The 72,089-nt window shown below is 37.1% G+C and overlaps 1 protein-coding gene, 1 long non-coding RNA gene and 1 other non-coding gene across 3 annotated transcripts; all 3 read right to left on the reverse strand.

Annotated features, from left to right (window-relative positions):
- Positions 1-15,005: 15,005 nt before the first annotated feature.
- Positions 15,006-36,872, reverse strand: LOC130948214 (uncharacterized). Its single transcript, XR_009072975.1, has 3 exons — positions 36,567-36,872; positions 29,775-30,600; positions 15,006-15,248 (listed from the first exon to the last, which is right to left on the reverse strand). It is a non-coding gene; the product is annotated as an uncharacterized LOC130948214 (long non-coding RNA).
- A 682-nt stretch (positions 36,873-37,554) lies between these two features.
- On the reverse strand, positions 37,555-40,000 carry LOC130951622 (deacetoxyvindoline 4-hydroxylase-like). The gene is made up of 3 exons (XM_057880317.1): positions 39,380-40,000; positions 38,200-38,521; positions 37,555-38,062 (listed from the first exon to the last, which is right to left on the reverse strand). Exons 1-3 carry the CDS (start codon positions 39,922-39,924, stop codon positions 37,811-37,813), a joined length of 1,119 nt encoding a protein of 372 aa, XP_057736300.1. The 5' UTR covers positions 39,925-40,000; the 3' UTR covers positions 37,555-37,810.
- A 29,446-nt stretch (positions 40,001-69,446) lies between these two features.
- On the reverse strand, positions 69,447-69,554 carry LOC130952330 (small nucleolar RNA R71). Its single transcript, XR_009074511.1, has one exon. It is a non-coding gene; the product is annotated as a small nucleolar RNA R71 (small nucleolar RNA).
- Between the last annotated feature and the right edge of the window lie 2,535 nt (positions 69,555-72,089).

Genomic DNA, 72,089 nt, shown 5'->3' on the forward strand with positions numbered 1-72,089 from the left:
TGAGTTTAATTACTTATGATTTACCACAGATACATCATTGCTTAATCAAGGTGAAAAGTGAAAAACATTTTTCCGGAAGTTTCAACATCTTTAAAACCTTAACTCTTTTGAATAATATATTTTTTCTCAATTACTTATAACTTGATTTTATTCAATTTACTATCTTTTTATTCAAATGCTCTTGAAACCCTTAATTTTGACTGGCTGACTAGAATAATCAACTGACTATTGCTTGCTTAATCCGTTAATCCTCATAGAAACGATAAACCACTCCCATGGTATTACTTGATACACTCTGGTGCAGTTGTCAGTAGTTTGTAGTTTGTAAAATCCGCATTAATTTTGTTTAGAATCTCTCCCCTATTTTAGAAAACATTAACAATGTATATGTACATACTTTATTCTGGAAACTTTGCCTATAGAGGCTTTAGTGTATCTTTCGGAGAGTTAGGATTTGTTATCAACTATTTTATTTTTCTGTATCCCTAACCGACCTAAACTTCACAAGTCGTGACTAGTGGCTATCATACACATACTTATATATATATATATATATATATATATATATATATATATATATATATTCTGTCTTTAATATATTCTACCTTTAAAGTTTTATTTTACCCTGCTTTTGCAAATGCATTACTTTTTTGTTACGTGTGTGTCTCTGATCAAAATTTTCTTTTACTCCCTTTCCAGGCTTCTCGTTTAATAATTTATTCTAACTATATACGTATTACAACTCCAACTTGAGTCGTACCACCTTATTATCATTAACTTATGACTCGAGCATAAGGATTTGAAAGTTCGGGTGTTACAATAATAATCCCCAGAATGTAGTAGCTTTTGAAAATGAAGATACCCCACAAGATAATCCTGGTGAGGAGGTCATTCCTCATAATTGTTTGATGGGGTCAAAATGCTTATAAGGTGGTGAATAAGGTGGTCAACCAATTAAATAACAAACACAACATATCAATCTCAACAGAAAATCGTTTACATAACAGGAAGTTATCCATTTGTATTAATCTGCTAAACTTATCAGGTATTCAATGCCCAAAGAATTTTTGTTTAAAGTGAACCCCAACTCGGACCATCCGGTTTGGTTCTAAGTTTAATACTAAGCTCAACATTCCCAGTTTTATTGTAAAAGTGGTATTATAAAATTATGCACTGTCCTTTAAGCCTGATTATTGCAATTACCTCAATCTTACTGTCGCAATTGGCCCGCATCCTAACTCCCTCCTTGTTGGCAATTTCTTGATACATGTCCTGGTAACCCGCACTTGTAACATACACCTAACCTCAATCGACACAGCCTATTTGGGTGATGACTTCCACATCTCTGACAGCTTAAAACATCTGAAGTAACCGCTGTCTGTTTTCCATTACTATTCTCTTGGGACTCCTCGTTTGTTGCAAAGTTTTTCCGTCCTTGGGAAAAGTGTTGTGTGCATCCTCTCTCCTTAAACTCTCGACCACTTGGTGCGAATCCTTGGTTGTGCTCCCTATGACTTCGTTTCTCTACAACCACCTTTTACACACTCTTTAGCAACTCTGCTCTTATTCTACCTTAAGTGTAACACCATAGCGTTACATACTAAGCATTCGATGAATCCCATTTATCATAACTACATGTACATGCCAACCAATATCAAACTCAGCCAAGTCCAAGCCCAATTCATAATCTACCTACCTCAACACTTAACAATTCGCCATCTACCCAATGTTATTCCAATTCACATCCTAATCATTCAAGGCCTATAACATAAGTGTTCAATTTCTCAATTTTTACCCAAGTGTTCAATTTCACAAACTTTCATTCCCATTCAAATCCAACTATTCCAGTGTAAATTACAAGGCCATTCTGCTCTAAATCCTTAGATTCCAATGAACTCAAACATAATTAAACAAATCGTTCGAACAACTATTCACCTCCAAGTATTTCACTCAACAATCCAAAATCAACACAACAGTCCCACATATACCTCTGCCAAGATTCCTGTCACGGCACTCCCTCATCAGTTCGTTCTTGGCAATTCCTGCCCGATTACTTCATTCATGTCCATGAGACACCATTCGGGTCTTGTCCACACTAGACAAGCGATATCGAGGAAATTAGACTCAATATCTCAAGTTAAGTGCTTCAAATTACCGAAGGTACCCTCATAAACTTCTTGCTACACGTATCAACTAGATACCCTAACTAGCACAAGCATAGACTCAGAGTATGCATTGAAGCATAAGCAGTTTCGTCCCTCAGGCTCACGAGGATGAACTGCTCTGATACAATAATGTAAGACCCTAATATTCAAATTCTTATGCTCGAGTCATAAGTCAATGATAATAAGGTGGTACGACTCTCAAAGTGGATTTTTAATACATAACTTATAAGTATAATTGAAAGGAGTATTAATCGAAAAGCCTGAAAAGGAGTAAAAATAAAATTGCGAAGTTGTAACACTCACGTAACGACAAAAAGAGGGTAAAGCGTAAACTGAGACGATATAAAGATAATTTCGTTGAGAAGAATAAGATAAAACAAAATATAGATACATAACATAAATAATTAGCCACTAGTCGTGACCCGCGAAGTTTAGGTTGGCTAGGATACAGTATAAAAGCAGTTTGACAAACATATATCCTAATCTCTCCCAAATGATACACAAGGGCCTCTATAGGTAAGTTCAAAAGAGTTCAGTACATAATGTAGACTTTTCAAAATAAAGGTGGAGAGATTCTAAGCAAAATACAAAGTAGAAAATATAAAGATATTCGCCATCTCTCAGATAAACCACATCTCACTTTTGAGCACCTGGACTTGTATCTGAAAAACAAGAGATATATACGGGATGAGAACCCCCGACCCATGGGTTACCAGTACGGTAAAAGTGCCAAATAAATACAATGCATTGTAATAAATCCCCACTAAGCATCCTAAACTTTCTTTCACTAAAAATTCATCCTATGTTCTCGCTAATCCATAAATAGGAAACTGTCATAAGGTAATGCTAAATCTAATTCATCTTCCTCATGTTTCCCAACTTTCTAACTCTCCCACAATTCACAATCAGAATTATAAACAAATCCATCCCCAGCTATTCTATCTCAGCAATTCTATATCATTACTACATATCCTCACCTGGAGCAAGTGAAATCACTTCACTGCGTCTACCCAGGAAGCTCAAATTATCTCATTCAATAATCATCATTTTAAATTAATCATACCATTACTCCATCTCAATAAGAACAGCCTTCAGCGTCAACCGACACCGGCATGAGGGATCTTTCAGTTGTACAAACACAAGCAATATAGGCAGCTAATACACAATGAGGTACAGGTAGAACAAGTAGCACATAATCAAGCAACATAGCATATATGATATAGCAATCCGAAACAAATAGGCAAACCCAAATAATTCAAATATATGCAAATGATGTATGCCTGCCCTATGGCTGATGATATCATCTGTCGGTTATATAGCCAACCCGATACATCTTGGTAGCTAACCATGGACAGAAACACCAAACACGGAGCAAGTGGGACAATGCCGCAACCCTTGTATCTTACCCGCGTACCCGGAGCAGGGGACAACCTCACCACTGCCTCTTACCCAGGCAGTGTTATTGTTCTCGACCAGGAGCAAGCGGCGACAGAACACAACCCTTGCATCTTACCCGAAGTCTCGAACTCTCCCGGAGCAAGTGGATAACACCACTGCATCTTACTCGGTTTATTGACTCTGACCCGGAGTCACATTCAGAAACACATTTTTATTATCATTACAATTCATTTCCATACATCAATTTATTCACAATTCATATCCGGAGCAAGTGGATAACACCACTGCATCTTACCCGGTATCCTTGCCTCTTACCCGGAGCAAGTGAATAACACCATTGCGTCTTATCTAGAGGCGTATCACAATCAAATTTAAGTTCACTTTCATTATTATTCCAATTCCTTCATAATCATTGATTCGTTAATTCATTTTCCATACATTCTCAACATCTCTACACTTCTTTATCATATACTTGGAGCGAGTGGTCATTTCTGCCGCCTCTTACCCGGAACCTCTATCTCATTCAATCATATGCATATACATACTCCTCCATAAATCAATATTTATCACAGTCATCTGGCTCACAACATAATACACAACCAGCTATAATTCAATTCTTATCACAACCATCTGGCCCATACTATACACAGCACTTTCACCATCATCCTCAGCAACTCATAGAATCATCATTACTCATCATTTATCATTGATTCTCACTTTACTTCATCCACAAGACACCACATGTCCCAGCTTCTTTTCATTACTAGGCATAGTATAAAAATTTAAGACTTAAAGGATGAAAATGGAGGCTTTGATGTTTGAAATTCAACTTTAAAAACTCAAAAATCAACTTTTGCTAAAAATGGGGTCACGCGTGCGCGTCACCCACGCGAACGCGTGAAAAGTGAAAAAAGGAAGTGACGTGTGAGTGTCATCCATGCGCACGCATGGGAATCAGAAAGGTAGCGCTACGGGTGCGCGTCAGTTATGCATACGCGTCAGAGCATTTTGTGCTCCTCGCACAAAACCAGCATAACTCTCTGGATTTTCCACTGGGCACTTGCATCAATATAGCGACGCATACGCGTCGGCCAGGCGCACACGTGAGAGAGTAAAAATTGTGAGTGACGCGTGCACGTCAGCCATGCGTGTGCGTTGGAGTACGTTTTACCAAAAATTTTACTAAGTTTAAAAGGCTGCAGGATTACATTTTCGAACCCCAAACTTTTTCCCCTCATAATTTCTTCTACAAAATTTCTTTTTCAACCATTTCTGAACCGTTGGAAACATCGTTGAAGAAACTTTCAAATAAATCCAGTTTAGAAGAATTCCTAACTCCGAGGACTGAGTTACAGACCACCAAAGTTGGTCAAAAATTAGTTTTTACCCAAAAATAGAAATCACCAATTATTTCAATGTTCACAAGCCAAATTCATTTCCTCTCATCCAAATGACCACAACTCAACAACATTCACATAGTTACACTCAACCAAAACCAAACCTACCTCATCTACACAATTCAATTCAATTTTGTCACCTTCCACTCCTAAATTCCTAGTTTCTTATTACTCCTCATTCCTCCCATTTATTCACACACTAAATATTCAATATCCATTCAATCTCATATGACATCACACAATACATGCATCACTTACCTTCCTTACCTCTTTCTGGCCTCCAGCCCAAGATTCACGGCCTCCGGCCCAAATTCATAATTTAAATGCATATTTCACAAACCAATATTCATTATCCAATTCATCAAATTCTCAACACAACAAACATACAAATTCACACAATTCTCAACCCAATCATCAATTTATATTACATATCAACTATGCATATTAGTACCAACCATTTACACAATCCAAACTTAATCCTAGGGGCATCTAGCATAGGAATTCTCATCACACCATATGGTACTTAAATGAAACTTAAACTGTATCTTAATGACGTCAGTTCACACCCAAACTTGAATTCTCTTCTCTAAGACCCACAAACTTAAACCTCTATACCAAAGTTCCACAAGCAAACTGAATCTTTCCATTGTGTACCAAAATCACCAAATACACTAACTTAACCAATTTCACATATATACATTAACGTAGGGTTCATAAGATTTGATAAACCACAAGGGTTTGAGCACTTCTTACCTTAGCTCATATGAAATAGGGATAGAACCCACTTAGAATCCATGTTAGAGTATCCCTAAACAACCAAAATCATAAAATCACTCAACACCGATAACCAATCACATTTTCAAAGGGAAAAATCAAAACTGCACATAGAAGAACAAAATATCACCACAATACCTAGATAGAATTGAAGAGGGCAAGAAAAGCAATGCGTGACCGTAAACGGCTTGTCAATCGGAGTTCCGGAGAGAAAGTTATGGTGATTTGAAGTTTGGGAAGCTAGGTTTTCTTTCTCTCTTCTCTTTATCCGCCCCTCCCTCTCATTTTTAGGGTTTATGAGCTGAAATGCTCATAACTAATGTTTATATATATATATTGGATTTTGGGCCCACTTGGGTCCGGTTCACTTGGTTTAGTTCGTTGGCCCAATTTTGGGCCAAAACCTTTAAGATTAGAGTTTTAAATCGTATTTTAAATATTTCTATCTTCCCAAATTATAATTATTTCTTAAAATTATTTACTTCTAATTAATTTTCTCAGCCACAGTGCCAGACAGATCGCAGCCGGTACTGCCGATCAAATTTCCAGTGCGCATTTTTATTCAGAAAACTATGTTTTTCGACTCAGAAAAATTCACTGAGTCCAAATATCATATTTAAATTATCAAATTACGATTGCTAAATTTTCTAACCATATTCCCTGCTATTTAATTTACTATTTAATTAATTACGGTTTGACCGGGTTTTAGATTCTACCCCCTTAACTGATGTTTTTGTCCTCAAAAATTCCATTCGCCACCACGAGTACGTGGGAGTACTCTGCCTTTATATCCAATGCATAGTAGTCCCAATGTCTTTTTACTCAGCACGCTTCCATTGTCGGGCTCTAATTCCTTTATCTCCGAGGATCTCAATCATTTGTCAAACGATGACCAACAGCCTCGTTCATTACTTTCATCATCTCATCAATTCACATCTTATTAAATCTCAAATCATGTCATCAATAATATCACCATCATCATTAATCATAGTCATCATCCCACATCATTATAATCAATAAAAAATTATCACCATACCTTAATCATACTCCATCAATATCCTCTCTCTCTGTCAAGCCAATTACCACTAATCACAGCTCAACTCCAAGCATAACCTCCAGACTTACTTTCTTATTTCCAAACACTCGAATTTATATATAAATTGTTGTTTTAAAGTCTTCGACTAATTAATCAAAACTCTCATCGTTTTTTAGAAATCAAATGAGCTCGAAATAACAAATTAACAAAATCATAAGAATTCGATTCTCTTTAATAATCTATAAAAGCATTCGAAACACATATCTTTTGTTAAAGTTACTCAAATCAAAAATCATTTTCAAAACCATAGCCAACACTCTTTCAAATTTTTGGAAAAATTTTGATAGCACATCCCCTAAAAACTAGAGTTTGCCACTCGTCACGGGTCCGCTCCTTTGAACCTCAACTCAATCAAAACCAACATTTCAATTCAACATCTCTAAATCCATCATTTAGGACCTTTTCTTATCTATTTAAATCAAAGGAAACTAAAGTCACGGGTTCAATCTGTTTCACCAAAAATTCAGAAATCAACCAATTAAATAACAAACACAACATATCAATCTCAACAGAAAATCATTTACATCACATGCATTTATCCATTTGTATTAATCTACTAAACTTATTAGGTATTCAAAGCCCAAAGCATTTTTTTTAAAGCAAACCCCAACTTGGACCATCCGGTTTGGTTCTAAGTCTAATACTAAGCTCGACATTCCCAGTTTTATTGTAAAGGTGGTATTATAACATCATGCACTATCCTTTAAGCCTGATTATTGTAATTACCTCAATCTTACTATTGCAATCGGCCCGCATCTTAACTCCCTCCTTGTTGGCAATTTCTTGATACATGCCCTAGTAACCCCCACTTGTAACATACACCTAACCCCAATTAGCACGGCCTATTTGGGTGATGACTTCAACATCTCTGACAGCTCAAAACACTTGAAGTAGCCACTATCTGTTTTTCCTTAATGTTCTCTTGGGACTCCTCATTTGTTGCAAAGTTATTCTGTCCTTGGGGAAAGTTTTGTGTGTATCCTGTCTCCTTAAACTCTCGACCCCTTGATGTGAATCCTTGGTTGTGCTCCCTATGACTTACTTTCTCTGCAGCCACCTTTTTCACACACTCTTCAGCAACTCTGCTCTTATTCTTCCTTAAGCGTAATGCCATAGCCTTACATACTAAGAATCCGATGAATCCCATTTATCATAACTACATGCACACGCCAACCAATATCAAACTCAGCCAAGTCCAAGCCCAATTCATACTCTACCTACCTCAACACTTAACAATTCGCCATCTACCCAATGTTATTCCAATTCACATCCTAATCATTCAAGGACTATAACATAAGTTTTCTGATAATTAGTCATTTCTCAATTTCTACACAAGTGTTTAATTTCACAAACTTTCATTCCCATTCAAATCCAATTATTCCAATGTCAATTACAAGGCCCTTTCTTTCTAAATCCTCAGATTCCAATCAACTTAAACCTAATTAAATAAATTATTCGAACAACTATTCGCCTCCAAGTAATTCACTCAACAATCCAAAATCAACATATCATTCTCACATATACCTCTACCAAGATTCCTATCACGGTGCTTCCTCACCGGTTTGTTCTTGGGAATTCCTCCCCGATTACTTCATTCATGTCCATGAGAGACCATTCGGGTCTTGTCCACACTAGACAAGCGATATCGAGGTGATCAGACTCAATATCTCAAGTTAAGTGCTTCAAATTACCAAAGGTACACTCATGAACTTCATGCTAGACGTATCAACTAGATACCCTAACTAGCAGAGGCATAAACTCAGAGTATGCATTGAAGCATAAGCAGTTCCGTCCCTCAGGCCCACGAGGACGAACTGCTCTGATACAATAATGTAAGACCCTAATATTCAAATTATTATGCTTGAGTCATAAGTCAATAATAATAAGGTGGTACGACTCTCAAAGTGAATTTTTAATACATAATTTATAAGTATAATTGAAAGGAGTATTAATCGAGAAGTCTGAAAAGGGGTAAAAATAAAATCACGAAGTCGTAAAACTCATGTAATGATTAAAAGAAGGTAAAACGTGAACTGGGACGATATAAAGATAATTTCGTCGAGAATAATATATATATATATATAACATAAATAATTAGCCACTAGTTGCGACCTGCGAAGTTTAGGTTGGCTAGTGTACAGTATAAAAGCAGTTTGACAACCATATCTCCTAATCTCTCCCAAATGATACACAAGGGCCTCTATAGGCAAGTTCAAAAGAGTTCAGTACATAATTTAGACTTTTCAAAATAAAGATGGAGAGATTCTAAGCAAAATATAAAGTAGAGAATATAAAGATCTTCGCCATCTCTCAGAGGAACCACAACTCACTTTTGAGCACCTGGACCTGTATCTGAAAAACAAGAGATATATAAGGAATGAGAACCCCTGACCCATGGGTTCCCAACACAGTAAAAGTGCCAAATAAATACAATGCATTGTAATAAAAACTCACTAAACATCCTAAACTTTCTTTCACCAAATATTCATCATATGTTCTCGCTAATCCATAAATAGGCAACTGTCATAAGGGAAAGCTAAATCTAATTCATCTTCTTCATGCTTACCAACTTTCTAACTCTCCGATAATTCACAATCAGAATTATAAACAAAACCATCCCCCGCTATTCTATCTCAACAATTCTATATCATTACCTCATATCCTCACTTGGAGCTAGTGAAATCACTTCTCTACGTCTACCCAGGGAGCTCAAATTATCTCATTCAATAATCATCATTTTAAATTAATCATACCATTACTCCATCTCAACAAGAATAGCCCTCAGCGTCAACCGACACCCGCATGAGGGATCTTTCTGTTGTACAAACACAAGCAATACAGGCAAGTAATACACAATGAGGTACAAGTAGAACAAGTAGCACATAATAAAGTAACAAAGCATATATGATATATATCTGAAAGAAATAGGCAAACCCAAACAGTTCAAACATATGCAAATGATGTATGCCTGTCCTATGGCTGATGATATCATCTGTTCGGTTATATAGCCAACCCGACACGTCCTGGTAGCTAGCCATGGACAGAAACACCAAACACAGAGCAAGTGGGATAACGCTGCATCCCTTGCATCTTACCCACGTACCCGGAGCAGGGGACAAACTCACCACCGCCTCTTACCCAGGCGGTGTTATAGTTCTCGACCCAGAGGAAGCGGCGACAGAACAAAGCCCTTGCATTTTTCCAGAAGTCTCGAACTCTCCCGGAGCAAGTGGATAACACCACTGCATCTTACCCGGTTTATTGACTCTTACTCGGAGCAAGTGGATAACACCATTGCATCTTACCCGGAGTCACATTCAAAAACATATTTTTATTATCATTACAATTCGTTTCCATACATTAATTCATTCACAATTCATAATCGGAGCAAGTGGATAACACCACTGCATCTTATCCAGTGTCCTTGCCTCTTACTCGGAGCAAGTGGATGACACCACTGCGTCTTACCCGGAGGCATATCACAATCAAATTCAAGTTCATTTTCATTTTTATTCCAATTCCTTTATAATCATTAATTCATTTTCCATACATTCTCAACATCTCTACACTTTTTAATCATATACCTGGATCGAGTGGTCATTTCCATTGCCTCTTACCTGGCACCTCTATCTCATTCAATCATATGCATATACATACTCCTCCATAAATCAATATTTATCACAGCCATTCGGCTCACAACATAATACACAACCAGCCATAATTCAATTCTTATCACAGCCATCCAGCCCATACTATACACAGCACTTTCACCATCATCCTCAGCAACTCATAGAATCATCATTACTCATCATTCATCATTGATTCTTACTTTACTTCATCCATAAGTCACCACATATCCCAGCTTCTTTTCGTTACTAGCCATACTATAAAAGTTTAGGACATAAAGGATGAAAATGGAGGCTTAGAAGTCTGAAATTCAATTTTTAAAACTCAAAAATCAACTTTTGATGAAAATAGGGTCACGCGTACGTGTCGCCCACGCGCACGCGCACGCGTAGAAAGCAGAAAAAGAAAGTGACGCGTGAGCGTCGTTCATGCGCACGCATGGAAAGCAGAAAAGTAGCGCAACGCGTGCGCGTCAGTTACGTGTACGCGTGGGTGCGTTTTGTGCTCCTCGCACAAAACCAGCACAATACCAGCACAACTCTCTGGATTTTCTACTGGGTACTTGCATCAATACAGCGACGCGTACGCGTCGGCTAGGCGCACGTGTGAGAGAGAAAAAATCGTGAGTGATGCGTACACATCGATCATGCGAGCATGTTGGAGTACGTTTTACCAAAAATTTTACTAAGTTTAAAAAGCTGCAGGATTATATTTTCAAACCCCAAACTTCTGCCCCACATAACTTCTTCTACAAAATTCCTTTATCAACCTTTTTCTGAACCGTTGGAAAGATCATTGAATAAAATTTCATTAAAACTCTGGTTTTGAAGAATTCCTAAATCCGAGGACCGATAAGGGTTTGAGCACTTCTTACCTTGGCTCATATGAAATAGGGATAGAACCCACTTAGAATCCATGTTAGAGTATCAGTAAACAACCAAAATCACGAAATCGCTCAACACCCATAACCAATCACATTTTCATAGGGAAAAATTGAGACTGGAAAGAGAAGAACAAAATACTCACCATAATACCTAGATAGAATCGAAGAGGGCAAGAAGAGTGACGTGTGGCCGAAAACGTCTCGTCAATCAGAGTTTCAGAGAGAAAGTTATGGTGATTTGAAGTTTGGGAAGCTAGGTTTTCTTTCTCTCTTCTCTCTATCCGCCCCTCCCTCTCATTTTTAGCGTTTATGAGCTGAAATACTCATAACTAATGTATATATATATTGGGTCTTGGGTCCACTTGGGCCCGGTTCACTTGGATTGGGCCAAAACCTTTAAGATTAGGGTTTTAAATCGTATTTTAAATATTTCTATTTTCCCAAATTATAAATTCTTATTTCTTAAAATTATTCATTTCTAATTAATTTTCTCAGCCACAGTGCTAGACAAATCGCAGCCGGTACTGCCAGTCAAATTTCTAGTGCGCATTTTTATTCAGAAAATTATGTTTTTCGATTCAGAAAAATTTACTGAGTCCAAATATTATATTTAAATTATCAAATTCCGATTACTAAATTTTTTAACTATATTCACTCCTATTTAATTTATTATTTAATTAATTACAGTTTGACCGGATTTTACATGTCAATGTCATTTGGTGTCGACGTCGATGAGGAATATTCAATCAAAGACAGATGTGAAGCATTAGAAAACTTGAATATTTTGGTATCAAAGAGTTAAATCAATAAGAAACTATAGCATATTTAAAGGATATGGTCGAAGAGGAGTTTGATGTCGCAGAAAGTGGAGTGTCTTTGGTAGGAACAGTTATTGACGAGATAACTGTATGTGACGCCATGTCAAGAAAGGATTTGTCGAAGGTGTATATAAATAGGGAAGCAACCGAAGAGCATAAGGGGTAGGAATTTCTCTTCAAAAAAAGTCACATGTACTCACATCCTGAGCGACTTTCTGAGTATATTACAACTTCTTTTCTAGAGGGTTCCTTTTATATCTTTTATACTTGTTTCTTTAAAATTCTTGTAATTTTTATTTATGCAATTTATTCTTCCAACAAGTTTAAAGTTAGTCCATTTATATTTAAAGTTTGTTTTTAATTCTCTTTTATTTTACTTTGCAACAAATTTTATTTTTTCAATCAAGTTTACTTACTTTTCAAGTATTTTAATTTGGATTTCAATTTTATTTTGATTTTATTTTTAAAAAAATATAAAAAAATCTTTGATTCTTTATCATGACAAAAATACAAGACTTTAATATATAAAAAAAATTAATACTCACAAAAAAAGAATAAGTTTCACTCTCAAAAAGCATATATTGAATTAACAAAAATTTATCAAAAATCTGCATAACAATATGTATTCAACATCATTAAAAGTCTTGAAATGATTTTTTTTTTCTTATATTCTTGACAAGTGTTCTTATTAGGATACTTTTCAACCAAGGATAACAAAAGTCATGGTTTTATTGTAGCAGCGGTAATTCAAAAAATTTTTCATTTCAATTCTATCGTATATCATTTCTGAAACTATGACCGAAACTATTTTTACTTATGTACAGGATTTAATTTTTTTTCTAATTACTAACTTTAAAACATATGTAATTTTAGGATTTTGAATATGTAATTTTTTGAATTGAAGAATATAGCTTTTCGGATAAATATCTTTTTTAATCCCTGGTAAATATGATGGTTCTGGAAATGATGCAATGGAAGAAAAAAAAGAGAAGAGCAGAAAGAGAAAAAGAAGAGGAAGAAGAAAAGAGAAGTTGGTTAGGCAATGATAGTACCGCTGTGACGGTTATCAAAGTAAAGCTTGATGATAATAGTGATGAAAATAATATTGACTGACAAAGAGAAGAATGAAAAGGAGAAGGAGAGAAGAAGAGATGAGAGGAACTCTTGATTTTTTAGGGTTTTTTTTTTTAAGAAAAAAATTTTTAGTTCTTGTAATTATTTGAAATTGACACTTAACACACACTTAATATATAAGACGGATAACTTACTATCAATTGATTGTAGAGATTGATTTGTCTAATTTTATTAATGCATGAAATTAGATTGAAATTTGAGAATTATTAAAAAATGATATATCTCATTTAAAAAAAAATTAGGAACTAGAAAGGATATTTACCCTAGTGTTTAAAATATTAAAAATGCGTTTTTAGAAGTTTGAATATGTAAGCTTTTGAATTTTATGTTCTTTGTGAACTCAAATGTGTAGTCTTGGTAATTTTAAACACAATTTTGTGACTTTGGACTTCTTGATATATAACTTTTTCTTGGCAGGACAACGCCCGTCAGAAACAGAAAAAATGAAGCATCCCTACAGCGCCGATTCTATTATTCCAGTAATATTGTGGTTTTACTGGTCGTGGTTGATTACGTCCGTAGCATATAATTTAATATTTAAATATTAGTAATAAATTATTTATAGTCATCTACCTATGTCCTTGGCTACTAGTACTAATAGTTTACTGGTTTTAAACAAGATGTCTATCACGTAAGAAATATTCTTTTTCCTTTAAGTATTGTATGAGAAGAAAAGTAATTACGAAGATTTCCTTCAAAAGCAAGTATATACGAAGTTAATAAATCATATTCATCTTGCTGTATAGAGTTGGGAGTGCAATCAATGAGATCCAAAAATTTTATGTTGTAGGAGTAATATATGGTATACAAAAATAACAAAAATTTCTATATAAATATATTAAAGTATATATATATATATATATATATATATATATATATATAAACAATATAAAAATATTTAATATTTAATAATCTTTCATTATTCATATTAGTATATTTTCGATATTTACTATTTTAAATACATATAATATTAGTAAATGTTCGGTATGGTCAATCAGGATAGTAGATTAATTATTTTTTAACTAACATTTTATCTTATTTGAATCTTTAAAATAGTGAAGTATATTTTTTATCAATTATATGTGATGAATGATATTTTAAAGAAAAAAATACACCAAATTTCTCATATCTCCGTTATATATTTTATGGTACTTAATGATTATTCAATCGTCTAATGAAAGTAGACCAAACTTGAATAATAATAATAATAATAATAATAATAATAATAATAATAATAATAATAATAATAATAATAATAATAATAATAATTTTGTTAGATAATAGATAGAGACAATACAAAATGTTTTATTATTTCAACTAATTTTTAATATACAATTTTTATTCAATTTATATTTAAGAACTAATTATCAAAATATGCAATGTATTTTACTAGTAAATATTAAAGTTAAGTTAAAAAAAATAAAAGACATTAACTTTAACTAAATAAATTCATTAATTTAATAGCATTTATTTTGTATTTATTTTTTAAAAAATGTTACGTTATTATATATACAAAAATATCCTCATAAATAATTATAAAAAGAACAATATATCTTTATAATTATTTTTATTAAATAACTAAATAATCTTTTTATTTCTATAACAAAAATACTCTTTTTCAATAACAATTAACATTAAAATCAAATCAATGTATTAAATTTCAAAGAAGAAAAAAAATAAAAATCAATTAACCAAAAAAATAATTCTAATCGAACATATTTGTATTTGCTCTTCTTCTCTCAGCATCCAAATTTATGGTTGCCCCAAAAATAATAAACAAATTCTAACCCAAGCAAAAGTTCAAAAATAGTACTCTTTTTCCTCTTTTTGTTTATTCCTTCCTTAACCATATCTCTGCTGCGCACTCCCTTTCCTTGTGTTTTCGTGTTGTCGACCTTGCCTCGCTTTATTGTCTCGTTTTCGTTATTTTGTATCACGCCGTTGTGTTGTCAACGCCTGTAAAATTCAGATAAATGATAAATAATTAATTAATAATTTAATTATGACCAAAAAAGAGTTAAGAATTTAAAATTTATACTTTGAAAATTCATTGGTGAAAATTTAACTTAGAAAATAATTTTGAGCATGAAAATATAATTAATTACGAAAAAAATGTACCGATGTTACAATTAACTATACCAAATTAAATCTGTTTGGTACTGCATGTAAGAAAATCAAAATTATAAAAATAACAAGAAAAATATTTAGAATAAAAACCTAAATACTCATCTTAAAAATTTTGGTCTCAGAGTGGGACCACTGAACTAAAATTATAACTTGCCCTCACTTAAACCTAAGCCCATGACCCAAATACCCCAAATTCATATCATTTGCCTTTTTGAGATAGTGAGTCACGTAGAGAAGAGAAGAGAGGAACCAACTACCCTAACTTCACTATTCACTCATACACTCAAATCCACATATCTCACAAACCATAACTCTTATCGAAGACCCATTTGTGGTTACGCAACTACTCCGTCATCTTCTTCGATTCTACACCACTTTCGCGATCAGTATTCGCAAGATCTTTGGCTCATTTTTGAATTTCTCATTATTTTCGAGTTTTGGTTGAGTGGGTGTGAAACAATGTGATTTCGATGTTTAGAAAAAGCTTAATCTCATGTTTTAGCAGAGTTTTGACTCAAGATTAAGTGGTACAAGGTAAGAAAAATCAACTTTTTCATTGTTCCCAATTTTAAGAGAAAATCCTAGCATAAATATTGAAATAATTGATGTAATTAGATTATATAGAGTAGCTTCTATTGGTTGGTCAATTTTGGTACGAGTTGGATGCTTAGGTTAATTTTGAATCACTTGGTGGAGGCTTAGAGGATCGATTGAGGATTGGGTTGGATCGGAGAAGAAAATCCAAGAGTTGGGAAGCCGCCGTCAACAAGTTATGGGTTTTAGTTTTAGATAGACATTATGTATGGTTATGTGAAAACCTAAGTTAAATTCCCTTAGGATGGTCTTGAATAATGGATGTTGTTGATAGCAATTGTTTGGTGTGAATTTTGTGTTGAATGAGGGTTTGATTGTGAATTTGATTGGTAAATGGATATTGTGGTTCGATTGCCTCATAATGATTATGGAATGGGTAAATTGGGCCAGAGTGTAACACCTTACGACACAGAGTTTTACACTTAAGTCATAAATAAGGGGTGATAAGGTATTAGACCTCTAAAAAGACAAAATACATACATATATATATATATATATATATATATATATATATATATATATACACGAAGTACAAAACATAAATCCCCCCAAAAGTAAATCTTTGCTTTCAGAAGAGTATCCAGCATGCTCAGCGAGGTGCATCATGTCCTGTATCTGAAAACAACAAATTCATGAAATAGGCGAGAACCAAAAGGTTCCCATCAAGGTAAAAGTTCAAAATAGAGACCATGTAAATGTTACATGAACCCACTAGGCAATCCTAAACTTCAGCGACCCAGATCCAAGCCTAGAGTTCTCTCTAAAACAGAAAAATGGAAATTCTATACAAAGAATTCTAGTCTATCTCTTCATTCTGCGCCTTTTGCAACCTCCCAATCACCAATTCAAGAACAACCTTTAGTGTCACCATCGCCAGCATAAGGGATTTCTTAGATATCAAACACATACAAAACATACAAGGAATACACAAATATGGAGAACAGATACAGTGAATAGATCAAGTAGTAGGTAAATAGAATTAATCAAGTAAGCAAGCCAATTACCAAATGAACACATAAGCAAAACATACAAATGTAAATAATGCATGTCTGTCCTATGGCCAATGAGCTCATATGTCAGTTATACAGCCAAACTCGACATGTCCGATAACTAACCCTAGACAATCCCTCAGTGTGCGCATCCCCAAGAGGTTATTCATATTCGTATTCATATTCATTCATTCATCATCTCATTGAGGGAATCATCCGGAAAGGTATAACTGTCCGGCCATATCTTGCGATGGAAGGTCAATAGAATCTTAAATCTTAACCTGGAGCAAGTAGGGACAAACCATTGTGTCTACCCAGGGAGACTCGTGACTCAGATAAATTTTAATTCATATATCATTTGGATCTTTGATCACAATTCATCGTAATCATTATTGCCATCAATCATATATCTGATGACAAGTCATCATATACCCATTTTTCAAGCTAATTTCACTTGTTTTGTTAGCATTTATGCACTTTCTTGCATCCTAAGTAAGTGATTTGGAGTGAAAATGCATAACTTCTCTAAATCAAGCAACCACCATGAAATTAATGTTAAATCATGAGGTTTAAGCTAATTTTAATTGAATTTTAATTGATTTATAAGCCTCTTGAATTTAGTGATACTTGGAGTGGTTGTTTTGGTTTATTATAGGTGAAGAAAAGAAAAGAAAAGGAAAAGCGTGGCCTAAGAAGTGTAGCCCAAGGAAAGGAAAGTGTGGCAAAAGAGAGAAGAAGCGTGCCGCATGCAAAGAGGAAGGCAACATTGCCCTCCACAAGGGCACACTGCCCTCTCGGAGGGCAACATAAGAGAACCAAGAAGAGAAGGCAACTCTGCCCTGCCCACTACAAGGGCAGAGCACAAAATGTGCCTTGGAACCAAGAGGAAGAGAACCTTGCCCTGCCCTCCACAAGGGCAGTATCGGGCTCTCCAAGGAAAGAAATCAAAGGAAAAATGCCTATGATGCATGCCACAAGGATCGAACAAGGAACCATGAGGAAGCTAGGACTTAAGGTTGATTGCTGTGCCATGAAGCCAAGAAAAATGATGAGCGTGTGCTTCTGCCGTGTTTCGAACACGGGACGTGAAAGAGGGAACATTGCCCTGCCCTCTGCGCGGGCAGGGCAGCATCTTGTGTGTGGCGCACCAAGAAGCGATTCTGGCGCACCAATTTTCGACCCTGGCAGCGCCAAGCACGCACACTCCTTGATCTGGCAGCACCACAATTTTCTGCCCTGCCCTTGGCGCAGGCAGGGCAGCGTTTTGCGTTCCTGGCAGCACCAATCCGCACCAACACGCACCCAAGACGCACCAAACCTCCGCACCAAGCACCAATTTTCTGCCCTGCCCTCCACAAGGGCAGGGCAGCCTCCTGGGAGCCACCATTTTGGGCCGAAAATTTAAATTAAAAATCCATTTGAATTCATTTCTTCACCAATTCAAAAGCCCATCCAAATCCCAATATCCAAGAATAGAAAGTGTATAAATAGGAGTTAGTTTGATGTAATTAGGACTTTTACCTTTACTTTTGAATTTTACTTTTACTTTCACTTTTCTTTTGATCTTTGGCAATTGTTCTTGGTGACTTCACCGAGATTTCTGAGAATTGGGGAGAAGAATTGATCTCTCTTCTTCCTCATTCTTGCCTGAGCATTTCTAATCTTCTGTTTATGAGTTTTGGGTGTGAGAAATTGAGGAAATTCTGTCTCAATTCCCATTCAAATTCTCTTCAAATCTCTTTCTGCATAATTGAATCCATTTACATTTCCTTTACTGCTTCTTCTTCTAATTCTTGTCAATTGCTTTGTTAACTTGGATCTAGGAAGGCAAATAGAGATCTAGGCTCTGCTACCTAGTCTCTTGAGACCTGAGACCAAATTTTACTTTTGGTTCCTCTGGGAACCTCTGCTGCACTTTATTTCCTTGCTGATTTAATTCTCATTGCTTCTAATTCAATTTCTGTTCTCTTAATTATTGCAATTCACATTCTCTTGTTTAAATTCTGCAATCCCTGTCCTCAATTCCCTTTTACTTTCAAGCAATTTATATTTCTTGCAATTTAAGTTACTGCAATTTACATTTCTTGCACTTTAAGTTTCAGTCATTTACTTTTTTGTTCTTTAAGATTCAGTCCATTTTACCTTCCTGTTCTTAAATTTACTGCAAATTCCCCTCTCCCTTTACATTTACTGTCATTTACTTCCTGTTAAACACAAATCACTCAACCAACACTTGATCCGCTTGACTAAACCACCCACTAAACTAAAATTGCTCAATCCTTCAATCCCTGTGGGATCGACCTCACTCATGTGAGTTATTATTACTTGATGCGACCCGGTACACTTGCCGGTGAGTTTTGTGTTGGATCGTTTTCCACACATCAAGTTTTTGGCGCCGTTGCCGGGGATTGAAATAGATTGACAATGATTAAGTGAAGTGGAGGTCTAGATTAAGCATTTTTTTCTTTTCTGTTATTCTAATTCTTACTAACACACTAACTGTTTGAGTTTTTGCTTAAACTAACTAAAACTTCATTCGAGCTATAGATTGAAGTTTCATTAGCTTTCTGGGTTTGTGTGTTTATTGTTGTGTGTTTGTATGTCAGGTACAGGAAGATCTTCCCCTATCCTCTCTGAAATTGATCAAAGAACTCTTCGGAGAATAAGAAGAGCCGAAAGAGGGAAGAACGTTGTTGGAGAAGAAGAATCCGAGGAGGAATTCCAAGAAATGGAAGGAGATACCAATCAACCAGGAGAAGGAGCCAACAATAATCAACAACAGAGAAGAGTCTTGGCTTCATACACATTTGCAAATGCTAGGCATTGTGGGAGTAGCATTCTTCCTCCCAATGTCAATGCAAACAATTTTGAACTCAAGCCACAACTCATCACTCTGGTTCAAAACAATTGTTCTTTTGGAGGAGGGCCTTTGGAGGATCCAAATCAACATTTGTCTACCTTCTTGAGAATCTGTGACACGGTGAAAACCAATGGTGTACCTCCTGATAGCTACAAGTTGCTGCTCTTTCCATTCTCTCTCAGAGATAAGGCTACTCAATGGCTAAAGACCTTTCCAAAAGAAAGCATCAACACTTGGGATGACTTGGTGGGCAAGTTTCTTGCCAAATTTTATCCACCTCAAAGAATCCTAAGGTTCAAGACTGAGGTTCAAACGTTCACTCAATTGGAGGCTGAAAACTTATATGAAGCATGGGAAAGATATAAGGCTCTATTGAGGAAATGTCCACCAGAGATGTTCACTGAGTGGGACAAGTTGCAGAACTTCTATGAGGGACTCACTCTTAAAGCTCAAGAAGCTCTTGATCACTCTGCCGGAGGCTCATTACAACTCATGAAGACCACAGAGGAAGCTCGAAACCTCATTGATATGGTGGCCAACAACCAATATTTCTTTGCTCATCAAAGACAACGCCAACCATCACATAGAAGAGGAGTAATGGAGTTGGAAGGAGTTGATTCTATTCTGGCTCAGAACAAGATGATGCAGCAGCAGATTCAGCAACAATTTGAGCAAATGGCCAAAAGGATTGATGGCTTGCAAGTGGCAGCAGTGAACACCACAAGCCAACCTCCAACCACTTGGGTGCAAAGTGAAGACACTCAAGAGGAGCAACAGCAAGAGCAAGTCCAATACATGCACAACCAAAATCCTGGAACAAATGAAGTCTATGGGGATACTTACAATCCACCTTGGAAGAACCATCCCAACCTCAGATGGGGAGACAACCATAATCAAAACCAACAACCATGGCAAAGAAACACAAGTCAGAACAATTGGAAAAACACAAACCACAACCCCCAGCCAAACACTAGTCAAAATACATACAGAAAACCACAAAACAACTACCCCAATTCTAACCAATACCCACCTAATAACCACCCAACTAACCAAAACACCTATCATCATCCATCAACACCCCAAAATCAACCCATCTCACAAGATTCACAGAGAATCACCAATCTAGAGCTGCTCATGGAGAAACTGATGAAGAACCAAGAATTGACAACAAAGAACTAAGAAGCCTCCATGAAGAACCTAGAGAGACAGATTGGACAAATCTCCAAGAAGATTTCTGTTGAAAAACCATCAAGTTCACTACCTAGTGACACCATTCCCAACCCAAAGGAAGAATGCAAGGTCGTGCAACTAAGAAGTGGAAAAGTGTTAACAGATGGTGACCAAGGGGCAACCAAGCATAATGACACTGAGCCAACAAAGAATGATGAAGCCATCAACAAGGACATGATGACCAAGAATGTCCCAGAAAAACTCACAGAGGAAGACAACAAACCACAGAATTTGAAGAAAGGAAAGAAGATCCTGGAAGAACAAATTCCAAAACAACATCAAGTGGAGAAGAGCTCAACACCACCATTACCTTATCCACAGAGATTTCACAAGGAAACAAAGGATCAGCATTTCCACAAATTTCTTGAGACTTTTAAGAAGTTGGAGATCAACATACCTTTAGCTGAAGCATTGGAGCAAATGCCTTTATATGCCAAGTTCCTAAAAGAGCTCATCAACAAGAAAAGAGATTGGAATGAGAAGGAAACGGTGATGCTTAGTGAGGAATGTAGCGCCGTGCTCCAAAAAGGAATCCCACCAAAACTTAAGGATCCAGGGAGTTTTGTAGTGTCATGCACTATAGGCAAACTATCCTTGGACAAAGCTCTCTGTGATCTTGGAGCTAGTATCAACTTAATGCCTTTGTCCATGATAAAGAAGCTTGCCATAGAAGAACTCAAACCCACCAGGATGTCACTAGTCATGGCAGACAGATCAATCAAGATACCAAATGGAATTGTGGAGAATTTGCTAGTAAAGGTTGGAGAGTTTATCTTCCCTGCAGATTTTGTAATCTTAGATACTGATGAGGAAGGCAACAATTCAATCATCTTGGGCAGACCATTTCTAGCAACTGCAAGAGCCATTATAGATGTGGAAAAAGGAGAAATGATTTTCAGAGTACACAATGAGCAAATGATCATCAATGTTTTTAAGTCAATGCAACACCCTCCAGAACAGGAAGATCATTTGAGGGTGGATATGATAGAGAGCCTGGTGGAAGAAATGTTAGATATTGATCAGCATGAGCAAGAAAAAGACAATCAAGAAACAATAGAGGAACATGTGGCTGAAGCCTTCATAAACAAAGAGGTGGAACCAAGCAAGAAAAAAGAGGTGCAAAAGCAAGAACTGAAGCCATTACCTTCTCATCTCAAATATGCATTTCTTGGCACTTCAGAAAGCCTCCCTGTGATCATCAATTCGTCCTTGACAAAGAAAGAAGAAGGAGAGCTTCTGGATGTTCTCAGAGCTCACAAGGATGCCTTAGGATGGACCATTGATGACCTGAAAGGCATCAGCCCTACAGTATGCATGCATAAGATTCTTTTGGAGGACAATTCCAAAGCAGTAATTCAACCTCAGAGAAGACTCAACCCTGCAATGAAGGAAGTCGTCCAGAAGGAAGTAATGAAATTATGGAATGCAGGAATCATATATCCCATCTCTGATAGCTCATGGATAAGCCCAGTCCAAGTGGTACCAAAGAAAGGGGGGATGACATTCATTATTAATGAGAAAAGTGAACTCATTCCCACCAGAACTGTGATAGGGTGGAGGATGTGTATTGACTATAGAAGGTTGAATGATGCCACACGCAAAGATCACTTCCCACTTCCTTTCATTGATCAAATGCTTGAAAGGTTGGCTGGCCATGCTTATTATTGCTTCTTGGATGGCTATTCTGGGTATAATCAGATAGTTGTAGATCCAAAAGACCAAGAAAAGACTTCATTCACATGCCCAGTTGGAGTTTTTGCCTATAGAAGAATGCCATTTAGATTATGCAATGCCCCAGCCACTTTTCAAAGGTGTATGCTTTCCATTTTCTCAGATATGGTTGAAAAATTTTTAGAGGTTTTCATGGATGACTTCTCTGTTTTCGGTGATAACTTCAATACTTGCTTAAACCATCTAACTCTTGTCTTGAAACGGTGCCAAGAAACTAATTTGGTTTTGAACTGGGAGAAGTGCCATTTCATGGTACCTGAGGGGATTGTTCTTGGTCATAAAGTTTCAAGAAGAGGAATAGAGGTTGACAAGGCAAAAGTGGAAATAATAGAAAAACTCCCTCCACCAACTAATGTGAAATCTGTTAGAAGTTTCTTGGGGCATGCAGGATTTTATAGAAGGTTTATCAAAGATTTTTCTAAAATAGCCAAACCTTTGAGTAACCTTTTGATGATTGATCAACCTTTTGTTTTTGATAAAAATTGCCAGCATGCTTTTGAAACTTTAAAACATAAACTCACAACAGCACCAATTATCACACCCCCGGATTGGAACTTACCATTTGAACTCATGTGTGATGCAAGTGAAATTGCAATTGGTGCTGTACTTGGACAGAAAAAGGGAAACTTGCATCATGTCATATATTATGCAAGTAAAGTATTGAATGAAGCTCAAAAAAATTACACTACAACAGAGAAGGAATTGTTAGCTGTAGTCTATGCATTTGATAAGTTCAGATCATACTTGATAGGATCTAAAATTGTGGTTTATACTGATCATGCTGCTCTCAAGTATTTGATGTCAAAACAGGATGCTAAACCAAGACTTATCAGGTGGATTCTACTCTTACAAGAATTTGATATTGAGGTAAGGGACAGGAAAGGCACTGAAAATCTAGTTGCTGATCATTTCTCAAGGCTGCCACCAAAAACAATTCAAAAGGCTTCATTACCTGTGAATGAAAGTTTCCCAGATGAACATCTTATGCATATCCAACAAACACCATGGTTCGCTGATATAGCAAACTACAAAGTAGGGAGAAAGATACCGCAAGAATTCACTAAGCAACAAGTGAGGAAACTAATCAATGAAGCAAAGAAGTTCTTGTGGGATGAACCCTATCTGTTCAGAAGGTGCTCTGATGGAATAATCAGGAGATGTATTCCTGAAGGTGAAATAAGAGACATATTATGGCATTGCCATGGCTCAGCTTATGGTGGACACTTTGGTCCAGAAAGAACAGCAGCAAAAATACTACAAAGTGGGTTCTATTGGCCGACCATCTTCAAAGATGCCAGGGAGTTTGTCCACCAATGTAATGAATGCCAAAGAGCAGGAGGACTAACAAGAAGGAACGAGATGCCACAGAACTTCATTTTGGAAGTAGAATTGTTTGATCTATGGGGCATTGATTTCATGGGACCCTTTCCTCCTTCTTATTCATTTAAATATATCTTGGTAGCAGTAGAGTATGTTTCAAAATGGGTGGAAGCCATAGCCACAACTACCTGTGATGCACAAATTGTCCTCCAATTCCTAAAGAAGCACATCTTTACTAGATATGGAGTGCCCAAGGGTCTCATCAGTGATGGTGGTGGCCATTTTTGTAATAGACAAATGGAGAAACTTCTCCACAAATATGGAGTTATTCATAAGGTAGCCACACCATATCATCCTCAAACTAATGGGCAGGCAGAATTAGCAAACAGGGAACTGAAGAAGATCCTAGAAAAAACAGTTGGTAGCACAAGAAAGGATTGGGCTAGGAAGTTGGAAGATGCACTTTGGGCATACCGAACAGCTTTCAAAACTCCTATTGGGAAGTCCCCATTTCAACTGTTATATGGCAAATCTTGTCATCTCCCTGTAGAGCTTGAGCACAAAGCCTTTTGGGCCACTAAACTTCTAAATTTGGATTCTGAAGCAGCAGGAGAGAAGAGATTGTTGCAGCTGAATGAGCTAGATGAGTTTAGGCTAGAAGCCTATGAAAATACCAAGATATACAAGGAGAAAGCTAAGAGATGGCATGACAGGAAGATATTGAAGAAAGAATTCAAACCTGGACAACAAGTACTCCTGTATAACTCACGGCTCAAGATATTCCCTGGCAAGCTCAAGTCTAAATGGACTGGTCCATACTTGGTAACTAAGGTTTTTCCTTATGGGAGTATTGAATTGCTAGATGAAGCAACAAAGAGTCGGTTTACAGCAAATGGTCATAGAGCAAAACCGTACCTAGGGGGGCAATGGAACAAAGAAAAGGAGGTCCAGAACCTAAATCTCTCTTGAAGCAAAAATAGAAGATGTCAAGCTAGTGACAATAAAAGAGCGCTTGTTGGGAGGCAACCCAACCTGAGGTAGTTGTCTTTTTCATAGCTTTTCAATAAAAATGTTGAATAATTGGTATGCATTGCAAGGAGCTAAGTTTGGTGTTACACACCAAAACAATTTGAGGGAGAATGAAAACTTCTAAGTTTGGTGTTCCACCAAAAATATCATTTAAAAACACACTCTCACCTCTTGTATGATTCTAGCTCCAAGCAATCAATCACATTATTCAACTGTTTAAATTGCTTTCTAGTTTAGATTCTATAACCTTTAGCAAGAATACAAGGTTTCACATATGGTTAACTTGTTATATCTGAGACAGTGGCAAACAATTAAGTTTGGTGTTCCCACACCAAAATCAATCCAGGAACCACACTCAGTTTATACATACTAACCATATAATTAAGGGCTTGAGAAGCAAGCAACTTTGAGGATTATGCAGGACATGAGTCAACAATTGAAGACATTATGCATCTTAACTCAAAGAGAACACAACAGAAGGAAAAATCAAAGGGCTGCAACTTCAAAGGTTGTATCTGAAACTTAATCCTTGCTGCTGTGAAAAGTTTTGAATCTGGAAACCATTGTATGTCTTGCTAAAGTGTTTATCTAGTTGCAAGTGAAATTGTTTGCTAAAAATGCTAAGTCTGCATATTGCTTGTATCCATCACTTAGCTTTAAATATTGTTTTGTTTCCCATATGCTTAAATAAAAGAGTTTGGTTTGAATTGAAAAGTGAAATATCCAATGTTGCATAAGTATGAATGGAAGTTGGTGGTGGTATATGTGTTTGATTAAATGCATAACTCATGAAATAATTGTTGCATAATATCATTCTCATTCAATTGTGAGTTAGCTTGCTGTTACAAAGACTCTCATCAATAATGAAAAGGCCCTCGGTAACAAAAACAGAAAGAAAAAGAAGAAAGAAAAAGCCAAAATGGCAAGAAAAACAAAGAATAAAGGTTGGACACCAATAGCTTGGACCCTAGGACATATGCCTGTGGTGTTCTTGTACTAAGATCTGCTTGGATGAGTAAATTCTAAGGGGTATTTTAAAACCCGGTCACTTAGATCAACTGATTTGGGATGGCCAATTGAAACTCCACAATAAAGAGCAACTTAGATACAAAACATTTAGTTATCCAAAGAGATGCTGGGCATCAATGATCCTAGGAAGAATTAGTGAGCCATGTGTCTGTGGTGGAAAGATGTTGAGCAAAAGAAAAGAAAATAAAGCCAAAGGCTATGCTGCAGCATTTGACACCCAACCTCTAAAAGAATAATAAGCTTGTTAAGCATTGTAAGCCAAGAAAAGTTAGCAAGGGAGTGAGTAAAAAGTGAGTCTTATAACAGCAAGTTTAGCAAGCTTTTGAGGAAAGATATATATTATGTAACAGGAATAATAACCTGAGTTGTCATTGTCTGCATAAATGCCCCATAGATCAAGTTCTGCTATCTGCATAATAAGGATAAGTATCCTTTTCTTATTCATTCCATTTACTCTTAGTTTTGATGCTTGCTTGGGGACAAGCAAGATTTAAGTTTGGTGTTGTGATGACAAGTCATCATATACCCATTTTTCAAGCTAATTTCACTTGTTTTGTTAGCATTTATGCACTTTCTTGCATCCTAAGTAAGTGATTTGGAGTGAAAATGCATAACTTCTCTAAATCAAGCAACCACCATGAAATTAATGTTAAATCATGAGGTTTAAGCTAATTTTAATTGAATTTTAATTGATTTATAAGCCTCTTGAATTTAGTGATACTTGGAGTGGTTGTTTTGGTTTATTATAGGTGAAGAAAAGAAAAGAAAAGGAAAAGCGTGGCCTAAGAAGTGTAGCCCAAGGAAAGGAAAGTGTGGCAAAAGAGAGAAGAAGCGTGCCGCATGCAAAGAGGAAGGCAACATTGCCCTCCACAAGGGCACACTGCCCTCTCGGAGGGCAACATAAGAGAACCAAGAAGAGAAGGCAACTCTGCCCTGCCCACTACAAGGGCAGAGCACAAAATGTGCCTTGGAACCAAGAGGAAGAGAACCTTGCCCTGCCATCTACAAGGGCAGTATCGGGCTCTCCAAGGAAAGAAATCAAAGGGAAAATGCCTATGATGCATGCCACAAGGATCGAACAAGGAACCATGAGGAAGCTAGGACTTAAGGTTGATTGCCGTGCCATGAAGCCAAGAAAAATGATGAGCGTGTGCTTCTGCCGTGTTTCGAACATGGGACGTGAAAGAGGGAACATTGCCCTGCCCTCTGCGCGGGCAGGGCAGCATCTTGTGTGTGGCGCACCAAGAAGCGATTCTGGCGCACCAATTTTCGACCCTGGCAGCGCCAAGCGCGCACACTCCTCGATCTGGCAGCACCACAATTTTCTGCCCTGCCCTTGGCGCGGGCAGGGCAGCGTTTTGCGTTCCTGGCAGCACCAATCCGCACCAACACGCACCCAAGACGCACCAAACCTCCGCACCAAGCACCAATTTTCTGCCCTGCCCTCCACAAGGGCAGCGCAGCCTCCTGGGAGCCACCATTTTGGGCCGAAAATTTAAATTAAAAATCCATTTGAATTCATTTCTTCACCAATTCAAAAGCCCATCCAAATCCCAATATCCAAGAATAGAAAGTGTATAAATAGGAGTTAGTTTGATGTAATTAGGACTTTTACCTTTACTTTTGAATTTTACTTTTACTTTCACTTTTCTTTTGAGCTTTGGCAATTGTTCTTGGTGACTTCACCGAGATTTCTGAGAATTGGGGAGGAGAATTGATCTCTCTTCTTCCTCATTCTTGCCTGAGCATTTCTAATCTTCTGTTTATGAGTTTTGGGTGTGAGAAATTGAGGAAATTCTGTCTCAATTCCCATTCAAATTCTCTTCAAATCTCTTTCTGCATAATTGAATCCATTTACATTTCCTTTACTGCTTCTTCTTCTAATTCTTGTCAATTGCTTTGTTAACTTGGATCTAGGAAGGCAAATAGAGATCTAGGCTCTGCTACCTAGTCTCTTGAGACCTGAGACCAAATTTTACTTTTGGTTCCTCTGGGAACCTCTGCTGCACTTTATTTCCTTGCTGATTTAATTCTCATTGCTTCTAATTCAATTTCTGTTCTCTTAATTGTTGCAATTCACATTCTCTTGTTTAAATTCTGCAATCCCTGTCCTCAATTCCCTTTTACTTTCAAGCAATTTATATTTCTTGCAATTTAAGTTACTGCAATTTACATTTCTTGCACTTTAAGTTTCAGTCATTTACTTTCTTGTTCTTTAAGATTCAGTCCATTTTACCTTCCTGTTCTTAAATTTACTGCAAATTCCCCTCTCCCTTTACATTTACTGTCATTTACTTCCTGTTAAACACAAATCACTCAACCAACACTTGATCCGCTTGACTAAACCACCCACTAAACTAAAATTGCTCAATCCTTCAATCCCTGTAGGATCGACCTCACTCATGTGAGTTATTATTACTTGATGCGACCCGGTACACTTGCCGGTGAGTTTTGTGTTGGATCATTTTCCACACATCAATATCAACATTTCAACATTTATAAATATATAGATAGCCTGATCATCATCATCTCTTAATATCATAATCATCCTCATCATATCTTAATCATAACCAATTATCATCAACTATTAATATCATAATTCATCTCTCTTCGATTTGCTGTCTCGACTCATTAGGTCTCATCCTTAACCCCCTCTACCCTCTATTATATTGGCTCTAGAATCATAACAAGGTTTACAGAGGTTTAGAAGGCTAGAGAAATGGTAAAAAACTCAAAAATTTATTTTTTAGCAAAATAGAATGGTCGTGTACGCAAGCACCCTCCGTGTACATATGAGTCCAAAATTTGGCAATGTCGCGTACGTGGACTACCTTCGCATCTGTGAGAATATTGTTAGAAACATTTGCCCGTGTCGCGTGACATTGCTGCGTACGCATGAGTTCAAAATTTGACATTGTCACATACGTGGACTACTCTCACGTACGCGAGAGTACTAGACAGAACCATTTACTCGCGTCATGTGACATTCTGTGTACGCACAAGTGTAGGACTTTCAAAAAAAGATGATATGCTATAGAAAGTTCAATTTTTTTTTATCAAAACTTCAAACTCGCATAACTTTTCCGTTAAAAATTATTTCGTTCGTTCTTTGAACGTCATAAAGTACTCGGACCTAATTTTCATTTAAGACAAGTTTCACAATATTTGAGGATCCGAGAACCAAGTTATTGCCGTCGAAGTTGGTTAAAATGATATTTTTACCAAATTGAACCTATACTCAATTTCACCAAAATTTCAATTTAACTCATTCATAAGTCACTCTAAAACTATTTATACACATTCTAAACATCCAGGTATCAATTCTCAATCATTCTAAGAATCCAATTATCCTATCAATCATTCATTTCCAACAATTCCCATCAATATTCAACATCAACAATTCACAATTCACTCAATTCTACAATATTGCCACCAAATTAATCATACATATACATACATACATTCATTCAACTAATCACAACAACCAATTTCAATTTAAACCTATCCTAGGGACAATTAACCTATGTATTCATATAATTTTACATAATGTCTACTTGAAACTCAAACTCATACCTTAATGACATTGATTTTCTCCCAACTTTGAATTGTCTCCGGCAAACTCGATGTCTGGCAATCCTCACTCCTTTGATTCCGCAACTCAACTCCGCACTAAACCACGTCAAGTAAGTTCCAACCAAGCTATTCAATCTAAATTTTTACCAATTCATACATAATCACAATTCTCAATCCCTAACCTTCATGAAATTGAAAAATTGAAAGAGGTTAAGAGTTTTTCACCTTTACTCACTGTTCATATGGATGAAATCTAGCAATAGCTCATACTAGAGCACCTCTAAACCATCAAAGTTACAAAATTTCTCAATACCCCAAACCAAAATCACAAAATTAAAGAGAAGGAATAATTGGATAAGAAATTTTGAGTTTCTTACCACTTTGATTAGATAGAATGAAAGAAGATTTTGAGACAAACACGTGGTCATAAATGGTTCGTCCATCGGAGCTTTGGATTGAAAGTTATGAGCAATTTAGTGTGACTCAATTCTACAATATTGCCACCAAATTAATCATACATATACATACATACATTCATTCAACTAATCACAACAACCAATTTCAATTTAAACCTATCCTAGGGACAATTAACCTATGTATTCATATAATTTTACATAATGTCTACTTGAAACTCAAACTCATACCTTAATGACATTGATTTTCTCCCAACTTTGAATTGTCTCCGGCAAACTCGATGTCTGGCAATCCTCACTCCTTTGATTCCGCAACTCAACTCCGCACTAAACCACGTCAAGTAAGTTCCAACCAAGCTATTCAATCTAAATTTTTACCAATTCATACATAATCACAATTCTCAATCCCTAACCTTCATGAAATTGAAAAATTGAAAGAGGTTAAGAGTTTTTCACCTTTACTCACTGTTCATATGGATGAAATCTAGCAATAGCTCATACTAGAGCACCTCTAAACCATCAAAGTTACAAAATTTCTCAATACCCCAAACCAAAATCACAAAATTAAAGAGAAGGAATAATTGGATAAGAAATTTTGAGTTTCTTACCACTTTGATTAGATAGAATGAAAGAAGATTTTGAGACAAACACGTGGTCACAAATGGTTCGTCCATCGGAGCTTTGGATTGAAAGTTATGAGCAATTTAGTGTGATGTGTGAATAGTGACATAGGCCATTTGTTCTTCCTCCCTCCGTCACCATCACTCTCTTTCTCTTTCACTTAGGAATATTGTGGTTGAAGTGTTTTAGGGCAAGGGGTATCCCAAGGTTGATTTTTGGTGTGTTTGGCATAATTTCAGGCCAAAACCTTTAGATTAGTATTTTAATATATATCCTAAATATTTTTACTTCCCCAAACTATAAAATTTAATTTCCTAATCTCCTTGGTTCATAATTAATCTATTAGTTATCAGAGTGTGAAATCAAGCTCGTGCGTTGATGAGCGAATATTTTATACGCTTTTTGGCATCATTTTCATATAGTTCTTAGTATGTTTTGTTTAGTTTTTATTAAGTTTTTATAGGTTTTAGTGTTAAATTCACATTTTTGGATCTACTTTGATTTTTTGTGTTTTTGTGCAATTTCAGGTAATTTCTGGCTGAAATTGAGGAGCTGGTCTGATTTAGAGACAGAGAAAGCATTGTAGATGCTGTCCAAATCTGACCTCCTTGCACTCGAAAGAGCTTTTCTGGAGCTACAAAAGTCTAAATAGAGCGTTCTCAACAGATATGGAAATCTAACCTTCAGAGCTTTCCAGAAATATATAAGGTAGCATTTGTTCTGAGGTACTGGAATAGAGACTGGGAGACTGAGATACAATATCATGTTTGTTGGCTCAGAGACTGGTACTAAAATTTCTATCTCTGTCCCTAAAATTTCAGTATTTCAGTACCTCCAAAAAGTAGAGACATAGGGGACTGAAATTTTTAGAGACGGAAACTAAAATTTTGATAACATTTTAAACTTGGCTTATGGACAAGTAGAGGACGTGCTAGTAAAGGTCAAAGGCTTTTACATCCTTGCTGATTTCATAATCCTAGACACTGGGAAGGATGAGGATGAATCCATCATCCTTGGAAGACCCTTTTTAGCCATAGCAAAAGCTGTGATTAATGTGGACAGAGGAGAGTTGATCCTTCAATTGAATGAGGACTACCTTGTGTTTAAAACTCAAGGATCACCCTCTGTAACCATGGAGAGAAAGCAAGAAAAACTTCTCTCAATGCAGAGTCAAACAAAACCCCCACAGTCAAACTCTAAGTTTGGTGTTGGGAGGCCACAACCAAGCTCTAAGTTTGGTGTTGGGAGGTCCCAACAATGCTCTGAACATATGTGAAGCTCCATGAGAGCTCACTGCCAAGCTATTGACATTAAAGAAGCGCTTATTGGCAGGCAACCCAATTTTATTTATCTATGTTATTTTATATTTTCTTTAGGTTGATGATCATGTAGAGTCACAAAAACAACTGCAAAAATCAAAGCAGATTCAAAAACAGCATTAAAAATTGCACACCCTAGAGGATAAGGTTATTGGCGTTTAAACGCCAGTAAGAGTAGCAGAATGGGCGTTAAACGTCCAGCCTGGCACCATTCTGGGCGTTTAACGCTAGAAATGGGCACCAGACTAGCGTTTAACGCCAGAACAGAGCATCAAGTTGGCGTTAAACGCCAGAAACAAGCAACTGGCGTTTAACGCCAGAAACAGGCAACAGTTTGGCGTTAAACGCCATAATTGCACTCTTTGGGTGTTTTGCACGCCTAAATAGAGCAGGGATGAGAAGTCCTTGACCCCTCAGGATCTGTGGACCCCACAGGATCCCCACCTACCCCACCTCTCTCTCTCTCTCCCCCTCGCACATCTCTATAACACTCTACCCAAAACACCACTCACCTATCAAATCCTATCCTCTTCCCTATATAAACCCCTCCACACTCCTTCATTTTCACACATTGCCAACACTACTTCTACCCCTTGGCCGAACCACATACCATCCTCCATCTTCTCCATTTTCTTCTTTTTCCCATTCTTTCTTTCTTCTTTTGCTCGAGGACGAGAAAACCTTTTAAGTTTGGTGTGGTAAAAGCATTGTTTTTTACTTTTCCATAACCATTTATGGCACCTAAGGCCGGAGAAACCTCTAGAAAGAGGAAAGGGAAGGCAAAAGCTTCCACCTCCGAGTCATGGGAGATGGAGAGATTCATCTCAAAAGCCCATCACTAGAAAAATGATTGAACAAACAAGAGAGCCCACTTATGGACCTCAACAAGAGCATGAGGAATTCCCTCATCAAGAAATTCCTGAGATGCCTCAAGGGATACATTTTTCTCCACACAACTATTGGGAGCAACTAAGGATAGGAGCACCAAAAGCACTAGGGATGGAGCAACAAAGGCAAGGAAGAGACATTGAGGAGCTCATGCGTTCCATTGGATCTTCAAGAGGAAGAACTAGCCGCCATCACTAAGGTGGACCCGTTCTTTGATTTTCTTGTTCTTATTTTTCTGTTTTTCAAATTTGATGCTTTATGTTTGTCTATGTTTGTGTCTTCATTACATGATCATTAGTGTCTAGTATCTATGTCTTAAAGCTATGAATAATTCTATGAATCCTTCACCTCTCTTAAATGAAAAATGTGCCTAATTACAAAAGAACAAGAAGTACTTGGATTTCAAATTTTATCTTGAAATTAGTTTAATTATTTTATGTGGTGTAAATACTTTTTGTTTTCTAATGAATGCTTGAACAGTGCATATTTTTTATATTGAAGTTTATGAATGTTAAAATTGTTGGCTCTTCAAAGAATGATGAACAAAGAGAAATGTTATTGATAATTTGAAAAATCATGAAATTGATTCTTGAAGCAAGAAAAAGCAGTGAAAAGAAAAAAAAGTAGCGAAAAAAAAAGAAAAAGCCAATAGCCCTTTAAACCAAAAGGCAAGGGTAAAAAGGATCCAAGGCTTTAAGCATTAATGGATATGAGGGCCCAAGAAAATAAAATTCAGGCCTAAGCGGCTAAATCAAGCTGTCCCTAACCATGTGCTTGTGTCATGAAGGTCCAAGTGAAAAGCTTGAGACTGAGTGGTTAAAGTCAATGATCCAAAGCAAAAAGAGTGTGCTTAAGAACTCTGGACACCTCTAACTGGAGACTTTAGCAAAGCTGAGTCACAATCTGAAAAAAGTTCACCTAGTTATGTGTCTGTGGCATTTATGTATCCGGTGGTAATACTGGAAAACAAAGTGCTTAGGGCCACAGCCAAGACTCATAAAGTAGCTGTGTTCAAGAATCAACGTACTAAACTAGGAGAATCAATAACACTATCTAAAATTCTGAGTTCCTATAGATGCCAATCATTCTGAATTTTAAAGGATCAAGTGAGATGCCAAAACTGTTCAGAAGCAAAAAGCTACTAGCCCCGCTCATCTAATTGGGACTAAGTTTCATTGATATTGTGAGATTCATTGTATGTTCTCTTCTTTTTATCCTATTTAATTTTCAGTTGCTTGGGGACAAGCAACAATTTAAGTTTGGTGTTGTGATAAGCGGATAATTTATACACTTTTTGGCATTATTTTTACATAGTTTTTAATATTATTTAGTTAGTTTTTAGTATATTTTTATTAGTTTTTAAGCAAAATTCACATTTCTGGACTTTACTATGAGTTTGTGTATTTTTCTATGATTTCAGGTATTTTCTGACTGAAATTGATGGACCTGAGCAAAAATCTGATTCAGAGGCTGAAAAAGGACTGCTGATGCTGTTGGATTCTGACCTCTCTGCACTCGAAATGGACTTTTGGAGCTACAGAAACCCAAATGGCGCGCTCTCAATTGCGTTAGAAAGTAGACATCCAGGGCTTTCCAGCAATATATAATAGTCCATATTTTTCTCGAGTTTAGATGATGCAAACTGGCGTTCAACGCCAGCTTTTTGCCCTATTCTGGCGTTAAACGCCAGAAACAAGTTGCAAGCTAGAGTAAAACGCCAGAAATAAGTTACAAACTGGCGTTTAACTCCAAGAGAAGTCTCTACACATGAAAGCTTCAATGCTCAGCCCAAACACACACCAAGTGGGCCCGGAAGTGGATTTCTGCATCATTTACCTATTTCTGTAACCCTAGTAACTAGTTTAGTATAAATAGAACTTTTTACTATTTTATTAGGGGTCTTTTTCCCTATTTTCGAATTCATATGCCGTTTGGGGAGGCTGGCCATTCAGCCATGCCTAGACCTTGTTCTTATGTATTTTCAACGGTGGAGTTTTTACACACTATAGATTAAGGTGTGGAGCTCTGCTGTTCCTCGAGTATTAATGCAAAGTACTATTGTTCTTCTATTCAATTCATGCTTATTCTTATTCTAAGATATCCATTCGCACACAAGAACATGATGAATGTGATGATTACATGACACTCATCACCATTCTCACTTATGAACGCGTGATTGACAACCACTTTTGTTCTACATGAAAACAAGCTTGAAGGTATATCTCTTTGGTTTCTAATCAATGATTCACATTGAATCCCCTCTGACAATGGGGCATCTGAATCCGAGATTAGAATCTTCGTGGTATAGGCTAGAATCCATTGGCAGCATTCCTGAGATCCAGAAAGTCTAAACCTTGTCTGTGGTATTCCGAGTAGGATCTGGGAAGGGATGACTGTGACGAGCTTCAAACTCGTGACTGTAGGGCGTAGTGATAGACGCAAAAGGATAGTAAATCCTATTCCTACACGATCAAGAACCAACAGCTGATTAGCCATACGATATATGTGCATGGTATTTTTCATCCGAGACGAGAAATCGACTGTTGATTAGCCGTACAGAAACCGTAGAGGACCATTTTCACTGAGAGGACTGGAAGTAGCCATTGACAACGGTGACACCCAACATACAGCTTGCCATGGAAAGGAGTATGAAGGATTGGATGAAGGCAATAGGAAAGCAGAGATTCATAAGGAACAACGCATCTCCAAACGCTTATCTGAAATTCCCACCAATGAATTACATGAGTATCTCTATCTTTATTTTATGTTTATTTATCTTTTAATTATCAAAAGTTTATAACCATTTGAATCCACCTGACTGAGATTTACAAGATGACTATAGCTTGCTTCAAGCCGACAATCTCCGTAGGATCGACCCTTACTCACGTAAGGTTTATTACTTGGACGACCCAGTGTACTTGCTGGTTAGTTGTGCAAAGTTATAAAAAAGAGTTAAGATTACAATTGTGCATATCAAGTTGTTGGCGCCATTGAGATCACAATTTCGTGCACCAAAAGCCAAGGCCTAATTAATAAAGATATCTAAACTGGAAAGAAAAAAAATCAAAATGCTTCATTTAATAGAGTAATTCGTAGATCATAAATGGAATGATCCGAGAAGAAATATAGTACCTTAGCTTGTTACTTCTCTAGTATAATTCACATCAATCTTTTAGAAAAGAGCAATGGAGAAAAATGACAAAAGTTTGTAAATCTTTCGAAATTAATATAAATTCTGCAAATCAATTACACAACAGCAAATTCAAAATAAAACTAAACAAGAAATATTAGATAATTTAATTTAGGCAATTCAAAACAAAATAGAATACAGAAAAATTCAACTAAAAGAATTCAAAATTTAACTGAGTTCAATTTGACAGAGAAAATTCAAAAATTAATCCAATAACTAGTACAATAATAAATTAGAAATCATATTCAAAACAAAATCAATGAATATAGTATATTAAAGTTTGAACATTGAATTAAAGTATTGAAAAGACCAGAGGTGAGAGGAAACTATCAAAGGAGAAAAGAGAAGGTTTATAGCTTACCTAAACCAGCAATGCCATAACGGAAAAGAGATCAAGGGAGCAAAGATGAGCAGCAAGCCATACCCAAGGGAGTAGCCAACGCGAGCATGTGACACAAGGTGTTGACAGCATAATGGCTTGAGGCAGGGCGGCGATTGCACAATGGCATGACGTAGGGCAACGAAGGCAGGACAACGACGTGAGACAGGGAAGCACGTAGCGGAGACAGAATTTAGAAAGAAACAAGCGCCAAGTAAAAGGAAACGAGAATTGGTTTTGAGCTTTTGCTTGGGTTAAGATTTGTTTATCATTTTTGAGATAACAATAAATTTGGATGTCCAGAGAATAAGAACAAATATAGATATTTTTAAATTGAGATTATTTTTTTGGTTAATTAATTTTGATTTTTTTATTTGTTAGATTGATTTCATTTTAATTTTAATTGTTATTGAAAAAGGAGCTTTTTGTAACAAAACTAAAAAAAACGTATTTAATTGTTTGAAAAAATAAATATAATTCATGTAAAAAAAATTTTATTTATCCATTTTTTTATATCGTATTAATTTGTATAAATTAACAAGGTTTAACTATTTTGTTGGTCCTTATAATTTCATGAAATTTTCAATTAGGTCTCTATACTTTTTTTCTTTTTAATTGGGTCCCTGTATTAATTTTTTTTTTATTTAATTCCTCTTAGTAGTAATTGGTTTAATTTTATAGAGACTCAAATAAAAAAAAAATTAGTATAAAGACCTAAATAAAAGAAAAAAAAATGTAAAGACCTAACTAAAAAAAATTTTAGCACAAGGACTCAATTAAAAAAAAATATAAAAATCTAATTAAAAATTTCGTAATACAGGAGGAACGAAATAATTAAACCAATTAACAATCGTACCGAAACCATCGCTTTACAGATTTATAAGAACTCATCATAATATCAAGCTTTATCCTTTCATTCCTTGTATTATCTGCGCTTTATTCTGTTATTGGTTCAAAATAGGCAATGAGATAACAACTAACAACCGCACACCGTATATTATAAATATTTTATTTATTCTTCATATAGCATTGCATTACATCAAATACAATATTATCAGACCTTAATTATTTCGTCGGGTCTTATACTGTGAACCTTATTCTGTGAAGCATACCAAACAGGTAATAACATAACAACAACCACACATATATAATATATTATTATATATTATATGACTATACTTAACGGTTATACTACTTCAAATATATATGGAGGATGGAAGGTTACTTCAAATCCTGTAATACTCGAGTGTCGGGGTCATTCCAAGTCTTAAATCGAATTGGATAGTAAAATCTTTTATAGTTGTTTCCCTATAAATGGCAGGATTTTCTTCTGATAATATTTCTTTTATGGGACCATAAAGTCTATTAGTTGGATACATAGTATTAGTAGTGAAAAAGCAAGCCACTGATATCCTTGGTGTTGCTCCTGGTGCTAAAACTCTGTGCTTGATGCTCTTGAATTTGTCATTACTGATAAGCTGAAACATAAAATAAATGATCTCTTTCAAATAAATCTCTTTGGATCCTCCAAAATAATAATTAAAAGAAGCTCAAACTCCGACACTGGTTATATTCATCAAATTAATTAAATTGGAAAATTATTATTACTACTCACCTGGGTTAGGTCTCCAATATTAATGACTAAGGCTCCCTCCACTGGCTTAACATCAATCCAGCGATTTTCAACCAACACTTGGAGGCCACCAGTGTGATCTTGGAGAAGAATAGTGAGGAAATTTGGGTCTGTGTGTGCTTTGTTTCCAATTGTTTTATCTGGTTCAGGACATGCTGGGTAGTAGTGAGATAATAGAAACATTCCTTGGGCACACTCCATTTCTTCCAAGTGTTTAGGCTTCAGTCCTAAAGCCTCTGATAGCAACTCGAACAGGGTGAGTCCTAATTTGTAAGCATATTCTGAATAACAAATCGTGATGTCCCTGTCATAAATTTCCCAAAAAAAATTAAGAAGGATTGAATGATAATTACTTGTCTAAATTTCATACAAATTAAATCTTTCTTGCTATTTCTATATATAATTTTTAGGACTTTTGTTTTAGCTAGATTATTTTACTTCATTCTCATGCATTGTAATTTGAGAAAAATATATTCCCCTTATTTATTTCAGGTTTTAAAAATAGCTCCTAAGGGTGTGTTCAACACGCCGTCATATTTAGCATATAATCGCATAAAGTAATACTTCTCGCTCGGACACTATTCAGCCGTGAAGGGTATTTAATGTATTGTTTAAATTTATACGTCATGACTTTCTTACAGTCAAAATCATCTATAACTTAGTTTTTGTGGTGTAACTCTTTTGTATTCTCAATAATAATAATAATAATAATAATAATAATAATAATAATTTATTTATAGTTTCGAAGAAAATTGATCAAATAATTCATTAAATTATTGATAAAGCATAAATACCAAAATAAGTAATAACTCAAATAATATCTCAATACGTACAAATTGGATTACATTAAAAAGAATAAATATTTGATAATAGATAAACATTTTAAATAAATAATATATATATATATATATATATATATATATATATATATATATACTATAAATTAAATTATCAAACAGATATAAATAATTAAAAAAATTAATATATAAAAGATTGGTCTTTTATTTTAAAACGTTGGTTTTTTTATATAAAGAGATTGGTCTTTATCATAATTGTTTGAAATATTAGTAAATAAAGAATAACATCATACAGTATAAAATTTTATATATTATACATGATAGAGAGTGTTACTTCAAACACTGTCTAGTAATATCATAATTACCTGCAAGTCTCAGGAAATTCCTCAGGTTTTGGAGGCTCAGGAAGCATAAGAGAAATTAAAGAATCTCTCCAGTTTGCTGCTTTTGCTTGATATAGGTCATAATTACTCGTAAATCTCACTTTCTTTAACCTGTCGCGGCTATAATATACTTTCTTCACATCATTTGGTTCCTCATGAAACCTACGAGTTCCTTCTTTCATCTCATCAAGAATTTCTTGGGGGATCCCATGATTCACGATTTGGAAAAACCCATATTTTTCACAAGCTTGACGAACCTTTGTCACGATGTCTTTTCTTGCAACACCACCAGTATCTTTCGACGAATTTCCAATAAGTCCGAGATCAATCACTGGAACCTGAAGAAACTCGTCTTCAGATGGCGGTGACGATGCTTTGGATGCTTGAAATTTTGTAAAAATTAGAGGAACTTTGGTCACACCATTATCAACAAGTCCTTTGACACCGAGTTTGGTGTCATCGAAAGCCTTTAGCTCTCTTTCCCATTCATCATGGGTTGAACTTTGTTGGATAATAGGATTCTCCATTTCGTACTTGTGTATCTACTTAGCTTATTAGTTTTTGTTTCTGCTTTGTAATAGGTGCTGTGATGCTTTGAAACTTAGGTCACCTTGGGGCCATTTATATACTAAACCACAAGTCCACAAGGAAGGTTGTAATAACAATTATGTATTGCTTAGTCAAAACAAATAATTAATAAATTCAAAAATTTTGAAATCTGATCCGAGTTATAATATTGTTCAACTTATATTCCAAAAGTATAGTTGATTTTCTAATTAAATTTTATTTTTATTTTTACTCATTCTTTTTTATAGTACAATAATAATCTTAACTAGTTTTTCATGACTAAGGTTCAGTCATATATTCTCGTATGTAATAACGATTCTTTAATTTTGAGGATAAAAAATATATATATAAATTTTAAAATAATAAAGTAAAAGTCAAACGCAAAAAGAAAATTTCATTTTAGAAAAAATAAAACGGCATGTATAGTAAGAAGAATAAATAAATATTATATATAATTATAAAGAAGAAAATAGATATTCTAAAATTGTTGAACTAGTTGTGTTGTAACACCCTATCAGTCTAAACCTTACCTCTAGCCGTAAAGTAAAGGGTAACAAAGTGTCACGATAGTTCAAAAGCTTATACAATATTATATATAGAAAGAAGTAGTAATACTAGAAGCTCGATGAAGGAATAAAAGCTCAATGTCGCATAAAGCAGAATTACATACGTGAAACATTCACATACAATAACTAAACGCGTAGACAACATAAGAACAGTACATGCAAATATACAACCTTGCAATAAAGCTACAAGATACAAGGTAGTGGCTAATAGATAAACAAGTAAATATATATCACATACAAAAGGAATTAGATACAGCCTGCGGAGTTTAGGCCGACTAGTCAAGAGATACAACATAATTTTATAAAAGACTTACTTCCTATCTCTCAAAAGTTAAAACAAAAGTCTCTAAGGCAACAAAGTTATATAAATACAAAAGATGAGAGAAAACTATAACAAAAGTAAAGTAGAATAAATCAAAGGAGAAACCATCTTCCACTCTGTCACCATGTCCACAAACTCACTGAGGTGGGTTGCGACCAGCATCTGAAAAACAACAACATATGGTATGAGAACTCGAGGTTCTCAATATGGTAATAGTGCCCAATATATAAGATGTAAGGTTCTGGGATGCCAAAGGCAATCGTAAAACTTCACATCAACCATAAGGTTCAAGCTTATAAAACAATTTAATAAAATCCTTAAATGGGTCATCTATCTTAGGAGATTTTCTAAGCTAACATTAACACCGCTGTCTCACAGCCTTTGCCAGCCTAACCTCCATGCGATCCCATTGCCACCGCCTACCGAGCCTCTTCAATCCTAGTAGAAAACACAAATAATGCAAACAAGTAAAGCACAAGTACATATACAGCAAGTAGAACAAATAGCAAGTAGGCATGTGATACATTTAGGCACAATAGAAGTTAAGAAAAACATACAAATAGATAGAAAATTCATATGATGAATGCCTATTATATTGGCTCGTGATATCACTTGTCGGTCCATAAATGCCAACCCGACACATCCTTTCGGTTGTTGTCTTTCTGCCACGTTCGAGGATATAGTGCCTGACACACTATTATTCCGAGGATATAGTGGCTGGCACACTTGCATGCTCATTCCGAGGATATAGTGCCTGTCACACTCTTGCAACAAAAAAGGTTATGCGAGCGGGATACCTAGCCACAAACCTCACATCACACCGTAAGCGGGATTAACCACCACCCTTATTGTACAACAACTCATCATTAATCTCTGAGTCCCAGACTTGTCATAACCATCATTAATTGTTGATTTCACAAATTATCATCAACACTTAAGTTCTCAAAGTCATCACCTATAACACTTCACCCATTCACCTACAACTTCAAAAGCCTAAGTCTCCGTCTTCTAAACTCATACAGAAATTTACCAATTTGATTCACTAACTCATCTGTATTAGTCTTAGGGCCTAATTACTAGCTAAAAATCTTAAATGGTAATTAAAGAAGTTTAGAAAGTTAGAGAGCCCTTGAAAAGTAAAGAAAATATTTTTTTTAGCAAAACAAGGGTCTTGCGTATGCCAAACCCTGTCCTACTAGTGCGTGAAATTAAACTCGCACAACTTCACCGGCAAGTGCACTGGGTCATCCAAGTAATACCTCAGTTGAGTAAGGGTCGATCCCACGAGGATTGTTGGATTGAGCAAGTTGTGGTTATCCTGCAGATCTTAGTCAAGCAAATGGAAAGATAGTTGTTGTTGTTGTAGGCGCATAAAGCAAAATAATAAAGAAAGCAATAATGAAATTAACGTAGGAATAATAATAAGAAAATAGTTAAGGCTTTGGAGATGCTTTATCTTTTTGGATTAATACGTTTTACTGGCAACTTCAACAATGAATGATTCGTTCAATGGCAAAGCTGTAAGTGATTAACTCATGTCCCCTCATCAAGTTAATCTTGTCTAAACCATATCAAACGCTGTTGTCAGTGGTCATTCAACATGGCTGAAGATGAAGCCCATGCAATTCACTCTCCTTTGTTGATTCTACTCAAAACGCCAAAGACAATGTCAAATCTTCCGGATCGGAGAATGATGCTCTATAATTCTAGCCTTAGTGCCACAAAAACCTCATCACCCATAACTAACTGGATTATATGTCACTTATCTTCGATTCGCCCACGTGAATTATTGGTTCAGGTGATGCATTATCAAGCTTTAGCTCAATACAATCCAGGTCAGAACTTGTAAAAAACTCACGTATAGAAAGGGACGTACCCAGTCTCATTTGGATGAAGAATGACAATACATCATAAAAAGGAATCAAACATATATTGAAATAGAAACAGTAATATTATTAATCCATAGGAATCAGGAGAGCTCCTAACCTTAACCTAGGAGGTTTAATTGCTCATAATTTACAGAGGAAACTTAGATGTAAAGTATGATACAAGTTGATCCGTGATCTCCTCTATATATAAGAGATGCTAACCCTAAAATATGTTAATTTTAACTTAAAAAGTACAAATATAAACTAAACTAAGCTAAAGAGTGCGAGAATCCATTTTGGGCCCACTTTGGTCTTGTGCTCGTCCAGGCCTGGCATCCAACTTGGAGAATGGGCGTTGAACGCTAGTTAAGGGGGTGAACTCGTGTTTCCTTGGTCCTGGTGCACGAAATTGCAATCACACTTTTGCAATTCCGCACAACTAACCAGCAAGTGCACTGGGTCGTCCAAGTAATACCTTACGTGAGTAAGGGTCGATCCCACGGAGATTGTCGGCTTGAAGCAAGCTATGGTTATCTTGTAACTCTTAGTCAGGATATCAATAATTATCAGGTTTGATTGGGAAAAGTAAAAGGACATGAAATAAGTACTTGTTTTGCAGAAATGGAGAATAGGTTGAGGTTTTGGAGATGCTCTATCTTCTGAATCTCTACTTTCCTACTGTCTTCTTCTTCATGCACGCAAGGCTCCTTCCATGGCAAGCTGTATGTAGGGTTTCACCGTTGTCAGTGGCTACCTCCCATCCTCTCAGTGAAAATGTTCAACATGCTCTGTCACAGCACGGCTAATCATCTGTCGGTTCTCAATCAGGTTGGAATAAAATCCAGTGATTCTTTTGCGCCTGTCACTAACGCCCAGCCTTCAGGACTTTGAAGCTCATCACAGTCATTCAATCCTTGAATCCTACTCAGAATACCACAGACAAGGTTTAGACCTTCCGGATTCTCTTGAATGCCGCCATCAGTTCTAGCTTATACCATGAAGATTCTGATTAAAGAATCCAAGAGATATCTACTCAATCTAAGGTAGAACGGAGGTGGTTGTCAGGCACACGTTCATAGGTGAGAATGATGATGAGTGTCACAGATCATCACATTCATCAAGTTTAGGCACAAGTGATATCTTAGAATAGAAGCAAGCGTGATTGAATGAAAAACAGTAGTAATTGCATTAATCCATCAAGACACAGTAGAGCTCCTCACCCCCAACCATGGGGTTTAGAGACTCATGCCGTAGAAGATACAATAAGAAACGTGTAATGTCTCATGAGGTCTAGATACAATGTCAAAAGATCCTATTAATAGTGAACTAGTAACCTAGGGTATACAGCAATGAATAAATGACGTAAAAATCCACTTCCGGTGTCCACTTGGTATGTGCTTGGGCTGAGCATTGAAGTTTTCATGTGTAGAGACTTTTTCTGGAGTTAAACGCCAGCTTTTATGGCAGTTTGGGCGTTTAACTCCAATTTTTGTGCCAGTTCCGGCATTAAACGCCGGGAATTCTGAAGCTGATTTACAACGCCGGTTTGGGCCATCAAATCTCCGGCAAAGTATGGACTATTATACATTGCTGGAAAGCCCAGAATGTCTACTTTCCAACGCAATTGAGAGCGCGCCAATTGGGCTTCTGTAGCTCCAGAAAATCCACTTCGAGTCCAGGGAGGTCAGAATCCAACAGCATCTGCAGTCCTTTTCAGCCTCTAAATCAGATTTTTGCTCAGGTCCCTCAATTTCAGCCAGAAAATACCTGAAATCACAGAAAAATACACAAACTCATAGTAAAGCCCAGAAAAGTGAATTTTAACTAAAAACTAAAAAAAATGTAATGAAAACTAACTAAAATATACTAAAAACAATGCCAAAAAGCGTATAAATTATCCGCTCATCATAACACCAAACTTAAATTGTTGCTTGTCCCCAAGCAACTGAAAATCAAAATAGAATAAAAAGAAGAGAATATACTATAGACTCCAAAATATCAAAGAAACTTGGCTCCAATTAGATGAGCGGGACTAGTAGCTTTTTGCTTCTGAACAGTTTTGGCATCTCACTTTATCCTTTGAAGTTTAGAATGATTGGCATCTATAGGAACTCAGAACTCAGATAGTGTTATTGATTCTCCTAGTTAAGTATGATGATTCTTGAACATAGCTACTTTATGAGTCTTGGCTGTGGCCCAAAGCACTCTGTCTTCCAGTATTACCACCGGATACATACATGCCACAGACACATGACTGGGTGAATCTTTTCAGATTGTGACTCAGGTTTGCTAGAGTCCCCAATCAGAGGTGTCCAGGGTTCTTAATCACACTCTTTTGCTTTGGATCACAATTATATATATATATATATATATATATATATATATTTTCATTGAATTCACTGCTTTTTCTTGCCTCAAGAATCAATTTGATGATTTTTCAAATCCTCAATAACATTTCTCCTTTTCCATCATTCTTTCAAGAGCCAACAATTTTAACATTCTTAAAACAACAAATTCAAAAGACATATGCACTGTTCAAGCATTCATTCAGAAAACCAAAAGTATTGTCACCACATCAAACTAATTCAACTAGTTTCAAAGATGAATTCGAAATCTTGTACTTCTTGTTCTTTTGTAATTAAAGCATTTTTCATTTAAGAGAGGTGATGGATTAATAGGACATTCATAGCTTTAATACATGAACCTTAAATTTTATTAATCATGAATTAAGAACAAGACTCAAAAATAGGTATAAGATAAGACTAATAGTAATAGAAAACAAAAATTTAAATAGACTCCTAATGATAGAGGTTATCACAGAGTTAGGACTCAACAACCTTGATTTTGAGAAGTGGATGCTCCCTCAACTTGTGGGGTATTTGACCCTTCAAGGGAGAGCTTTTGGCGCTTCAACTCCTGTAGCTCACGCCCCTGCTTCTCTTGTTCCTTCAGCAATTTGCAGAGCATGCAGTTTTGATTCTGCTGTTCTTCCTTAATTTGTTCCATAGCTTCTTGCAGCTTGGCAACAGATGCTTCTAGACGAGTCCAGTAGTCAATTTCAGGAAGTTCGGGGAGGAACTCCTGCGCCCTCCTTTTGATAGAGTTATCTTGCATTTGTCATTCCATTGACCTCTTGGTGATTGGGTACTCAATTGGGATGAATTCATCTACTCCCATCCTCACCCCAGCATCTTTACATAGCAAAGAGATTAAGCTTGGGTAAGCTAGTTTGGCTTCAGTGGAGTTCTTGTTTGCAATTGTTTAAATCTCACAAGCAATCAGATGATGAATCTCCACTTCTTTTCCTAGCATAATACAATGAATCATCACTGCTCTCTTGATAGTAACCTCAGAACGGTTACTAGTGGGCAAGATAGAACGCCCTATGAAGTCCAACCAGCCTCTTGCAACTGGTTTGAGATCTCCCCTCTTGAGTTGGTTTGGGACACTTTTTGAATTGGTCATCCACTTGGTTCCAGGGAGGCATATGTCCTCTAGAACTTGATCCAACCCTTTATCTACTCTCACCATTCTGCTATTAAAGGATTCAGGATCATCTTGTAGTTGAGATAATTTGAAGACCTCTCTTATTTTGTCCAGATGGAAGTAAATAATTCTCCCTCTGACCATGGTTCTGTAGGTATGAAAAGCGGTTCCAGTCATTCTCTACTTATCTGTCAGCCACAGATTTGAGTAGAATTCCTGAACCATATTTCTCCCAACCTTTGTCTCAGGGTTGGTTAGAACTTCCCATCCTCTGTTTCAAATTTGCTCTTGGATCTCCGGATATTCATCTTCTTTCAGATCAAATTTAACTTCCGGGATCACTGACCTTAGACCCATTATTTTGTGGTAATGGTCTGCATGTTCTTTGGTTAAGAACTTCTCTTGACTCCAAAGGTCTTTTGGAGCATTCTCTTTCTTGCTTCTTGAATTGGTTTATTTTCCTTTGGGGGCAATGATCTTGATGAGCCTTAACTTAGTGATCACGGAAAAACACATCAAACTTAGAGGTTTGCTTGTCCTCAAGCAAAAGAAAGGAAAGAGGAGAGAGAGGAGGAGAGCAAATTCGAATGGTGGGGAAGGAGGGTGTGGCCGAACATATATTTATAAGGAAGGGAGAAAGAGTTCGAAAATTTTGAAGGAGATTTGGAAAGATATGGAAAGAAATTGAGAGATATTTGAGTTTTTTGAAGAAGATTTGGAAAGGATTTGAAAGAGATTTGAAGAATGATTTTAATTTTGAAAATTTGAAGGTGAATGATGAAAGTTTGAAATGTATTTATGTAGAAAATTATTGATCAAAACAGGAAAGTTTGGAAAAATTTGAAGTGGAAAGCAAAATCTCTGTCTCCCACCTTTCTGGCGTTAAACGCCTAGAATGGTATCCATTCTGGTGTTTAACGCCCAAATGTTGGCCAATTTGGGCGTTTAACGCACAGCCAGGTACCCTGGTTGGCGTTAAACGCCAGAAACCCCTTCATCACTGGGCATTTTGCTAAACGCCCAAGATGCTGCACACCTGGCGTTAAACGCCCAGAATGGTGCCCATTCTGGCGTTTAACGCCTAAAGTACCCCTTACTGGCATTTTTTCGCCAACAAGCTCCTTTTCTCTGCTTTTTGCACTGAATCCTTCCATAACTCTGTGAATTCCTTCAATTTTGATAATTGCCCTTTGAGAATATGTATCAAACTTTGATTAAACAAAACAGATAACTTGCTAATGACTGGGTTGCCTCCCAGCAAGTGCTTCTTTATTGCCTTTAGCTGGACCTTCACTGAGAATTATTCAAGCCTCAGTTTTGAGCATTCTTGCTCAAAATTGCTTTCAAGATAATGCTTGATCCTCTGTCCATTAACAATGAACTTTTTGTCAGAATTAGTATCCTGAAGCTCAACATATCCATATGGTGACACTCCTGTAATCACATACGGACCCCTCCACCGGGATTTAAGTTTTCCTGGGAACAGTCTGAGCCTAGAGTTGAAGAGTAGAACTTTTTGTCCTGGCTCAAAGACTCTGAATGACAACTTCTTGTCATGCCACTTCCTTGCCTTTTCCTTATAAATTTTTGCATTTTCAAAGGCACTGAGTCTAAATTCATCTAGCTCATTTAGCTGGAGTAATCTTTTTTCACCAGCTAACTTAGCATCCAGGTTTAGGAATCTGGTTGCCCAGTAGGCTTTATGTTCCAGTTCCACGGGCAGATGACAGGCCTTGCCATACACAAGTTGGTATGGAGAGGTTCCTATCGGAGTCTTGAATGCTGTTCTGTATGCCCACAGAGCATCATCCAAGCTCTTCGCCCAATCCTTTCTACGGGCAATTACAGTCCGTTCTAGGATTCTTTTTAGCTCTCTGTTAGAGACTTCAGCTTGCCCATTTATCTGTGGATGATACGGAGTTGCTATTTTGTGGCTAATTCCATATCGGACCATAGCAGAGTACAGCTGTTTGTTGCAGAAATGAGTGCCTCTATCACTGATTAGGACTCTGGGAACACCAAATCTGCTGAAGATGTGTTTCTGGAGAAATTTCAGCACGGTCTTAGTATCATTAGTGGGTGTAGCAATTGCTTCTACCCATTTAGATACATAGTCCACTGCCACCAGAATGTAAGTGTTTGAGTATGATGGTGGGAATGGACCCATGAAGTCAATACCCCATACATCAAATAATTCAATCTCTAAGATCACTTGTTGAGGCATGGCGTATCCATGAGGCAAGTTACCAGCTCTTTGGCAACTGTCACAGTTACGCACAAACTCTCGGGCATCTCTATAGAGAGTAGGCCAGTAGAAGCCACATTGGAGGACCTTAGTGGCTGTTCGCTCACTTCCGAAATGTCCCCCATACTGTGATCCATGGCAGTGCCATAGGATCCTTTGTGCTTCCTCTCTGGGTACACATATGCGGATCATTCCGTCTGCACATCTCTTAAAGAGATATGGCTCATCCCATAGGTAGTACTTGGCATCTGAAATTAATTTCTTTCTTTGCACCCTGCTGTACTCTTGGGGTATGAACCTCACAGCTTTGTAATTTGCAATATCTGCAAACCATGGAGCTTCCTGAATGGCAAAAAGTTGCTCATCTAGGAAGGTCTCAGAGATCTCAGTAGAAGGGAGGGACGTCCCAGCTACTGGTTCTATTCGGGACAGATGATCAGCTACTTGGTTCTTTGTCCCTTTTCTGTCTCTTATTTCTATATCAAACTCTTGCAGAAGCAACACCCATCTTATGAGCCTGGGTTTTGAATCCTGCTTTGTGAGTAAGTACTTAAGAGCAGCATGGTCAGTGTACACAATCACCTTTGATCCTACTAGATAGGATCTAAACTTGTCAATGGCATAGACCACTGCAAGTAACTCTTTTTCTGTGGTTGTGTAATTCTTCTGTGCATCATTTAGAACACGGCTGGCATAATAAATGACGTGCAGAAGCTTGTTATGCCTCTGTCCCAACACTGCACCAATGGCATAGTCACTGGCATCACACATTAGTTCGAATGGCAATGTCCAGTCTGGTGCAGAGATGACTGGTGCTGTGACCAGCTTGGCTTTCAGGGTCTCAAATGCCTGCAGACACTGTGTGTCAAACACAAATGGTGTGTCAGTAGCTAGCAGGTTGCTCAGAGGTTTTGCAATTTTTGAAAAATCCTTTATAAACCTTCTGTAGAATCCTGCATGCCCCAGAAAGCTTCTGATTGCCTTAACATTGGCAGGTGGTGGTAATTTTTCAATTACCTCTACCTTTGCCTTATCCACCTCTATTCCCTTGCTTGAAATTTTGTGTCCAAGGACAATTCCTTCAGTCACCATAAAGTGACATTTCTCCCAGTTTAAAACCAGGTTAGTCTCTTGGCACCTTTTCAGGACAAGTGCTAGGTGGTTAAGACAGGAGCTGAATGAGTCTCCATATACTGAGAAGTCATCCATGAAGACTTCCAGGAATTTTTCCACCATATCAGAGAAGATGGATAGCATGCATCTCTGAAAAGTTGCAGGAGCATTACACAGGCCAAAAGGCATTCTCCTGTAGGCAAACACGCCAGAAGGGCAAGTGAATGCTGTTTTCTCTTGGTCCTGAGGATCTACTGCAATTTGGTTGTAACCTGAATAGCCATCCAAAAAGCAGTAATAATCATGACCAGCTAGTCTTTCTAGCATTTGGTCTATGAATGGTAAAGGGAAATGATCCTTTCTGGTAGCTGTATTGAGCCTTCTGTAGTCAATACACATACACCAACCTGTAACTGTTCTTGTAGGAACCAGTTCATTTTTTTCATTATGAACCACTGTCATGCCACCCTTCTTGGGGACAACTTGGACAAGGCTCACCCAGAGGCTATCAGAAATAGGATAAATAATCCAAGCCTCTAGTAATTTAGTGACCTCTTTCTGCACCACCTCCTTCATGGCCGGATTTAGCCGCCTTTGTGGTTGAACCACTGGTTTGGCATTATCCTCCAATAGGATCTTGTGCATGCATCTTGCTGGACTAATGCCCTTAAGATCACTTATGGACCACCCAAGAGCTGTCTTGTGTGTCTTTAGCACTTCAATCAGTGCTTCCTCTTCCTGTGGATTTAAAGCAGAGCTTATGATCACTGGAAAAGTGTCACCCTCTCCCAGAAATGCATACTTCAGGGATAGTGGTAGTGGTTTGAGCTCAGGTTTGGGAGGCTTATCCTCTTCCTGAGGAATTTTCAAAAATTCTTTTGTTTCCTCTGGTTCTTCTTGATCAGGCTGAACATCCTTGAAATGTCCTCTAGCTCTGAGTCTAGACTTTCAGTCATATTGATCTCTTCCACCAAAGAGTCAATAATGTCAGCGCTCATGCAGTCATCTGGTGTGTCTGGATGCTGCATAGCTTTTACAGCATTCAACTTGAACTCATCCTCATTGACTCTCAGGGTTACTTCCCCTTTTTGTACATCAATAAGAGTTCGTCCAGTTGCTAGGAAAGGTCTTCCTAGAATGAGAGTTGCACTCTTGTGCTCCTCCATTTCCAGCACTACAAAGTCAGTTGGAAAGGCGAATGGCCCAACCTTGACAATCATGTCCTCAATTATGCCTGATTGATATTTAATGGAGCCATAAGCAAGTTGGAGACATATCCGGGTTAGTTTGACTTCTTCAGTCAACCCAAGCTTTCTGATAGTGGATGCAGGTATTAGATTGATACTTGCTCCAAGGTCACACAAGGCTGTCTTGGTGCAAGTACCTTCTAATGTGCATGGTATCATAAAGCTTCCTGGATCTTGAAGCTTTTTTGGTAAGCTTTTCAGAATGACTGCACTGCATTCTTCAGTGAGAAACACTTTTTCAGTTTCCCTCCAATCCTTCTTATGACTTAAGATCTCTTTCATGAACTTAGCATAAGAAGGTATTTGCTCAAGTGCCTCTGCAAACGGAATCTTTATTTCAAGAGTCCTTAGATAGTCTGCAAAGCGGGCAAATTGCTTATCCTGTTTCGCTTGGCGGAGTTTCTGAGGATAAGGCATCTTGGCTTTATATTCTTCAACCTTAGTTGCTGCAGGTTTATTCCTTACTGAGGTGGTTGGAGAAGCCTTTTTAGAGGGGTTACTATCAGCACTCTCAGGTGTCTGTTCCTCATTGGCGTTTGAACGCCAGGATTGGGTGAGGAATGGGCGTTTAACGCCAACTTTTACCCCTTTTCTGGTGCTTGAACGCCAGAACTGGGCAAGAAATGGGCGTTTAATGCCAGCTTTTCCCCCTTTTCTAGCGTTTGAACGCCAGGAGTATTCCTCTCTGGGCTCTTACTATCCTCAGAGAGATTTTGGGCAATGGTTTGGTTATCCTCTGTCAATTGTTCCTTTCTTGGCTTTTTGCTACTTTGAGCAGTGTTATTCAATGTCTTCCCACTCCTTAGTTGAACTGCTTGGCATTCTTCCGTTATCTGTTTAGATAACTGCTGTTTTGTCTGATTCAACTGTGATTCTATGTTCTTGTTGCCAATTTTAGTTTCTTGGAGCATCTCTTTAAATTCTGCCAACTATTTTGTCATCAGGAGTCATTGCTGATTAAGCTCAACAATCTGTTCTTGAGGATTAGGATCAGTAGCTACTGCCTTAGCTTCTTCTTTTGTGGAGGGCTCACTGCTAGAGTACAAATGTTGGTTTCTAGCAACAGTATCTATGAGTTCTTGAGCCTCTTTAATCGTCTTCCTCGTATGAATAGATCCACCAGCTGAGTGGTCTAGAGACATCTGAGCTTTCTCTGTAAGCCCATAGTAGAAGATGTCTAACTGTACCCACTCTGAAAACATTTCAGAGGGGCATTTTCTTAGCATACCTCTATACCTCTCCCAAGCATTATAAAGGGATTCATTATCCTCTTGTTTAAAGCCTTGGATGTCCATCCTTAGCTATGTCATCCTTTTTGGGGGGTAAAATTGATTCAGGAATTTGTCTGATAACTGTCTCCATGTTTTTATGCTTGCTGTGGGTTGGTTATTCAACCACCTCTTAGCTTGATCTTTTACAGGAAATGGAAATAGTAATAATCTGTAGACATCCTGATCCACCTCTTTATCACGTACTGTGTCAGCAATTTGTAAGAATTGTGCCAGAAACTCAGTAGGTTCTTCCTGTGGAAGACCGGAATACTGGCAATTTTGCTGCACCATGATAATGAGTTGAGGATTTAGCTCAAAGCTGCTTGCTTTAATGGAAGGTATACAAATGCTACTCCCATATGCAGCTGTAATGGGGTTAGCATATCACCCCAGAGTCCTTCTGGACTGCTCAATTCCACTTAGATCCATGATGGAGAAAGGGAATATAATATAGGTTCACAAGTAAAGTAAATATTTTTTTTAAAGTTGACCGAAAAAATAAAATAAAACAAATGGAAAAAAATAAATTTTCAAAAACTAAAAGAAAATAATATCAAGGCAAATTGAAAACTAAATCAATTAGTTAATTAAAATGATTTTGGAGTTAGCAATTGAAAAGATATGATTGAAGATTCTTTTGAAAAAGATTTGATTTTTGAAATGAGGAAAGAGAAAAACACAAAATGACACCAAACTTAAAATTTTTAGAAAATCAAACACAAATTTTCGAAAATTTGAAGGGGAACACAAAGAAGACACCAAACTTAAAATATGAAACTAAACTCAAATAAAAGACTCTAAACCAACAAAAATAAAACAGTCCTAATCTAAGCAACAAGATAAACCGTCAGTTGTCCAAACTCGAACAATCCCCGGAAACGGCACCAAAAACTTGGTGCACGAAATTGCAATCACACTTTTGCAATTCCGCACAACTAACCAGCAAGTGCATTGGGTCGTCCAAGTAATACCTTACGTGAGTAAGGGTCGATCCCACGGAGATTGTCGGCTTGAAGTAAGCTATGGTTATCTTGTAACTCTTAGTCAGGATATCAATAATTATCAGGTTTGATTGTGAAAATTAAAAGGACATGAAATAAGTACTTGTTTTGCAGTAATGGAGAATAGGTTGAGGTTTTGGAGATGCTCTATCTTCTGAATCTCTACTTTCCTACTGTCTTCTTCTTCATGCACGCAAGGCTCCTTCCATAGCAAGCTGTATGTAGGGTTTCACCGTTGTCAGTGGCTACCTCCCATCCTCTCAGTGAAAATGTTCAACGCGCTCTGTCGCAGCACGGCTAATCATCTGTCGGTTCTCAATCAGGTTGGAATAGAATCCAGTGATTCTTTTGTGTCTGTCACTAACGCCCAGCCTTCAGGAGTTTGAAGCTCGTTACAGTCATTCAATCCTTAAATCCTACTCAGAATACCACAGACAAGGTTTAGACCTTCCGGATTCTCTTGAATGCCGCCATCAGTTCTAGCTTATACCACGAAGATTCTGATTAAAGAATCCAAGAGATATCTACTCAATCTAAGGTAGAACGGAGGTGGTTGTCAGGCACACGTTCATAGGTGAGAATGATGATGAGTGTCACGGATCATCACATTCATCAAGTGTAGGCATAAGTGATATCTTAGAATAGAAGCAAGCGTGATTGAATGAAAAACAGTAGTAATTGCATTAATCCATCAAGACACAACAGAACTCCTCACCCCCAACCATGGGGTTTAGAGACTCATGCCGTAGAAGATACAATAAGAAACGTGTAATGTCCCATGAGGTCAAGATACAATGTCAAAAGATCCTATTAATAGTGAACTAGTAACCTAGGGTATACAACAATGAGTAAATGACGTAAAAATCCACTTCCGGGGTCCACTTGGTATGTGCATGGGCTGAGCATTGAAGCTTTCATGTGTAGAGACTTTTTCTGGAGTTAAACGCCAACTTTTATGCCAGTTTGGGCGTTTAACTCCAATTTTTGTGCTAGTTCCGGCGTTAAACACCGGGAATTCTGAAGCTGATTTGCAACGCCGGTTTGGGCCATCAAATCTCGGGCAAAGTATGGACTATTATACATTGCTGGAAAGCCCAGGATGTCTAGTATCCAACGCAATTGAGAGCGCCCCAATTGGGCGTCTGTAGTTCCAGAAAATCCACTTCGAGTGCAGGGAGGTCAGAATCCAACAGCATCTACAGTCCTTTTCAGCCTCTAAATCAGATTTTTGCTCAGATCCCTCAATTTTAGCCAGAAAATACCTGAAATCACAGAAAAGCACACAAACTCATAGTAAAGCCTAGAAAAGTGAATTTTAACTAAAAACTAATAAAAATGTAATGAAAACTAACTAAAATATACTAAAAACATACTAAAAACAATGCCAAAAAGCGTATAAATTATCCGCTCATCAGGTCCCTTGTGGCGTTGAATGCCAGCTTTGGGCGTTCAACACTGGGGATGCTCCCTTTCGGGCATTGAACTCCAGATGTGGGCGTTAAACGCCAGTTATGGGAAGTGATCTGGAAGAGAAGTATAAACTATCATATATTGTTGGAAAGCTCTGGAAGTTAGCTTTCCAACGCCATTAAGAGCCTGGCAATTGGACCACTTTAGCTCAAGATATGCTCGTTAGAGTGTATGGAGGTTAGGACTTGACAATATCTACTATCCTTTCTTTAGCTTTGAAGAAGACTTTGCCAATGTTGCTGATTTTCCCGAAAAATCACCTAAAATCACAGAAAAAAACAAAAAACACAAAGTAGTATCCAAAAAGTGAATTTTGCACTAAAACATACTAAAACTTACTAAAACTAATAAAATCTAACTAAAAATAATATGAAAATGCCATGAAAAAGTGTATAAGAAATCCACTTATCACCCGCGTACACATGAGTTGAAATTTGGGTGTCGGCCTATGCCGCCCCCTATTCGCGTACGCGAGTGTCCCAACCCGAATGGAATTCCCGTGTCACGTGTTAAATTTTCACGTATGCTTGCCTTGAAAATACATGATCGCGTATGCATGCTAGTGCCCGTATACACGAGATACCTCAGACAGAGGAGAATGTTTGCATCGCGTGCACAGCTTCGCGCACGCATGCTGTATCAGGCTTACAAAGTTTTAAAGCTACAGAAATTAGATTTTTAGCTCTAACTTCCAATGTTCATAACTTCCACTACAAAACTTCATTTTCTCCAAACTTTATATCATTTTAAAGCCATTAAAATCATGTTTAATTTAAAATTAAAAAACACTCAATTTCAAGGTCTGAGGCTAAAGTTATGATCCACCGAAGTTCATTAAAAGCAAGGTTTTACAAAATTCTGCAAAATTCTCTAGTTTCCAAAACTTCAAAACCAAACCAATCAAAACCTACTCAATTTCATTAAAAATACTACCACACGCTACAATTTACCATTTCATTGCACTTCAATAATTTCCACACTTATTTCACTCAATCTTTCTACCTCTTCCCACCATAATTCAATAAAACCCACTACTACCAAATCAAGACATCAATATTAACAATTTTGCACAATTCAACTATTCATCAACATCCTTCATCTTATATTATCTTCAATCCTCATAATTATCATTATTCAACCCCAATATCAATAACCAAAATCATTCATTAACAATAATATCATAATCTCATCAAAATCATCACATTCATTAAAATCATCATACATCATCAATCCAACAATTATCAACAACCAATTTAATCCTATCCTAATGTCTACTAGCCTAAGTGTCAGGAAACATTACATATTACATAGAGAAAATTGAAATCATACCTTGGCCGTTTATTCTCCACACACAAGACCACTTCACCACAAGCTTTCCAAGCCTCCAATAACACCAAGAACACTCTAGATCATGAAGAACAACAAGAATCAAAGTTAGGATTTATGACATACAACTAAACACAAGAGTTTTGTGATATCTTATCTTGTCCAACGAGATTTGTGATAAAAACCACTACTCACCCAAGCTAGATTACACCTAAATAACAAAAACACAAAGAAACTCAAAGATCCAAAGTCATTTTCGAGTTTTATGCTAGGGTAGAAAACTAGAAAAGATAGAGTGAAATCCTTACCACTTTGGTAGATAGAATTGACGGGCTCGGTGAAAGCTTCGTGTGGCCACAAACAGGACGCGAATCGGTGTACCGTATCTCAAGTTACAAGAGAAAGAGTGAGAGTGTGAATAGTATTTTGTGCAAACTCTTACCTCCTCTCTCAATTTCACGTTGCTTCAGCCTTCTTGGGCTGAAAGTGGCTGAATTGGTCACTTAAGTGTGTATTTATAAGTTGGGCTTGGGCTCCGATCCAACCTGTTTGTATTTTTAGCCCGTTTAGCCCACTTTGGACCAAAACTTTTTAGATTAGCGTCCGATTTCTACATGTTTTCCTGAGTTTTTCTATTGCTTTTATTATTCTTTCACATTACCGAATAGATTTAAGCTGGTACTACTGGTTAAATTATCAGTACGCATTTTTACGTAATTTTCTGTAGAAAATTACATTTTTTCACTCAAAGAAAATCACTAAATTCAAATCTCACTACAAGAAAAAAGGTCTATGGTCATGCTTTTTTTGCTACGCTTTAAAAGCGTAGCCAAAAGTGGTCTATGGCCACGCTTTTATGAGGGTGGCATAAAATAAAGATTTGGCCACTTTTTTTTGCTACGCTTCAAAAGCGTGGCGAAAAGTGTCAATGGCCACGCTTTTATGAGAGTGGCAATTGATGCGAGATTTGGCCACGCTTTTATTTGCCACGTTTAAAAAGCGTAGCCGTAGAGAGAAACCGGCACGCTTTTAAAGCGTAGCAACAGAGTTTTGTTATTCAGGCATTTGAAAAGCGTAGCCGTTAACGAAAAGCCTTTTGGCACGCTTTAAAAGCGTGGCCAAAAGGTTCCCCCGAAAAAAAATGTATCGGATAAATTAAAAAAACCCCTCTGCGTTTAAAGACTTAGAAAAAAAAGGTAACCACAAAAAACTTAGAGAAAAAGCTTCATTGTGCTTGCTCTGCCCTAACCCGTTCTCGTTCGTGCTCTATGCTAACTACTCCTCCATAAAAAGCCCCAGTGATGAGAAACTCACTCCATTGTGCCCTAACTCCTCCTCCTTCATTGTGCCTCGCCCACACCGCACGACGACACTCCGACCACACTCCGTGAGAACGACGCTGCGATTGCAATGCCTCTGCCGGAAATCCCTCTTCTGGCACTCCCAACCCTCCTTCTGCAGTGACTATCTCTGGAAGTGACTCCCTCCGCTCAGTCGCCATGGATGCTCCCCTTTGTCGCTGCTCATCCCTTCCGTCACTGCAAAACCCTAACCCCCTAACCCCTTCCGCGCCGCTGCCTTCCTGCTTCTTGCTTCTTGTAAGTCCTCTTCTTTGTAAGTCGCTTAGCAAATCTGATGGCTACGTTGTGACGAAGCCCAGAATGACGAAGACCAGTGACAAAGCCCAGGACGACGAAGCCCTCACTTGTTGGTAATTTCATCTTTCATTCTCTCTGTCTCATTTCATATACTTTGTCTTTGCATGTGATTTTTATTTATTTCCTTAGTGTGTGATTTTTGTCTCCTCGTTTGAAATCTGTGTTTTTTTTTTCAATGATTCAAGGGAAGCTTTGTCGAATTGATTAATCGGTTTAAGTGTTGTCATGTTGAGCTGGTTAAGCAAGTTGCAAAGAAAAAAGATTATTCCATTTTTTTGTATTAAATCGCACTGTAATTTGAATATTTGGGGGTTCATGATTGCGTTTTTATTTGCATGTCTGCTTTGTTTGAAGATTTATGACATGTTCATGCTTTGAATTTGATGATGCTATTTTCCTTGTCTGTGATTTGTGAGATCAATTTTGGATCATATGAGATTGCATTCTTGTAAGGGTTCCTTCTTGGGTTTTGTTTCATTGCGCAAGATCTTCAGTTGCTAAACGAAAAATGGTCCTTATTAATTTTTTTCTGGACCAAGCTTCTAATTATCTTGTCAAAAAACAATCATAGTGATTTTATGACTGACTTTGCTCTTTTACTTTGTTTGCGACTTACTAAAGAAATCTGTTTTGTATTTAAGCCCATGACAAGAAGTTTAGGCAAGCTATTACTGCCGATGGCTCTGGTAATTTTCTCTTACTGGCTCACTGTATCTTCATTTTGGTTATTTTAAATTGGTTTCTATGATGGTAGTGACTATAGATCCATTTGAGCTATCGTGTCCTATGTTCATGTGTTGGAACATATGAGTAATGTAAAACTGTTAAACTAATGACGTGATTACATTGGAGTATGCTTTATTTTGCTTCTGATCAACAATAATTTTTCAATGCACATGGAATCTAGCTCATATCTTTATTTTTATTTTAGCTATAACAATATACAATACTCTTGTTACTTTCAATTAATTACCATTTGTTAATTAGAATCTATATCCATAGTTTGTTTCACATACCAAAGAGGATATTATGACCTTTATATATATTAGATTCACCAACTTCTTTGATGTGCCTTCTTTGGTGTCTTCTCATTGATGAGTTTTATGGATATTCTAATCTGTTTATTGGGCATCACATACCACTGTACCAGTAAATTTGAACATGAGGCATTTGCAATTTCAACTAGTAACTTTGAGGATTTGATTCCATTTGAGGAGTGTATTGAGTTAGCAGTTGTGGGTGCCCCTGATTATTATTTGCTGTTCACTCATAATGGTTGTACCTTCAAGTTAGTTTTCATCCTCTGCATAGAGCACAATTTACAATTAAATTCTTGCTAAAATTATTTAAAGTTACTTATATATTTGAATACTGTTTCATTTTTGTCAATTTAGAAGCAGCTATTTTTTGTCGAGACCATTGTTATCATCACCAAACATGAGTTCATGGTCCTATGTTTTCATTGTGTTTTGGTTTATTTGACTGAATCTTAGTAGAAATGAAGCAGGAATGCACCATTTGGATGTTGCATAAGTTCCTGCACGAATTGTAAAATTAACTTCCAAAATTCAATCCTTGGTTTAAGATTCTTTTCCTTATAAACACACTTCTCTGAGTTCTCTCATCTTTCTTTTATTTCTTTTTCATGGGTTAATCCATTTCCTTTCCTAATATATACGAAATTCATGCCAAGATTAATGAGATATATATTAAGAGAAAATTAAAGGGACGAATAATTGATGATGAAGGGCATTAGCCGTAACATGATTTTCAATATGTATATGTATAATGTATTGTTATTCCTATATTATTTTTATTTTAATTTAATTTCTCCACCGACAGAAAGCAACAAAAATCCTCAAAATTAATCAACTATCTAATAGCTACTACCCAATATATTGAAGCTGATTAATGAGTACTTAGTAGTATTAGCTTTATCCATTTAACTTTTTGCAGCTGAATTTATTATATGTGCCATGCATAAGGCTTTCATGCTGATATGTTGTAATTTACTTTGGATAAATAGTAACAAATTCTTGTTTCTCAAATTCAGGGAGCAATCTCAAAAATTCAATTTCTTCAAAGCTCTACCGTTTGCACCACAAGACTCCAAGAAACTTGTTAGTTTTTGCTATGTCTGCTGATGGTATTACCTCTTTTTTCTTCCTCCTTCCCTGTTTTTTGAATTTCGTAAAGGCTTTGAGAATTGGCGCTACTGGTGTCTTTGTCTTGAATTATTGGATTATTATTACTGGATTTGGATACTAATTCTTGCCGATTGCCACTGTTTGTGCTTTTAATATTGAATTTTGTGAATTGGTGCATTTGGTTTGCACTGTCTCACTTGAATACACTTGCACAACTATATATCATATTGATGTGGAGGTCTTTCGAGTGTTCTAAGCTGTCAAGGATATTATTGCAATTAAATAAGTTTATTTCCTAAAATATTCAACAGGAAAAACTTGACTCAGTTCATGTCTTCATGAATACCTATTTGTTTTCAGGAATTTTTTTTATGTCTGCCAGTGATGCAGAACCAATAAGACATTAAGGCTTGATTTGGTAAAGTTTTTCTGAAGAAGTGCTTGTGCTTTTCAAAATCACAAGCTCCTTATATGCGTTTAGTTTAAATATGTAGTAATTAAAATACCATGTAAAGTAAAATAATTACGAGAAATAATGCCATGATGATACATAACTTGTATCTGTATGTGTCAGTAATATATTTTGTTTTAAATTTTTCTAAAGGTAAATGTAATTTTGATTTGTAACTACTGCCCTAGATGCAAGCAATGCAAGTAGCTTAACTGTATTTCTCTTTACTTTATACTTTTTGTAATTCCCTTCCCAAGAAAAGAGTAATGTATGGCTCAGAGCAAAGAGTTCTAAATTTTATTTAGGGATGTGAATCTCATGGATATAAGATTCCTTTATGTAATTTTATGGAGATATGTTTGTAATATAATTCAACTACAAGTGTCCACTTTGGCATTGTTTACGACTTTTATTTTTAATTTTTTATTGATCCTTTTTCTTCCTTTCTTGTTGTTTTGATAAATATTGCTGTATCTGTTCATTTATTCAGCATGCTGCTTGCAGATTGGAATTTAATAGTCTTCATCAAGAAAACTTACAGCTAGATGGAATTATATTCTTTTCCCTTCCTGGTCTAGTCTAGGTCGTAGGGCTCATTCTGGTTGTGCAATTTGACATACTGCTAGCTGTGAAATAGTCCATATGTAATGTCTAAGACAGAATTTCAAATGATTGTTACAAAGAATTTGATCCTTGTTACTTAGCTAGCCTAAAATATGTTTTGTTTTGTTACTTAAGTTCACAACTATAACAGGTTTTGTTATTTATGCATGTTCACAATTCTGAATTCTTGTTTCTCTATCCAAGTTCATATTTATATTTTATATATACATTACAATATAACAAGCTAAGGACTCTTTTTCTGTTCATGCATGGAAAAGCTTGTGGGATCCGTTTAAGCATGACTGAATAGTATAATTAATTAATTAATTAATTAAACGCAAAACATTTAGGCATTTAGCTAACTAACAACTCTAGTTGCCTTCTGTCTAAGTAGTTTTCTGATGGTTTCAGTGGCTAAGAGAAGGGGGGGTTGAATCTTAGCCCCCTTTTCACTTGCTAACACTTGCTGAACTTAGAGGAGACTTTTCTGTTTTTATCTCGTCCCTAGCCACGAGACTTTTTCATTTTGTCTCGTCACTTGGCACGAGACATTTTTTATTTTTACCTCCTGTGCAGTAGAAACAGAAATGGAGTAGGAGAGAGAAAATATTACACCCAGATATATCCTGGTTCGGCTGCTAAGTGCAGTGCAGCCTACATCCAGTCTCCATCACAAACATGATGAAATTTCACTATAATCTTCCAGATTACAAATTGTAAAGTGCTAACCCAACTTACAAGGGGATTCCCATAGAATCATGAAACACAACATAGATGAACAAAGGAACTCTAAGACATCTATGGCTTTTTCTTTTAATTTTGCACTCTCTGCCTTTTTCCGCTCTATGGCTTTTTCTTACAAACTTCACTGTTTGCCTTTATCCATGAGACTCAAGACATGACAAAATTAAATAGAAAAATACAAAACAGAATACATTGAAGGAGAAGAGAAATCTGTTAGCACAGGTAGCTCTGAGAATTCTGTGCCTTGCACTCTCAAATTTTCTCCTTGAATCAAACCATGACTGTTCACCTCTTTTATAGAGAAGTGAAGCCTTCACAGTTTGAAACACACACCCGAGCTTAGCTTCCTTTCCTTCAAAACAAAACCGGTTCGGCCATAGAGAGAGAAGAGGTAACTCATGCAAAAACCAACATGCAAATACCTCTAGTCCTTCCTTGGTCATCACTCTTCATCAATCTGAGCGCTCCATCCTTGGCTTCCTCTCCAAGATGGATTTCTGGCCCTTGATGCTTCATGATGATGATGGCTTCATCTGCTCCAATCTCTGCCTCTTCCATCACTTCACCACTCTAGCTACTTCCTGTGGTGGTTGAGCAGAATCAGAGACAAGCCATGCCTCCAAGAATCTCACATTGCTGGCCGAATCTTCTTCTTCCTTTTTGAGCATGAAGAGCTCGAGATTACCTCACCAAATCTAACCATATTTGGTGAAAATCTCAGCCACTACATACTTTATGTTTTCTTTTTCCTAACGCCATCATCACAATGGCCTCTTCCTTGCAACTAGCTTCTCTGTGATTTTTACTGATAGCTTGCTTCATCCCTCCTTTTCTGCTAGACAAGACCGAAAGAGAGAGGAGAGAGAACAGAGAAAAACTTGCAATGTAATTAAAGAAGAAAATGAAAATGAGTTAGGTTTACATTACCCATGCCTAGCCTTTGCTTCCTTCTTCAAATTACTTGCTTCTACCATCTTCTTCTCTGACAGTGAGGTGACCGTATGCAAAGAGAGAGAAAAGAGAGTAGAAAGAAAAAAAGCAATGGAAGTAATGTGTGATATAGATTATAATCAATTAAAATCAAATTCCCATGTTTTTGCCTTGTAACGTGCCCAACTCAATAAATGCCATCAAATCAGATTTTCTCTTTCCATATTCCAAGGCATTCATTAAATCCATTTAATTCAAAATTTGAATTCCAACCATGGAATGAGTTGGTGTCCGTGGGAAGCATTCATCTTTTGCTTTCTCTTTATTTTCAATTTTGGACCTAACCCTTGTTGGTCTTGCAAGGATTTTAATTGGGCTTGCTTCTTAAATTTTTGGCCCAATTATCATTTTAATAAATCAGCCACTTATATTAATATTTTGCACAAAGGCTGATTATTTTTGTCAATCAAATTGGACTTCATGCATTCATTTGTGCCCATTGATGAAATCTGCATATAACAAAATTATTAATTAATAAGTGTGGATTAAAAATCAAATTAATAATTTTGTAATTAATTGTTTTAATAATGTTTGATCATCATCAAATTAATTTGGAGTTTTCCAAACTCATCAATCTCCCCCTTGATGACAAACATTATTAAAATTGAAATGGAAAGAAATTTAAAGATTGAGTAAAGAATACTCCCTTTGTATTTGAATTTCTCTCCCTTTCTAAATGTCACATGACTCCCCCTTAATGTATGCTATTTTACCAAGGGAGACATAACCTGTAACATTTTAATCAAGCCTCTAAATATCAATGTTATTTAGCATATTTATTCATGATGCTAAATGTTTGATTTATGAGCAGATTTTGAATGATAAACAAAATTTTTTTGTTATCAGTAATCTGATTTTCTGCTCAATCTCACAAAATAGTCAACCAAAATATCTTTAAAAAATAAGTTGCTATTCAATCTGTTTTAAAAACATTTTCCAATCAACAAATCAGAGCAACACAGTTATGGTAGGAAAACATGACATGATCATTTTAATCACAGCAACTTTCAAAGATTTTATTTCCATATTAATGCTTAAAAGAACTGCCAAAAAAATAATGTATTCAGTAAGCATGTTTACCAAGATAAATCAGAAGTATGTTCCTAATCAAAAACTTATTCATCAATATAAATCAATTGCTTCCAAACATGCATATTAACAACCAGCAGCCATATTGGAAAAATAAATGTATCACAAGCATTATATCAATAAAATCAGCAATCAGCAAATCATAATTTATAACATGGATAATCATAAATCCACACGGATTTCATTTTCTGTTCCCTGTTTTCATGATTTCAATTTTCAGCACTATTTCTCAATTTCAATTTTCAGCACCATTTCTCCCCCTTTTGGCATCAAGGGGCACTGCAAAATAAATGAAAATAACATACAAGAGGCAGAATATTTCTTTTTCACCAAAACACAATGGTCCAGTAAGCACACAAGCATTTGAGCAAATGACAATCAAAGTTCAACTCGAAATTAATCCACTAACACAAAGTGCTCAAAACATAGCCAGATCAGAGCATAAAATAGAGCAAAACAGGTCTGCAAAACAGTGCAACATAACAGTTTCAATTCAGCCTCCTTTTTTTTTCATCAAGGAGCGACCCTGCAAAAAAAATGAGGAAAAAACAATGCAGTCCATACTAATTCAAGACAAGTGAAAATAGTTCCTAGAATCAAGGGATGAGGAAAGGATAAAGATTTAATTTGACAACTTCCAAAAAAAATGAGGAACAGGTCAGAGTGATGTCAAAGAGATTTGGTGGGGCCCAAAATAATTAACTTCAGTTCAGTCTCCCCCTATATCATGGCCCGTTCAACACATCCTGAAATTTGTCTACTGCTTTCCTACGAGACAAAACCAAACAGAATCAAAAAGTTCACAAATTTTCAACAGAACTTAATTCTATCATTCCCAAACTGTTTCTTAAGGTGCAGAATCTGTCTCCACATAAGGGCTTAGTGAAAATATCCGCAAGTTGATCTTCGGATTTTACAAATTGAATATCAATAATTCCCTTTTGCACATGTTCTCGAATGAAATGATATTTAATTTCAATGTGCTTTGTTCTTGAGTGCAAAACAGGATTTTTTGAAATATTTATTGCACTCATGTTATCACAAAATAAGGGTATACTATTGATCTTTAATTTGTAATCTTCCAATTGAGTTCTTAACCAAATTAATTGTGAACAACAAGCAGATGCGGATATATATTCAGCTTCAGCTGTGGATAGAGCTACTGTGGCTTGTTTCTTGCTTGACCACATGTTGAGTGAGCTTCCAAGGAAGTAACACATGCCGGAGGTGCTCCTTCTATCCACTCTATCTCCCGCATAATCTGCATCACAAAACCCTACTGCACAAAAATCATCAGATTTTGGATACCATAATCCAAAATTGTAAGTTCCTTTAATGTATCTAATGATGCGCTTAACAGCCGTAAGGTGGGATTCTTTTGGATGAGATTGAAACCTTGAACATACACCCACACTTTGGACTATATCCGGTCTAGAGGAGGTAAGGTACATAAGCGAACCTATCATTCCTCTATACCTTGTTTCATCCACATCTTGACCATCATCATCCTTTTCGAGTTTTGTATTAGGATGCATTGGAGTACCCATTGATTTGGAATTTTCTAGGCCAAACTTTTTGATAAGTTCTTTTGCATACTTTCCTTGGTAAATAAAAGTACCACTAGGAGTTTGTTTAATTTGGAGGCCAAAAAAGAAAGTAAGCTCTCCCATTAAACTCATCTCAAACTCACTAGTCATGAGTTTTCCAAACTCTTCACACAAGGAAATGTTGGCCGATCCAAATACAATATCATCAACATAAACTTGAACAAGGAGTATATCATCATTAGATGCTTTAATAAATAAAGTAGTGTCGGTAGTGCCCCTTTAAAATTGATTTTCCAACAAGAAGGCACTAAGCCTTTCATACCAAGCTCTTGGAGCTTGTCTAAGACCATAAAGGGCCTTAGTTAGTTTGAAAACATGATTTAGAAACTCTTTATGTTCAAAACTGGGGGGTTGTGCCACATACACTTCTCTATCAATAAAGCCATTAAGAAAAGCACATTTAACATCCATTTGAAACATTTTGAAACCTTTATGGGCGGCATAGGCAAGAAGTAATCTAATTGCTTCCATTCTAGCTACCGGAGCAAAAGACTCATCAAAATCTATACCCTCTTCTTGATCATAACCTTGGGCCACTAATCTAGCCTTGTGATGAGCGGATAATTTATACGCTTTTTGGCATTGTTTTTAGTATGTTTTTAGTATCTTTTAGTTAGTTTTTATTATATTTTTATTAGTTTTTAGTTAAAATTCACTTTTCTGGACTTTACTATGAGTTTGTGTGTTTTTCTGTGATTTCAGGTATTTTCTGGCTGAAATTGAGGGATCTGAGCAAAAATCTGATTCAGAGACTCAAAAGGACTGCAGATGCTGTTGGATTCTGACCTCCCTGCACTCGAAGTGGATTTTCAGGAGCTACAGAAGCCCAATTGGCGCGCTCTCAACGGCGTTGGAAAGTAGACATCCTGGGCTTTCCAGCAATATATGATAGTCCATACTTTGCCCAAGATTTGATGGCCCAAACCGGCGTTCAAAGTCACCTACAGAAATTCCAGCGTTAAACGCCGGAACTGGCACCTAAATGGGAGTTAAACGCCCAAACTGGCACCAAAGCTGGCGTTTAACTCCAAGAGGAGTCTCTACACGAAAATGCTTCATTTGCTCAGCCCAAGCACACACCAAGTGGGCCCGGAAGTGGATTTTTATGTCATTTACTCATCTATGTACACCTTAGGCTACTAGTTTTCTATAAGTAGGATAGGCTACTAGTTTTCTATAAGTAGGACCTTTTACTATTGTATTAGAGAGCTTTTGATCATGTTTTTATGATTGAACTCATTTTGGGGAGGCTGGCCATTCGGCCATGCCTAGACCTTGTTCTTATGTATTTTCAACGGTGGAGTTTCTACACACCATAGATTAAGGTGTGGAGCTCTGCTGTACCTCGAGTATTAATGCAATTACTATTGTTCTTCTATTCAATTCCGCTTGTTCTTTGTCCAAGATATCACTTGTTCTTCAACTTGATGAATGTGATGATCCGTGACACTCATCATCATTCTCACTCATGAACAAGGTGACTGACAACCACTCTTGTTCTACAAGCATCAAGGCTCTAGTGTTTATCTCTTGGATTCCTGATACACGATGCATGGTTGATCGCCTGACAACCGAGTGCTCGCCTGACAAACGAGCCAGCCATTCCGTGAGATCAGAGTCTTCGTGGTATAGGCGAGAACTGATGGCGGCATTCAAGAGAATCCGGAAGGTCTAACCTTGTCTGTGGTATTCTGAGTAGGATTCAATGATTGAATGACTGTGACGTGCTTCAAACTCCTAGCAGGCGGGGCGTTAGTGACAGACGCAAAAGGATCAATGGATTTTATTCCGGCCTGACCGAGAACCGACAGCTGATTAGCCATATGCTGTGACAGAGCATGGGAACATTTTCACTGAGAGGATGGGAGGTAGCCACTGACAACGGTGAAACCCTACATGAGCTTGCCATGGAAAGGAGTAAGAATGATTGGATGAAGACAGTAGGAAAGCAGAGAGACGGAAGGGAAGGCATCTTCATACGCTTATCTGAAGCTCTCACCAATGATATACATAAGTATCTCTATCTTTATCTTTATGCTTTATTCGTTTATCACTATACCCATTTGAGTCTGCCTGACTGAGATTTACAAGGTGACCATAGCTTGCTTCATACCAACAATCTCCGTGGGATCGACCCTTACTCGCGTAAGGTTTATTACTTGGACGACCCAGTGCACTTGCTGGTTAGTTGTGCGAAGTCGTGTTTATGCCATGGTATTGAGCACCAAGTTTTTGGATTCATTACCAGGGATTATTTGCGCTGTGAAAAGTATTGATCACAATTTCGTGCACTAAGTTTTTGGCGCCGTTGCCGGGGATTGTTTTTTTGTATGGACAACTGACGGTTCATCTTGTTGCTTAGATTAGGTGTTTTTCTTCAGAGTTCTTAAGAATGAATTCTAGTGTTTCAAGATGATCTGTTGAAATCTGGCTGGCTGAGAAGCCATGTCTAATTTCATTGGACCGAGGTTTCAACTAATCATCACAATAGCTTGATGATCTCTATCAATCTTGCTATTGGAGCAATGATCTGCTAAGGCTTGGCTGGCCATTGGCCATGTCTAGTGTTTTGGACCGAAGCTTTCTTTGAAAGCTTGGCTGGCTGTGAAGCCATGTCTAATTCCTGGACCGGAGTCTTAGACTAGCATTGCAATGATTCCTGGAATCCAAACTGAGAATTCTGAAACCTTTATTTTCTATTTTCACATAATTTTCGAAAAAAAGCAAAAAAAAATTATAAAAACCATAAAAACCACAAAAATTTTTATGTTTCTTGTTTGAGTCTAGTGTTTAATTTTAAGTTTGGTGTTTTGCATGCCTTGTTTATTTGATCTTGGTTCTATTTTCAAGTCAATAGTACAGGGAACTGAAGATTCAGAACATGCAGCAGAGGAATTACACAGAAAAGCTGGGCGTTCAAAACGCCCAGTGAAGAAGGACAGACTGGCGTTTAAACGCCAGCCAGGGTACCTGGTTGGGCGTTTAACACCCAAGAAGGTAGCATTTTGGGCGTTAAACGCCAGAATGGATACCATTCTGGGCGTTTAACGCCAGGATGGCACAAGGGGGAAGATTTTGTTTTTCAAATCAATTTTTTTCTCAAGTTTTCAAAGTTTTTCAAAATCAAATCTTTTTCAAATCATATCTTTTCAATCAAATGTTTTCAAAATTAATTTCTTTCCTTTTTCAAAGATACTTACTAACAATTAATGATTTGATTGAACATCTCAAGTTTGTTGCCTTTTCTGTTGAGAAAGGTTTAATGTTTGAATCATATCTTTTCTTGTTAGGCAAGTCATTAATTTTTAAAATCATATCTTTCAAAATTGTTTTCAAATCAAATCCTTTTTTTAAAATGTTTTTCAAATCATATCTTCTCAATCACATCTTTTTCAAATTAGTTTTCAATCAAATCTTTTTAATTTCTAATTTCAAAATCTTTTTCAAAAATCACTTGATTTCTTTCCCACTCTTATTTTCGAAAATCAAGTAGTGTTTTTCAAAATGTTTTCAAACTTTTTCACTTAATTTTCGAAAATATCCTTCCCCTCTTCTCACATCCTTCTATTTATGGAGTATCACTCCTTCTTAATGCACAATTCGAACTCCATCTAATTAAAAGTTCGAATTCTTCTCCTTCTTCTTTTTTCTAATTTTCTTTTCCTCTGACACCTCAAGGAATCTCTATACTGTGACATAGAGGATTCCACATTTTCTTGTTCTCTTCTCGTTCACATGAGCAGGAACAAAGACAAAGGCATTCTTGTTAAAGCTGACCCTGAACCTGAAAGGACCTTGAAGTGAAAGCTAAGAGAAGCTAAGGCACAACTCTCTGTAGAGGACCTAACCAAATTCTTCAAAGAAGAAGAAGACATGGCAGCCGAAAACAACAACAATGCCAACAATGCAAGGAAGGTGCTGGGTGACTTTACTGCACCTACTCCCGACTTCTATGGGAGAAGCATCTCTATCCCTGCCATTGGAGCAAACAACTTTGAGCTTAAGCCTCAATTAGTTTCTCTAATGCAACAGAATTGCAAGTTCCATGGACTTCCAATGGAAGATCCTCATCAGTTTTTAGCTGAGTTCTTGCAAATCTGTGACACAGTCAAGACTAATGGGGTTGACCCTGAGGTCTACAGACTGATGCTATTCCCTTTTGCTGTAAGAGACAGAGCTAGAATATGGTTGGACTCACAACCTAAAGAAAGCCTGGACTCTTGGGAAAAGCTAGTCAATGCCTTCTTGGCAAAGTTCTTTCCACCTCAAAAATTGAGTAAGCTTAGAGTGGAAGTCCAAACCTTCAGACAGAAGGATGGTGAGTCCCTCTATGAAGCTTGGGAAAGATACAAACAATTAATCAGAAAATGTCCTTCAGACATGCTTTCTGAATGGAGCATCATAGGTATTTTCTATGATGGTCTCTCTGAACTATCCAAGATGTCTTTGGATAGCTCTGCTGGAGGATCTCTTCATCTGAAGAAGACGCCTACAGAGGCTCAAGAGCTCATTGAAATGGTTGCAAATAACCAATTCATGTACACTTCTGAAAGAAATCCTGTGAACAATGGGACAAGTCAGAAGAAAGGAGTTCTTGAGATTGATGCTCTGAATGCCATACTGGCTCAGAACAAGATATTGACTCAACAAGTCAATTTGATTTCTCAAAGTCTGTCTGGAATGCAGAATGCACCAAGCAGTACTAAGGATGCTTCAACTAAGGAAGAAGCCTATGATCCTGAGAACCCTTCAATGGAAGAGGTGAATTACCTAGGAGAACCCTATGGAAACACCTATAATTCTTCATGGAGAAATCACCCAAATTTCTCATGGAAGAATCAAGAGAGACCTCAACAAGGTTTCAATAACAATAATGGTGGAAGAAACAGGTTTAGCAATGGCAAGCCTTTTCCATCATCTTCTCAGCAACAGACAGAGAACTCTAAGCAGAACCCTTCTGACTTAGCAACCATGGTCTCTGATCTAATCAAAACCACTCAAAGTTTCATGACTGAAACAAGGTCCTCCATTAGGAATTTGGAGGCACAAGTGGGACAGCTGAGTAAGAAAATTACTGAACTCCCTCCAAGTACTCTTCCAAGCAATACAGAAGAAAATCCAAAAGGAGAGTGCAAAGCCATAACCATGGCCGAATCTAGAGAGGGAAGAGAGGAAGTGGACGCCACAGAGGAAGGCCTCAATGGGCGTGCACTGACCTCCAATGCGTTCCCCAATGAGGAACTATGGGAATCTGAGGCTCAAAATGAGACCATAGAGATTCCATTGGACTTACTTCTGACTTTCATGAGCTCTGATGAGTATTCCTCCTCTGAAGAGGATGAGTATGTCACTGAAGAGCAAGTTGCTAAATACCTTGGAGCAATCATGAAGCTAAATGACAAGTTATTTGGAAATGAGACTTGGGAGGATGAACCTCCTTTGCTCACCAAAGAACTGGATGACTTGTCTAGGCAGAAATTACCTCAAAAGAGACAAGATCCTGGGAAGTTTTCCATACCTTGTACCATAGGCACCATGACCTTCAAGAAGGCCCTGTGTGACTTAGGTTCAAGTGTGAACCTCATGCCTCTCTCAGTAATGGAGAAGCTAGGGATCTTTGAGGTACAAGCTGCAAGAATCTCACTAGAGATGGCAGACAACTCAAGAAAACAACCTCATGGACTTGTAGAGAATGTTTTGGTAAAAGTTGAAGACCATTACATCCCTACTGATTTCGTAGTCCTAGAGACTGGGAAGTGCATGGATGAATCCATCATCCTTGGCAGACCCTTCCTAGCCACAGCAAAGGCTGTGATTGATGTTGATGGAGGTGAACTGACCATTCAAGTGAATGAAAAATCCCATGTGTTTAAGGCTCAAGGATATCCCTCTGTCATCATGGAGAGGAAGCATGAAGAGCTTCTCTCAAATCAGAGACAAACAGAGCCCCCACAGTCAAACTCTAAGTTTGGTGTTGGGAGGCCACAACCAAACTCTAAGTTTGGTGTTGAACCCCCACATTCAAACTCTAAGTTTGGTGTTGGGAGGTTCCAACATTGCTCTGAGTACCTGTGAGGCTCCATGAGAGCCCTCTGTCAAGCTACTGACATTAAAGAAGCGCTTATTGGGAGGCAACCCAATGTTATAGTTTATCTATTTTTCTTTTGTTATTTTATGTTTTTTGTAGGTTGATGATCATAAGAAGTCACAAAATCAATTGAAAAAGCAAAAACAGAATGAAAAACAGGAAGAAAAACAGCACACCCTGGAGGAAGAACTCACTGGCGTTTAAACGCCAGTGAGGCTAGCAGTTGGGCGTTTAACGCCCAGTCTGGCACCATTCTGGGCGTTTAACGCCAGAAAGGGGCACCAGACTGGCGTTAAACGCCAGAAAAGGGCAAGAACCTGGCGTTAAACGCCAGGAATGGGCACCAGCCCGGCGTTTAACGCCAGAAATGGCTCAAAACGTGATTTTGAATGCCATTTGGTGCAGGGATGACTTTTCCTTGACACCACAGGATCTGTGGACCCCACAGTATCCCCACCAACCCCACCACTCTCTCTTTTCTTCACCCATTCACCAATCACCTCAATACCTCTTCCCCAAAAACCCTTCACCTATCAAATCCCATCTTTCTCTTCACCACTCACATCCATCCTTCATAAAACCCCACCAACCTTACCCTTCAAATTCAAACCACTTTCCCTCCCAAACCCACCCATAATGGCCGAACCATATCACCCCCTCTCTCCTATAAATACCCTTCTTCATCCCTTCATTTTCACACAACCTACACACCACTTCTCCCCCTCCTTGGCCGAACACAAAGCCACTCCCTTTTCTCCTCATTTCTTCTTCTTCTACTCTCTTCTTTCTTCTTTTGCTCGAGGACGAGCAAACCTTTTAAGTTTGGTATGGTA

The sequence above is a fragment of the Arachis stenosperma genome, chromosome 9 (assembly GCF_014773155.1).
Source record: "Arachis stenosperma cultivar V10309 chromosome 9, arast.V10309.gnm1.PFL2, whole genome shotgun sequence".
Classification (NCBI taxonomy): Eukaryota; Viridiplantae; Streptophyta; class Magnoliopsida; order Fabales; family Fabaceae; genus Arachis; species Arachis stenosperma.

What these genes read in the sequence shown, in the direction of transcription:
- LOC130951622 (XM_057880317.1), bottom strand. Translation starts at nt 39,924, where the DNA reads ATGGAGAATCCTATTATCCAACAAAGTTCAACCCATGATGAATGGGAA. An exon ending in GAATTTCCTGAGACTTGCAG is followed by an intron (nt 38,522 to 39,379) that starts GTAATTATGATA and finishes AATTTATGACAG; the next exon opens with GGACATCACGATTTGTTATT. An exon ending in ATATTGGAGACCTAACCCAG is followed by an intron (nt 38,063 to 38,199) that starts GTGAGTAGTAAT and finishes TTTATGTTTCAG; the next exon opens with CTTATCAGTAATGACAAATT.